Genomic DNA, 72,089 nt, shown 5'->3' on the forward strand with positions numbered 1-72,089 from the left:
CCCCTTACGGAAGGGCCACGGGGAGGAGATGAGCTTGTCAGGGTTCAATGTAGCAACGATGAAACATACAAGTTTCCTCTAGTTCCTAAATGTTTCCTCCCCCTACTCCCACCCCCCTACTATCATGATCCCATTTCTACCTTACAAATCTGGCTAGACCAGAGGATGCACACTGGTACAGATAGGAACTGGGAACACAGGGAATCTAGTACAGATGATCCCTTCAGGACCAGTGGTGAGAGTGGCCATACCGGGAGGGTGAAGAGAGGGTGGGGTAGAAAGGGAGAACCTATTACAAGGATCTACATATAACCTCCTCCCAGGGGGATGGACAACAGAAAAGTGGGTGAAGGGAGACGCCAGCATAAGATATGACAAAATAATAATAATTTATAAATTATCAAGGGTTCATGAGGGAGGGGGCAGCAGAGAAGGAGGGGGAAACATGAGCTGATACCAAGAGCTCAAGCAGAAAGCAAATGTTTTGAGAATGATGAGGGCAACAAATATACACAAGTACTTGACACAATGGATTCATAGATGGATTGTGATGGGACTTGTACGAGCCCCCAATAAAATGATTAAAAAATAAAGGAAGAAAGAAAAAGACTATTATCTTTCTATTCCATTTTGCCACCAACTTTTTGAAGCCCCCTCATAGCTGCATTTTTGTACTGCTTGATAAGACCTCAAAGCTCATTCTTTTTAGGTGTTCTTTTTGCTTTGTGTATTCGTCAGTCATTTTTCTCTCTGTATTTTATTTGGGATAATTTTAAATCCTAGGTCTTCAATCCACTAAGCTTTCCTTCTGTATCATCCAATCTGCAGTTAATCTTTTATTCACGGCTGTGCAGTTGCTTCTGACTCATAGCAACCCTGTAAGGGACAGGTTAAAATGCCCCACAGGGCTTGCAAGCCTGTGAGTTTTATGGACGTCAACTGCCACCTCTCTCCTGAAGAGCGGCTGGTGGGTTCGAACCACTGACATTTCAGTTAGTAGCTATGAGTCTAACAATTAGACAACCAGGGCTCCTGATTTCTGGTAGTGTATTTTTTCATCTCTACTAGTCTCCTTGGGTCTTTTAAAATAGGTTCCATTTCTCCTTTCATCGTATGTTTCCCCCAGTTTCTTGAACACAGGGAGTGTGTGTAATAGCTATTTTAACAGACTTGTATTCAAGTTGTATTATAAGATACATAAGCAAGACAGTTCTCAGTCAAAAACCTGCAGGGGCCTCTCTACAAATCCCCAGAATTCTCTCTCTCTCTCTCTCTCTCTCTCTCTCTCTCTCTCTGCTGCTTTCCCCTTTCCAGGACTCTTCCCTGGATCTCCTTTAACTCCTCAAAGCTCTCCCAGGGCTCTGCTGCCCTGGGAAGACTGGCCTGGGCATGAGAAAGGTTTGGTTTAGTTGTCTCTCTGTTCTCAGGAAACACAGTCCAGTGTGGCCTGTGTCCAACACCTGGAAACGGTTGTTCCAGCTGCAAGTTTGGTCCAGCTGTGTAGTTGTTTGAAGGCAGGACAGTAAATCTTGTTCCTGTTATTCCATCAGGTCCCAAAAGATAGACAGCCATTCATTTGACAAAGATTTACTGAATGCCTACTGTGGTAGCTACACAATCAGGTGTCAACTTGAGACTTTCAAGAGTGAATGGGGTGGAGTTCAGCCTGTCAATCAGGACACTGATGACCTCATTTGGAGGTGCTCCAGAGAGAACTAGCTCGCTGGAGATGGGACACACTCACTCTCTGCTTGGTATTCCTGATGGCAAAACACATGGAGCTACACTAGAACCCTGGAGCTAGAGGAGCCACATGGAGACCCACACTAGGGCTGACCCACACTAGTGGCTTACCCCGCCACTAGATCCACAACTGGCCTGTGATCTTCCTGCACTGTGTCATTGCATGTGTTTTGTGAATCTGAAGAGGAATTTATAGATTGTGGACTTGATCTGGACTGGGGTGGGATGTTTTCTCAATATACAATTGTTCTTTTATATAAAGCTCTTTCTTATGCACATATGAGTGCCTCCCTGGGTTTGTTTCTCTAGTGTACCAGGACTAACACACCTACACTCTCGGAGAACCTGTACTGAGTACTGGGGAGACAGCGCTAAGGAGAGAGCCCAATGCCTATCACATGAGGTAGCTTGCTTGTTTCCACCACCCAGAAGGAAAGATCAGCAGGAATCACATGACATAGAAAGTACATGACAATGATCCAGGGCACAAAGGAAAGCAAGAGACCATGGCAGCATCATCGTATCAGTGAGGCCTGCCTAGTCTGGGCTGTAGGAGAGAGATTCCCAAAAGAAGGAACATGTAACCTAAGACTTAAAGAGTACATACGAATTCATCTGGCTGTTGGTGCTGGCAAGGAGGATCAAAAGTACCGTGGACTGCCAGAAGAACCCATAAATCTGCCTTAGAAGAAGCATGGCCAGAATGCTCCTTAAACCTAAGGATGGCGAGACTTCATCTCACGTATGTACATTGGAAGTGATCCCAGGAACTATCGTCCCTGGAAAAGGGCATGCGGCTTGGTAAAACAGAGGGACGGGGAGACCCTGATCAATAAGATGGATTGGCACAGTGGCTACAACAATGGGCTCAATCACACAGCTGTGAGGTTGGCACAGGACCAGGTCTGGTGTCCGTGGGGTCACTCTGAGTCAGAGCTGACTCGTGAGCCCTAAGTCACAACCTCAAAAGTGAGAAGATGGTCAAGGAGAACAGCATGTGCACACAGGGCCTGTGGCAGAGTGGCGTCCTTAGAGAGCAGCAAGTCCAGTCTGAGATTTCTCCTTGAGTAAGCCCAAGCTCAGCACGTTTGGGACCTGCGTAACCCTCTTGTGTTAGTGTGGCTGCTGATTGCCAAGTCGGCGGTTTGAAACCACCACCTCCGCTGCAGGAGAAAGACTAACAGCCTCAGAAGCCAAAGGGACCAGTTCCACTCTGCCCATGAGTCAGAATCCGCTCCCTGGCCATGGGCTTGGTCTTAGCAGTGGGGACCACCAAGTGAAGTGCTCTTTCCGTGACATGCTGCTGCTAAGCAAACGTAGAAAATACTAGAACATTGTATGCAATGAGACTTGTCATTACGGGCGCATACTCTATTTCACACAAGACGCAGAGACTTGTATAATTTTTAAGTAATCGTGGTCAAAGCTTCATTCAACATACACTTTTAATTGCCTGTATTTTTATATAATTACAAGGAATAGTCTGTAAAGCGTAAATAAATGTACAAGGGGTCGCAAACAGAAAAGAAGACACATACACATTCAGGGCGCCGGAGCTGTCACAGCACTGGAATGGCCTGGGCGAGCAAGCACGGTTCCCAGAGTGGCTGAATCACACCCAGGAGAGCCGCTCTTGGCAGTGGAAGCTGTTAGTGCTCTCAGACATTTGGGGAAATGCTTTCACGGCCCCATTTCAGGCTTAATTGGCATAATAAATGTCAATTAGAGCTCCTTTAAGATTTTAAACTGGGAAAACTTGAGTGAAACTACTTATGTATAGGTTCACACAAGGCTAGTCTACAAGAAGGCTCTCGGAAAAGAGACCAGGGTGTTTACACTTACTGCGGGCTACATCGCTCCTGAAATGGGTAAGCACTGCAAATCGGCATCCATGTCAACAAGGAAGCTACTTTGGCCCGCAATCCCGAAGGTCTCACCCTTGAGCGCCTTATAAACAGTTGTTTGTAGAAGTCTGTGTCTTCCAATAAATAGCCGGATGGGGGGAGGGGTGGCTTCAAAAAGTTGGTGGCAATTTTCTATTCCCTTGACATTCCCATTTTTTCTATGAGCCTTTGGAAGCCCCCTCGTACATAGTGAGTACCAAGATATACATTTGTATACACGTGGTATGTGCGTATTACCAAGACTGGAACTACAGCCATGACCAAGGTAGACAGGGCTGTGGCCTCAGCATGGATGGATCTTTCCTTCTCGTGCCACCTCTGAGTCTGTATCTACACAGGACACGATCCAGAGTGAATATACAACAGCATCTTTGTTATCTTCTAAACTTGGCCATTCATTTATGTGTCCTATATACAACCCATTAATGCAGATGTCAACAAAACTGTGCTTAAGTAGCCCAAGCTGCCAAGTGTTTGATATCGTCATCATCCTCTTCTGTCCTCCTGGAAGAGGCTGGGGATATAAAATGGATACATATTAGTCACTGGTAACAGGCATCTTTGCAAAATCAAAAACAAGGTTTAGTTATGGATCAAAATGTGCGTATATATGGAATTAAAACATAGGCACTACAAGGGGAGCGCTGGCTGATAGTTTCGGAAACTAGCTGAGTCCTGGTAATCGGGCTGGGTGACAGACCTGCCCGGGATCGATGCGCAGAGGAGGACAGGCCCGGCAGTCTGGGCGGCTGCGCTGGGAGGGAGGTAGAGGGCACGTTTGGAAGTTGGATATTTGTCCTCTTCTTATTTAATTCCTCCTGCTCCAGTTCTTCAAGTTCTGCCAGCAGCTCATCCTGCGCACAGGCACAAGAGAGCACAGGGAAGTTAGCGTTGCAAGAAGCGGGTTTCCTCAAACACAATAACAAGAACATCTGCTCCCCAATTGATATGTGAGAACCCAGTGAGATGGAATGTTTATATTGAAGCTAAGTCTTTTTGCAACATTGAGCAATGATTAAAAAACGAATATTTGGGGCTGTACAAATTTGTTGTAGTTAATCTTATAATACTTCAGTAAACAGTCATGCAAGTAATTTCCGTAGGCTGAATATGTAACCTCCACTGTTTTTTTTTAATGTATCTTTCCTCTTGCTGAAAATTCAGAATAGTGAAAGAGGCTGAATGGCTTTGAGGGAAATAAATATTCTTACTTGGGCTAATGCTATTAAAAATGGAACACATACAGAAAGAGCACAATGCACAGAAAGTAAAGATTTTCCGGTACTTTTCTATCACCAAACGAATATAAATTGTGCTGTGGGTTTGCGGTGAGAAAATTTCAACTCAAGGTGGGTATGCCACAAATCCTTCTTTTAGCTATTATCCCAGAGAGTATAGATTAATCCGAAATTACCGTCTGTCCTAAACCTTCAGGAGACTAGATGAGTTTGAGGTCTTAATGCTCTAATTCACCTTCGGATAAGCTGACGTGACCTGAGGCAGTTCAGCTCTTACTGGCTCCATGATTCCTCCTCTGTCACTCAGAGAGAAGATGGGAGTGGAAACTAAATCTGTCACCACTGACATTCTCAAGTAGTCAAGATTACAAATAGTCTTCCCTCTCTAATATTCCACCAAGTAGATTCTTCATCTATCTATTCATTTATCATGCAACAAACTATTACTGAGCGCTGACTCTTTCCTAGGCACTGTCCTCGGTGCAGGAAATACCAAGTGGAATAGATGGTCCCTGAATCCAAGGCTCTCATGCTTGAATGTGGGGCAGAGACGGATAAAGGAAGACTTATCCCGTATTAAACTTGAGGGTAGCGATCCCCTGGGGCAAGAGAATGGAACTTCTACCAACCACAACCTTTTATCAAGTCAACTGCTATCAGATATGAAGCAAGCTAAAAGGTTGCCCAGCTTCTGAAATTTGCCTTGTAAAACGGAAATATGACAAGATGGGGTGTGAGGGTTGGATCATATGAGATATGGTGCTCAGTGCAGATGTTTGCGTCCTGCTTCTCCAGGGGGTCCAGTGACAACAGAAACCACTGCTGCATTCCCACTTGTTCTCACAAAACAAATAACTGCAAATATAGTGGGGGAATCATGCAAGAATGGGGCGCTTTCTTATTTAGAAGATCTTAAAAGTGCCAATAGCGCTTGACAGTTATTAACACGATTGAAAAGATAGAGATTTTCTTGAGAAACTATGATGGCAACAGAATAGTCATCCCCTCTATCATTTTCAATCTTCTAGTATCAACACACACTCCATCATAAATAAAAGAATTCTAGAACTTCAGGAAGTTTGGGAATAATCCAGAGATTCGGTAATTTTCATTTAATAGATTAAAAATCAGGGGTCAAAGAGTTAAAGGGACTTGTAAAACATTTAATAATGTATGGTGAAACGTTTAATAATAACACATAGTAAAGCCAGGTGTCTTCATGCTCAGCCCAAAGCCCTTTGTACCATACCACACCACATGCAATAGATGCTTCTTAGTCTACTCCAGGGCTTTGGGGGCTTTCTGGAAAGAGCCAGACAGCAGTATTTGAGACTTTGTGAGTCACTTACAGGCTAGGTTACAGAACCTTCTTTGTTTATGGTTTTCAACAACTCTTTACAAATGTAAAAGTCATCAACTCACAGGCCAGTCAAGGCTGTAGGAAAGAGTTGGCCCACAAACAGTCTTTTGCCATCCGCTGGGGTGAACCCCTGAAGTGAACTGATGGCACCCACTTCTTATGGTCTAACAGTCTATAAAACCCCATCATCTTTATTAGATGTGCCATTTTTAATGCTTCAAAGAAGTCGGATTCCTTGCCCCGCTAATCTGATCATTAGAACTGTTTCAAAGTGTGGACGAGTCCTACTTGTGGATGTGTGTGCTTTGAGCAGAGTAATTGAAACTCACAGTACACACATCACCATTATAATTATAGTCTGTGTTATTGGGCTGATTAATCTAAGTGGAATGTGTGTGTGAATAATGCCACCCCACATTTATTTTGTTCCATAGCCTGAGTAATAAACAGAAGCAGCCTAAACTCTAATTTAACAGCTATAGAGCATGAGGTGTCTCTTCCTTGCAAAATGACACAATCTGCTTTGTTTTGCCCAGATGTATAAGCACTTGATACCTCATAATGGGGCTATTTAGGCTCTAACCATTAAAAGTCACTAACTTTACATAATCACATGCTGCTTTTCCCCTTAATTGCTGAAAACTTAATTAGGAGGCTGTTTGTAAAACTGTATTAATCTTGCCTTTAAACCAGGACTACCAACACTTCATTTTCTTCTTAAGAGGAATCCGTTTCTAACAAATGCCTGCACTAGTCCATTCTCTACGTACGAAGAGAACCTGCCCGCTGCACGTGGTAGGAAGCCCTCCTGCACAGTAGCCATAGATACGGCTTTCTTTTCTATGACATCACCTACCTCGTCAAAGCCGTCACCAAATCCAACCCGTTGAGAAAAGGCTTCGGAGATTTCCTGGGCGATGTCCTGTTGTTCTGTGATGTCTTGCATCAAATCATCTATTTTGTCCAGGTCCCTGGGAGATAATATTGTATGGAAACCTTAAGAAGTTTTGGCTTAAAATTCTGATTTTAGATGTAACCCCCATATGAAAATGAGTCAACTCACTATAAATCCTTAATTGCATAAATTGGATAACAAAAATTCCTGATTCTGAGACACATTTTTCACAAGAAACAATCCTATAGATCCACATACATTTAAGGATTACATAGGTAGACACTGCATTCGGGAATCATTATATTATTTTATAATTATAATATTTGCAGGCCTGTTTTAGAATTCTGCCAAGTAGGGCACATGCCCATTTTAAATGTACCCTGCCATGCATCAACTTTCCAGGAGATGGTGCCATGGGCCACCAAGGACCGCCATGACCAAGATCCTTTCTCCTAAGATCCAGCAATGCCGCTAAGGAATCCAAGCAGCCGAAGGCCTCAAAGGTAGAGCCTCATTGAAGAGCTTTGGAGCCCTGTTGGCTCCAGCCACCAGCCTAGGCTAATTTACATAAACGCCAATAGCTGAACTGCTTCCACAGTAATCTATCGGTCTCTGCATCCAGTTCTGAACCTACTCAAAATCACTGACTGCATACAAGAGAAGTCACAATTGTCCTCCTTATGAACTAATTGTATCTCTAATTTGTTGATTCCAGAGTGATTAATCTTTTGTGAGTCTCCCAAATCTTATCCCAGGGAAAAGCCAGATGTTCTGACATGTGATCACCTGGTGATCAGAAAGAAGACTTGCACATTCTCCGTGCACCACGTCACATCCCAATCCTTACAGCTGATTGCCATGAAGACATAAGATGAATTTGTTATTGTTAGGTGCCATTGAGTGGGTTCTGACCATAGCAACCCCATGCACAGCAGGGGTCACTGTCCATTTCTGCGCCCTTCTCACAAGTGTTCCTAAGGTTGAGATCACTGTAGCAGCCGCTGTGTCAATCCTCCTCTTCAAGGGCCTTCCTCTATTTTAATGCTCCTCTACCAAGCATGATGTCCTTCTCCAGGGACTGGTCTCTCTTGACAACATGTCCAAAGTATATAAGGCTAATGCTCCTTGCCATGGAGGAGCATGCTGGCTGTATGTCTTCCAAGACTGATCAGTTTGTCATTTCACCAGCCTAATACTTTCAATATTCTTCTCCAGCACCACAATTCAAATGCATGTATTCTTCTTCATCCAGCTTTCTTCAACACCCAACTTTCGCATGCATGTGAGCCACTTGAAAGTACCATGGCCTGAGTCAGACACACCTTAGTCTTCAAAGTAACATCCTTGGTTTTCAATACTCTAAAGAGGTCTTGCACAACGGATTACCTAATGCAATGCATCTTTTGATCTATTGACTGCAACTCCATGAACATTGATTGTGGATCCAAATAAGACAAAATTAAAAAACAAATAAGACAAAATCCTTGGGCCTTTAAGGCTTGAAGATAAACAAGCAGCCATCTAGCTGAGAAGCAACAGAACCCACATGGAAGAATCACACCAGCTTATGTGATCATGAGGTGTCAATGGGATCAGGTATCAGGCATCAAAGGCCCAGAACAAAAAATCATATCAATGTGAATGAGAGAGAGTGCAGAGTGGAGACTCAAAGCCCATCTGTAGACAATTGGACATCCCCTTACAGAAGGGTCACAAGAAAGAGATGAACCGGTCAAGGTGCAGTATAGCACTGATGAAACATACAACTTTCCTCTAGTTCTTTAATGCTTCCTCCCCCCCACTATTATGACTGAAATTCTACCTTACAAACCTGGCTAGACCAGAGCATGTACACTGGTATAGATAAGAGCTCAAAACACAGGGAATCCAGGACACATGAACCCCTCAGGATGAATAATGAAGGTAGCAAATTCAGGAGGGTCAGGGAAGGTGCAGGGAGAAAGGGGAAACCGATCACAATCTACCTATAACCCCCTCCCAGGGGGACAGACAACAGAAAAGTGGGTGAAGGGAAACAGCGGTCAGTGTAAGACATGAAAGAAAAGTTATAAATTATCAAGAGTTCATGAGGGAGGGTGGGGAGGGGTGTAAAATGAGCTGATATCTAGGGCTCAAGTAGAAAGAAAATGCTTTGAAAGTGATGATGGCAACATGTACAAAGGTGCTTGACATGATGGATGGATGGATTGTGATGAGAGCTGTAGAGCCCCCAATAAAATGATTTTTTTTAAACAAAATCCTTGACAACTTCAATCCTTTCTCCATTCATGATGATGTTATTGGTTCAGTTGTGAGGATTTGGGTCTCTCTTACACTGAGTTGCAATCCACACTGAAGGCTACAAACCTGGATCTTCATCAGCAAGTGCTTCAAGTCTTCTTCACTCGCAGCAAGCCAAGTTGGGTCATTTGCATATTGAGGGTTATTAATAAAACTTTCTCCAATCCTGTTGCTTCATTCTTCTTTATAAAATAAAATGAATAGATTTATTCTCTTTTTAAAGAAAAGATGTCTGAGGATGGTGTGACTAATGTCCGAAGCTGGGAGTAAATTTTCCAAAAGGAAACAATGGTATGAGGCTGTTTTACTGTTTTACGTATTTTCCTATTTTAAATATTTAACATTTCAGTAACCAACTTAAGGAAATATTAGAGGATTCGGACTCAGATAATGAATCTAATGATCTTCCTGAAGATGTCAACATGGAAGCTGGCTGCTAACGATTTATCAAGGCAAGAAACAGATAACAAGAGCTGTCTTCATTGATTCCTGCCTGACCTTTCCCCACCTTCCCCATGCTACAGAATCTCCGCTATAGTCCTCAGATACGCAGTGCTCTTGTGTGTCCCAGTGCAGAGCCCACTGCCATGGCCATGTCCAGCCTCCAGAAAATATCAGTTCTCAGGCATGTACTTCTGATGGGTGTGTCAATCAAATTGCCACCAGGCCCCTACACTATGAATCTTGATTATTGAGTGTGTACTTTGTACCAGGCACTGTGATCAGTGTGTTAAATCGAATATCTCATTGATTCTTCCAACATCCACATGAGATAAGCACTGGTATTACTTCCAATTAACAGATAAGGAAGCTATCACAAAGAGCAAAGTAGTTTGCCCAGCAGATAGCAGTAAATCTGGGATTATAACCCAGAAAATCTGACTCCCAAACCCATGACAGCCTGTGGTAGTTGCACGATCTGGTGTCAATTTGGGACTTGAGGGGATTAAGAGTGAAGGGGTGGAGTCTAACCTGTCAATTGGGCCATAGCCAGTGAGGCCTCTGTGTGGGCATGGCCTTCTACTGAGCATTCTGGGAAATCCAGTATTTCCTCCTTGGAGGTGGGAGAAACCCTCTTTCTCTTAGTTCACTTCCTGGGAGACATTGCAGCTGACAGACAATGGAACTACTCTAGTGCCCTGAGCTGAAGAAGCCACGTAGAGACCCCTGCCATCGCTGAGATGCTTACAACACCACTGGATTCAAAGACTTTCTACCCATTGACCTGTGATCATACTGCATTGGATGTCATTGCATGTGTTTCATGAGTCTGAAGAGGACTTTATAGATTTGTATCAGACGTAGGGGCTAATATCAGACTTATGGGCTTGAACTGGACAGGGTTGGGATGCTTTCTTAATGTACAATCACCCTTTCTATAAAACTCTCTCTTATACACCTATGAGTTTCTATGGATTTGTTTCTCTACTTTACCCAGACTGACACACACTCATCATCCTGTTGTTGTTGCTGTTGGGCACCATGGAGTCAGTTCCGGCTCATAGCAACGCTGTGTACAGCAGAACGAAACCCTGCGCCATCTGCACAATCGTTATGTTGGAGCCCATTGTTGCAGCCACTGTGTCCATCCGCCTTGTTGAAGACCTACCTGTTTGGGGCTGCCCCTTCCCTTTACCAAGCCTGATGTCCTTCTCCAGGGTCTGTTTTCTCCTGAGAACATGTTCAAAGCACGTGAGTTGAAGTCTCGTCATCCGTGCCTCGAATGAGCATTCTGGCAGCACTTTTTCCAAGACAGGTTTATTTGTTCTTTTGCCAGTGTGAGGTGCTTTCACTATTCTTCGACAGCACCAGATCAAACATTGTTTAGTATCAAAGTCACCTGGGAAACAAGGTTAAAAACAAAAGGCCCCAGGCTCTGTCCTCCTTTGAGGAACCTGAGCCACTGTGTCCTTTATTAGCTCTCTAGATGATTCCGATTCCCACCACTAGTTCTCGGTTCTACAGCAGATGGAGCCCCGGCGGTGCTCTCAGGCAAGTGGTGACCACCAGGTTGGCAGTTCAAATTCATTAGCTGCTTCGAGGAAGAACAGAAGGTTATCTGCTCCAGTGAAGATTGATAGCCTCAGAAACTGGGTCGGGTCACTCAGCCTCAGAATGGACTCAATGGCAGTAGGCATGTTGGGGCACCGGTGTGCAACTACTAGGGGTTTGAGGTAGGCCTAGGTTCCTGGTCACTGATGCAACACATCACCTGATCCACCTAACCAATGAGACATCACCTGACATCGCCTGATCCAACCTAACCAATGGGACACATCGCTTGATGATGCCTTAGCCAATAGAGTTCGAGTGACAGCCCACCAGGACCAACCAATCAGGAAAGCACACGTGAACCTACTCACCAATCACCACTGGACAATGCTGGTGCCAGAAGTTTTCTCCAATAAGTTTAAAGAACAGCAACCCTGGACTGCCCCCTGCCACACCCCTTGCCCCTGGCCCTATAAAAACCGGGAACAAAGAGGTCGGGGGTGATTCCCTTTGGACGCTGCATCCCTGCTGTGCGGCAGCAGGGGGAGGAAGCCCTAAATCGGGCTAGCTAATAAACTCCTTTTGCCGCTTTTGCACCTCAAATGGTCGTGGTTATTCCGTGCCCCCAAGGTAAGCTCGCCTTCCTTCCCCGAATCTAACAGGCATTCTGTAGATGCAGGAGAAAGCTGCAGCCATGGCTGCCAGGGAAACTCCAGGTGCTTTCCTGGGACCTGTAAGGTCACTGCGGGTTGAAATTCGACTTTACGACAACGGGTGAGGCAGTCGGTAGTTCTAAAGCCCTCACACATGTTCACGTTTAAGCGTGTTTAAAACTATACAACGAAATACACAATCATAAGTGGACTGTCACACGATGATGAAGCTGTTGGAAAATATTAAAGGCAAGAGAGGTCTTTCCACTGCGCACTAAAAAAGCATTCCACGCCAACATGTCAAACGAATAAGCTGTCGCTGCAGGACTCCCAGCACAGCTGCAGAGGGCTTCCTCCGCCTCAAGGAGGAAGCTCTAGCTCGGATGGGGGCCCCCAGGCACTCACATGTTCTCATGCACCGCTTTCATGGCTTTTGCCGCAAAGCCCATGTTCCTTAGCACCTCCGTGTTGGTGTGTGAGTTTTCCAGGGCTTCTCTCTGGAACTCAATGGTGGACAGGGTGCCATCAATCTGAGTTAGCTGCTTCTCAAACCTCTTCTTCCTCTTGAGTGCCTGCAACGCAGCTAAAGAAGGAAGAAGCCACGTTGATAAGGAAGGAGTACACCGCAGTCACTTACTCAAGTAGCATTTCCCCAGCATCAACTCTGCGCTCAGCACTGAGGGTACTTGCGCACGCACACACCATGGAACCTGATAACTTGGGGCAAACCCCCTGTTTTCTCAAAGAACCACACCAATTCCTCTTCCCCTCTCCAAAGCTGGGCGGTGCAAGAGGCAAGAGAGCCAATTTTCCTATTCCATAGAAGATGCCGGAGAAATGGTTCTAACCGTGCTGGATATTAGAAAGAAGACAGGTAAAAAGGTCTGAAAAATCATACGGCAGGAATGGTACATCTTAAAGGAAGGGCAGACTTTACTGAGTGCGCCCTCTAACAATTTCCTTGCTTCAAAGACAAGCTAATTGATACCGGGAGAAGTTTGAAGATAGCTTGTGTCAGCGAGGTCCAGGAGCTAGGATGTAAAGCTGCATGCTTTGTTCTGAAATGTTTATGAGATGGTCCGTAAGGTAACACACAATCATAAGTGCCTGGGACATCAGCAGTACTCGTCTCAAAGTGACCCATAGGACGCGCAGTGCTCCCCAGAGTTCCCGAGGGTGTAAACCTTCACTGGAAGCCAACCGCCCCATCTTTCTCCTGGGGTGAGCGCTAGCACAGCAGAGGCAAAGTCGCCCTGACAAGGGACGGTTGGCAGTGGAGGGAGCACTGGGCTCCATCAAGTGGGAGGAGAGCGTGCTCCGTCTGAAGGCCCGGGAATCGCAAGCACGAGGTTAACGCTCAAGAAGCTTTAGCATGCGTGCAAGGGCGGGACACTAATGTGTCAGCTTTACTGGTGGCTTGGCTTCCTTCCTCCTAGGAGCCTCGAATAAAATGCTCCAGCCTTGCTACCATGTCAAACGAGAGCAGCTCTCTTGGCAAAACACAAGAACCTGATTCTGGAAACAGTGCCAACTACCAACCTATATGTTAGTTGTCAAGTGCAAGTCATTTGTGCCACTAACAGACCTTCATGCCTCTAAGGGTTTTATAAGTGTGCTTCCCCGCCAGGCCACAGCTCGGTGTAAGACATGAGGGGTGTCTGTCAACAGGATTCCAAGTTCACTGCCATTGAGTCGATGCTGACTCATAATGACCCCACAGGGCAGGGTAAAACATCCCCTGTGAGTTCTGGAGGCTGTAATTCTTCAGAAGATTAGAAATCCTATCTTCCTCCCTCGGAGCTGCTGGTGGTTTCGAACTGCCAACCTTTCAGTTAGCAGTCCAATGTGTAACCATTAGACTACCCAGCGCTCCTCCCGGTCAACAGGGTTAAAAGCAAATTCTTCTCAGCTTTCCGTTAAAAAAATATGCCATGTTTCTAGTAAAAACAAATATCAGTTTACCTCCTGAAAAAATTTAAAATGTAGGGAAAAAATTCAAGAAATAGACTCTCACTCACTCACTCTCTCTCTCACTCACTCTCTCACTAACTCACTCACTCACCCTCCCACTAACTCACTCTCACTCACTCACAAAAAAAAGAAAAAGAGAAAAAAAATTCAAGAAATAAAGGCTTGAGCATCAATGGACCTACAGTTTCATCCTGCGTCTACCATTACATAGTTCTATGACCTTAACTCGTCTAGCTGCTGTTCTTCCCTTGCATAATAAAAAACCATAATGGCAGCAACAACAACAGCAGACAAAGGATGACAAAGGGACGTTTAGCTGTGAGGCCAGCTTGCCTACCTGCAAACTTGGGTTCTAGCTATCCGTGCCGATAGAACCTTAAACAAGTTACATACTAGAAAATGGGGATCATATCTAGTTGGGCTGTTGCGGGTAGAATGAGAAAACATATGTTAAGTTATTTAGAAGCAAAGTGGGTTATGAGTTGAGTTGTTAATCACAAGGCCAGCTGTTCTAAACCACCATCTTCTCTGAAGGAGAAACATCAGGCTTTCTACTCCTGGAAAGAGCGACAGTCTCAGAAGCCCACAGGCACAGTTCTGCTCTGAATGAGCATTGACTCTCCATTGGAGAGAGAGAGAATGGTTTAGATGCTGTGAAGCGCCATGAAGTTGCTCTCGACCCATAATGCCCGATGCACACAAGCCCGAAACACTGCCCGGTCCTGCACCAGCTTCACACGGTTCCTGTGCTTGAGATGATTATTGCAGCCACTGGGTCAGTCCATCTCCTGGAGGGTCTGCCTCTTTTTCTGCTGCCCCTCCGCTTTTCCAAGCATGAGGCCCCTCTCCAGGAACTGGTCTCTCCTGACAACACATCCAAAGTACATGACATGAAGTCTCGCCATCCTTGCCTCTACAGAGCACTGCGGCCATACTTCTTCCAACACAGATGTGTCTGTCCTTTCAGCAGAGTAGGAGATGCTAACATATGACTTTTGTTCTTTAACCTAGTCGTGAGGAATGTGAAAACTCACCAAGGGCTGGAATCCCAGTGTGTATGACAATTCCAATACTGTAACCTACAGACTGACCCACACCGGAGGCCCGCCATCAGAGGGAGCCCAGGAGGTAAGGAGAGCCTGAGCAAAAGGCAGATGGGAGCAAATAGACCACCTTTGTTTTCCCACGTGGGACAGGGCCCAGATGCAGAGGAATGTTCTCTAACGTGATAGCCAAAAAGCAAAAGCAGAGCAAGAATGATGATCAACGGCGGTGGACACTGACCTTGGTGTCAGTGGGGACTCTGCCTGATGAAAGGAAGCGATGTGGCTTGATTCCACTGGCGGGCTCCATGCAGACCAATAGGCCCAGGGCCAGCAGCCATCCAGATATGCCAATGAAACAGGAACGTACGTCTGCATGCAAGACCCCCATTTTCTTCACTTATCATTGTTTAAGATCCCCCATTTTGAATACTGATTTGAACCCTGGTGATGTACGGGGTTACACAGTGAACTGCTAGGTCAGCAGCGCACACCCACCAGACACTTGAGGAAGGAAGATGGGCCTCTGCTCCCATCAATAGTTACAGCCTCAGAAACCCTACGGAGCAATTCTACAGTCACTGTGTGTCAGAATCAACCTGACAGCAGTAGGCTTGGTTTGGCCCTTACATGTTTGTTTTTTTAAGTACCATGAACCATACCAAGGGTATGCTTTGGCAAGGCTGCGGTTAGCTTCGGGACAACTGACATTTGCACCATGTGCCTGGCCCTTTCGGCTTCTCCCAATATTGAGAAAAAGGACTCCCATCCCAAATAGCCAAGAACTGTCCATAAAACACTGCTGTAGAGTGACTTCCATCAGGGAAGGAAGGAATCCTGACCGCTCAGGAGCTAGACAGGCCTTCCTTGGTTTTCTCCGGTCGCTAAGGTCAGAATCTGTAGCAATACAGTTTGGTGTTTCACTTGATTCTCTAATCAATCATTTGGGAACAAAACAGCCAGATCTTTTCAACGACCTGCAGCAAAATGTTGCACATTGCTTCCGATTTGGCAAAGAAGGACACTGTTAATGCCAGGTAATTTAACCTGCATGGAAGGTGGGATGCAATCTCCCCAACTCCTGGCTTGTATGTGCTTTCCAGCAGCTGGTGAGAGCTGGGCTACATTCCTTTTGCAACAAACGGACATAGTGTATCCTCTTGTGCAGGTGGGAACTGCCTGGGGCTTGGTCTCCTCCTACAACAGAGATGTTCCTTCAGGGAGGAACCACAGAACAATGTCCTTTATGTAGGCTGCTCAAGAAGTCCATGCTATAGTCCGTTGAGGATTGGGCCTGAAATTTGAGAATGGCCCACTTGATTGAAAAGTATGGCAGTCCTCTAAAACACTCTACTGAACTACTGTACTGCACTGCCAGGCCAGGAGGGCATTCAGTAGTCCGTGCCAAATAATTCAAGTTAGCAGGAAAGAGTTGCCGTGTCAACATTCACATATCGCGAGAGGCATATTGACTGTGAAGGTCAGTCCATTGCTCTTTTATTCATCCAAGAAGTATCAGGGCATGCTCCGTTAATTAGCAACAATCCTGCTTAGCAAAAGACGAAGGTGTATGACAACTCTTCTCTTAGCTAGCACTGGATGAACTCTAGAGATAGGTTAAAAGAAGAGGCTCTGAGAAATCCACCATTTATAAGCATCCTTACGATCCATGTGTATGCAGTCATGCCTTCTTTTTTTCTCAACTAGGAAGTCTCATGACCATGGCATTTCATCCTTGGGTCTCTAATGTAAGCCCTGGTCTTACGCGGAAGACCAGTCACCTCATTACTAAGCACCACCTTCCACTCACGGTGCTAGTTATCAAGAAGTACAAGGTGAAGAGGCACCTCCCTAAACATTTGACAATGGGAAATAAGAACAAAATGTCCCTGGTCAAGGTTACACATTGGTTTGACCAGGTGGAGGAAATACTAAAAAATCCTAAAATTTATTGGACCAATAAAATTCCATGAATAATGTCCCTGGCAATCTTCACTTAAATATACATTTGTGATAAATACTAAATAGAGCACACAAGGAGGTACCCCAAAACCATCAATTGCACTGGGTGGAGGGCAGCTTTCATAGGACCCATTTTCCCTTTAGGGACGCCTCTGGCAACATATTCTGAGATAGTGCACTCAGTGGTGTCACCTGGGAAGGTTCTCCCTGATCACAGTGAATTTTTTCATAAAAGCAGTTTCACTAGAATTGCTCTTTTGTGATGACTGATTTATAAGAGCAGTGTGCAGCTGTGAAATTTTGTTTCCTGCTCAGGAGAAATGCCACAGAATCTGTTGTGATGTTGAGCACAGCTTACAATGACAGCACTATGGTAAAAACTCAAGTGTATGAGTGGTTTTCTCATTTCAAAAAAGGTAAAATATTGATTGATAATAAACCTCATTCTGGACTTCCATCAACTTCCCAACAGGACAAAAAGATTTATTCATAGTGCACTTGGAGTTCGTTCCACCAGGTCAGACAGTTAATCAAGCTTTCTATTTAGAGGTTCTGAAAAGATTGCATTACAGTGTGCAACAAAAAGGCCTGATTTGTGGCAGATGGGTAATTAGTTTTACCAACACAAAAATGCACCTGCTCACACAGCCGCCTCAAAGCACCAGTTTTGGGCAAAAAACCAGAATGCCTCTCTTTCCCCCCATGCACCTGACTCACCTGACCTCATTTTGTGCAACTTCTTTTTGTTTCCATGAATGCAGAGGGGCAGGAAAGGACAGCAAGTTGACAATGTAGAAGAGGTGAAGAAAAAAACAAAGGAGGTGCTGTCAGCCATCCAAACAGATGAGTTTGAAAAATGTTTCCAAGAATAAAATCACAGATTTGACCAATGACTTAAGTGCAATGGAGTGCATTTTGAAGGTGATAAGTTTTTTTTTATAAAAAATCATAAATACATAGCTTTGAACAAAAATTCCATTTTATATTTATTATCCTTTGATTTCAATTACTCAACATTTATTTACTGAAAACTTACTATATGCCTGGAATTGCTTGGGCACAACAGGGACAAAGAAATAAGGCACCAATCTCAGAGAAGACAAAATATGAAATGGATAATCAATCAACTATCCATCATTCAACATTTATTAAGCATCTGCTATATTATAGGCACTGGCGCCACTGTCTCAGGTAAGGCTTCGGCTGTTAATTACAAGGTTGATAGCTCAAACCCACCAGCCATTCCACGGGAGGATATCTGTTCCCATAATAATTTACAACTTCGCCAACCCTATATAGGGTCACTATCAGTCAGAATTGACCCAGGGCAGGTGATACCATGTCTGCTCCAGTGGGCTCCGTAATAACCACTGTGAGGATGGCACAGGACTGGGCAGTGTTTCCTGCTTTTATACACAGGGTTGCTATGAGCCAGAGTCAACTGGATGGTACCTAACTGACACCACAGTATTCAGGCCTAGTGCTCAGGGGTCAGGAGCCCTCATGGTACTGTGAGATACGTGTTGGACTGGTTTGATGGTTCCAACTCTTGAGCTACCCTTCAGGAAAAAGATGAGGTTGTCTGCTCCCATAAAAATTAGTCTTGGAAACACTAAATAGGATCACTAAGAGTCAGAATCAACACAATGGCAGTGAGATTGGGGGTTTGATACTAGGGATACTAATATGGGTAAACTACAACCTTCACCGCAAATAGTAAAGGAGGCATAGAGGAGATTGACAAGACATCTATCCAATTATTCGCAGACTTGTCAGGGGAAGGTCAGATGGCTGTCCATACACAGACTTCCTCATAAGTGAACAATAAGGACCACACGTGATGAAAAGCATTCCTTCCATCCTCAACCTCCTCCCCGACTGCAAACCTCATACGAAACCATGAGAGATCCCGGAGCTATGCAGGAACCATAGCCTTGGAATACAGCCAAGCACACTAGCTTGTCACACGAACTGGCTCTTGCACATAACCTCTATGCTTTCAGAGGTCTCGCCAAATGTCACTGCATAAGGATTAAATAGCAAGCCAAAATAAGAGCCCAGCCATAAAGTATGAGGTTGGTGGAGGGCACAGCAGATGGCTAAGAAAACAGTAAAAAAGGAATGAGGCTGAAGGAAATAAATAAGAGCTGTTCCGAGGAAAGGACACTTGGAAATGGAATTGAGCTGTAAACAAAACAGCAATGCTAGATACAGATTATCTGTAATAAAACATTCATTAACATTCATTCATTCATTAATATTCTAAAGAATAAAAGGGGAAAAAGTCCAATGATCGGTGCTCTCTCCCATCTCTGTGGAGATAACAAAGGGACAGAGGAAAATAAAGTGATTTTTCAACAGAGATAATGCTCCTCTCCTCTGTCTAAAGAGCTCATGGCTGCCTGTGGAGACGAGACAGTTGTCACTGCCAGGAGAGCCACAAGAGAATACAAAACCACTCGCCGCTACCTAGTCACTTCCAACTCACGGCAACCCCATGCATGTCTGTGTACATCTGTGCCCCACACGGTTTTCGGTGGCTGGGTTTTCAGAAGCAGACCATCAGACCTGTCTTGTGAGGCACCACATGGTAGATTCAAACTACCAACCTTCTGGTTAGTAGTCAAGTACACCAGCCTTCTTCTGCACCACCCACCCAGACTCCTCCAGAGAACACCCGTAAAGGGCGGTAAATCAGAAAAGGAAAGCTATGACCCAAAAGGGTTTTCAGCCTTGAGTTGTCAAATAATGGAAGCTATGTTCACACAAAAGGATTGTTTTTAAATATTAATTTTTATCACCTACTGTTTCACAGGCTAATCGCCAAGTAAGCAGAAATAGCCTCCTATGAAAACAGCATGTCAATAAAAAAACAAACTCACCACCATGGAGTTGATGCCAACGCAAAGAAACTCTATAAGACAGGATAGAACTGCCCCCGTGTGTTTCTGAGACTAACTGTTTACAGGAGTAGAAAGCCCTGTCTTTCTCCCTCTGGGCAGCTGGTGGTTTTGAACTTCGGAACTTGAGGTTAACAGCCCAAGACATAATCAATCACTACACCACCAGAGCCCTTTTTATTCCTTTTTTCACAATGAAGTATACTTGATATTTTTGTAAATATTAATCATATTGTTTGACCCCCCTGAATTAATTATAGTAACTGAATGGATGAGTTTTTTACTCACCACTATTATTATTGGCAAACTGATGGATTGGTGACGCTTATGAGCTACTGCCTAGAATATTACAAAAACAACTGACTATGTCTAATTCTACAGGTTAAACAACATATACACAAGAGTATCCATTTATGTTATGAAGGAATCCAGGCACGCACTTCTTTAGTGCTCGCCTGCCAAGGGAACGTGTGGACATGCAAGCCACCAGGGGCCCCATGGCGTCAGAGAGCCAGTGACCTGCTCCCATAAAGATGGCGGCCTCAGAAAGCCTGGGAGGCACTTCCACCTTCACATGGGCTCGCACCCAACAACAACAACACAGACACTTGAGATCTGTTTCCTAATTGGAAATCACGTATCCCTTACCCATGGGGTGCGGCTGTAGCAGAGGGTACAGTACAGACATTCCCTGACCGTCATGGTCCACCCCCTGAGACTGGAAAACCTAATCCATGATAATCCTTTGGTCCTTTCAGTTCTCACCGATGGGATGGCCATTCCTTTGAGATACTGCACGGTCAACACATTTCAGAGAAATTCATAACTCCAAGCTTCAAGGCAACTATCCGGGTTTGAAATTCTTTCAGAATCGTGACCAACAGCCAGGAACCCTAGAGTTGGCTCTCACTCACGGCTCGCAGGTAGGTTGGAGTCAAACTGCAATGCCAGATTTCCCATGGCTGATTTTAGGAGGCAGTTCGCCGGGCCTTTCTTCTGAGGTGCTTCAGGGTGGATGCGAACCTCCATTTTTTTTTCTGTTAGCCATTGAGCATGTTAGCCATTTGCACCTTCTCCCCCCCAAAAACAACCCAAACTCACTGCCATTGAGTTGAAGCCCACTCATAGCCACCCTGTACGACAGGGTAGAACTGCTTTGTGAGTTCCTGAGACTGTAAGGCTTTCCACGAGTAGGAAGCTTCATCTCTCTGCTGCGGAGTGGCTGGTGGTTTCAAACTGCTGACCCTGTGGTCAGCAGCCGAGCGCTTCACCACCACACCTTTCCAGGGCTCCTCTTGCATCTCCCAGAGACCCCTATATGAGTAGAGTCACCTTGACATTGGCGATGGATTGTACTATCCTTTTATTTTATAAAATATGTGAGAAGTAGAGGAATATCCAACAGGTCAAGAGCGGCTACATAATGAAATCATCTCAATCTGCTCACCAAAAGAGATAAAATCTGAACCCCTAAGCATGTGCTCTTTAAAGTATGTATAAATAAAAATAATATTTTCTCTTACTGCAGCCAACACAGTAGACGTTTTCAGTTAGCCTACTATTCAGCATTTGAACTCCAAAGTTGCATTTAATTTCATGTGACACATGGCAAATACCTAGAAAGTGGTGGCAATGGGAATCGCACTGCTCCCTGAGAGGGGCTTGCTGGGCAATGCTCCCGCGACAGCACCCCAGACGCACCCAGGATGGCAGCATCCCACATGCGCCAGAGGAAAGACCCGGGGGGAGATTTGCTGGAAATTCCTGCTTCCATAAAGAAGAAGTGCTCAAGAAATAACTGGTTACAAAACGTCACATCTCCTAAATGTATACTGATGCCAAATGTGGAAGTGTAAACTGTTTCTTTTCAACTAAATCTTGACATTAACTTCTAATTTTCAAATAAAGAATTTAACTTCTAAAGAAGCATTTCCGACCTTTAAAACAGAAGGATCTCGCTTTTCCTTTCCTGTCATTTGAAAAGACCATTCTTGCTTGCATGCTTTTGTTTGGATTTGCTTTGAAGGCGGTAATTATGTTGTGGGTAGTTGAAGTCCTCCTTTGGGAAAGTGCGTGTGTGGCAGGGAAGGGTGGTGGTCAGGGCTGCTAGTCCAGGAGGGTCACAAGACGGAAATGTCTGGAAAAAGATGGCTAACCTCATCAATGACCTAAATGAGCCTAAAGGTCAGGGGTCCAAATTCTTACTGCTTTGCAGCAGGCCGTGTACATTTTAGAACGATACCTACAGATTTGCAATAAATGATTCTCTGGGAGCATCACTTGTCTGAAGGAAGGCATCAATCTCTCATGCAGGAAAGCCAAAATATGACTGACAGCATGCTTAACATTTAAACCATATTCCTGAAGTTTGTTTCAAGGAGGAGAAATTAGATGACCACTTTTGCTAAAATTTCTGGTTATAGTTTACTAAGGCAGAGAATTCAAAATATGTTTAAAAATCAAGCAAGCAAAGAAGATATTTTTACCTACAGATTTCCAGGTAGTTTTGTACATTAAAAGTACAGAGAAAATTGATTGTGGCGATGGTTGCATAACTCTTCTTAATATGATCAAATGATTAAATTGTATGACACATGAAGTATATGCCAATAAAATTATTTTTAAGTATATAAAGAGAAATAAGCCTACTGTAACCAAAATGAGCAGCAGAGGCGATTATTAATGCCCTTTCCAAACTTGACCCCAAAACAAAACTGAAAGCAAAAACTCAGTATTGATTTCTTTGCATGATCTCTCTGTCTATAGTACCATGCCTTTTCTGTTACCTGACAATGATGTGAAAGAGCACTAAATGCCCAGAAACACACTAGTAACTCAGTACTCTTTCGTCACGGTTCTGGGGGATGTATAAATACTATCACTTTGTCATAATTGGGCTTCCGTAGGACATTTTCTACCATATTTTATTGCCTTGTAACAAATTCACCAAATTGCACAAAAGTACAAATCAAAGTAAATTATATTACTTGTTTAACATAAGCATTTGTCAAAATGTGCTCTATTATTCAGCCCTGAGGAATTTAGTTACAGAATCTTAATTAGAAATGTTGCAACATTTATTTATTTTTTAATCATGAAGGGAAAAAAAACAATGCATTTCAAAATAGATGCCATGCTACATAAACTAAGAAAGAGTTCCAATGACCCTTCTTGAAGGAGGCCTGGGGAGGCGCTCTGGTAAGCCTGGGACTGCGATCCACAAGGTCGGTGGTTCAAAACCACCAGCCAAAACAAGCTGAAGCCATCTGCTCCCGAAAGACTTACAGCCTCTCCATCATGTGGCTCGAGAGCACCAGCATGAGTCTGAATCAACTCGATGGCAGTGAGTCAGGAGTGATCCTTCTAGCCAGAACACATGTCAACACACTATCAAAACCCTTGGTCTCTGATAATTGAGAGAAGGATTGTAGGACAGAAATGCTCTGACTCCAGCATCTGGGGAAGTGGAAGAGAAGGTGGTTACTAAAAGCAGCATGAATTCATGAAGATCAAAACTGCTAAATTAATCTCTGGCATTTGTTTCCTCTGAATCACTGGATGCTGAATCAAGGGAAAGCCATAGATCACCCACTGGTCTGCTAACTACACTGCACACCAGAATCGCCCGGACGGCTTGCAGATCTGTCTTGAATCTTATCCCAGACCTCTAGGAACAGAATCTCCTGGTGTGCCATCTAATGGCACTCATACACCATCAGTTCACAGACCTGCATGTATGAACCAGAAGTACATGAATGTACTATGATCTTAGAAATCCAACTCACAATATATTGGGGCATTCTTGGAGAAATGAGAAAAGGTTAGCAAAAATAAGATGATATGTGTGTCAGGAGTATCGGTAGGTAGGCAAACACCTGAACCCACGAGTGGGGACCTGGTAGGCTGGGCTTCATACTTCAGCTGACACTTGGGCGACGCTCTTGCATCGCGAGACAGTCATTGTGGAATGAAGTCTCCAATGGCACTAGTGATCTGTCCTGTCTTGTTCGGCATTTGAACCAAGGCTTTGATGATATGCTGTTGATTAAATTTGCAGCTGATGCCACTAACGGATATAGCTCATCTGTAAAATAATAAAATTGGAGTTCAAAAGATCTTGACAAATTTAAGTCAACTAACAGTCAGATGATGTTTATGCAGTAGAACCAAATGCCTAAGACTGGATGCAAGCCTAATAGGACTGAAAGGAGAGTGGACCCAACTGGCAGTGTTAACTGTTTCCAGTCCAACGTGGGGAAAGCCAGGGGCCTGGCTGCTGAAAGAACATGCCCCAACACAGGCTTATTAAAAGAATGAACGAGATCCCCACCCCAGGACACTGCATCGGTCAACACTTAATGAAAGGGAGCCTTTCTGCCAGGGCTCAGAGGGATGCGGGAGGGAGGAGAGGGAGGAGGCTAACACTTTAGCTTACGTGAACAAAGCTCCCAGAACTGGTTCCGATATTTTCAAAGAAGGAATTCAAGCTCACTGCTATCAAGTCGATTCCAACTTACAGCCACCAGAGCGGGCAGGGGAGAACTTCCCCCGTGGGCTTGCAAGATTGCAATTGTTCATGGGTGTGGGAAGCCTCACTGTTAGCCTGCGGGGCCACTCAAGCTGCTTAACTCTTTGTGGTTAGCAACCCAGCACCTAACTCACTGCACCACCAGGCTTCTCCTCAGATACTTTAGGTTCCCTAATTAGGGGCTGAAAGTCCAATGGGAACTACTGAGGGGAGAGAAGGGAACTGTGGGGCCTGGTGATCTGTCTTTTCCAGGATAAAATGAACAGCTGTCTGGACTCTAAGATTTCCCCCCAAAAATTGTATTCATGTCCCAGGAATCAGTTTTGTTCTTGTCCTAGGTCCTACAGTACACAGTGTGGTGCTAGAATAAATCAGGTAATCCACCACAAGCACAGCAATGGTTAAAACACATGGGTAACTCGGAGCCGCTTCATAACCAGGTGGAGTTGCAGTACCTGATGGAGCTAACACACCACCAACTGATAGACCTGCCAACACGGACTCATCAGTGCCCAGGCTGCATTTGTGAGACCCAAGTATGTGAATGTAGTATGGTCTTAAGAATGTAACATAGATTGGGGTATTCTTGGAGAAATGAGGAGAGAAAACATCTCTAAAGAAATATAATTCAGGTAGCTAAGGAGATGCTTGGAGCCCTGGTGGCATAGTGAGCTACACTTTGGGTTGCTGGCCCCAAGGTCAGCAATTCGAAACCACCAGCCACTCCTCCAAAGAGGAGGTTGACAGTTCCCGTAAAGATGTATAGTCTCAGAAACTCACTGGGGCAGTTCCACTCTGTTCTATAGCACTGTCAATCAAGTCCAGAGCCGTGATCGGAGCAATGTGAACTGTCGGAAGCTCCTAAAATATTTCAGAAGTGAACAGAGGCAGGTGACTACATTTATCTCATCCCAGTATCTTTGAGAGGGCAGGGAGGGGGAGGGAAAGAACTATAGGGCCTAAGTGGAAGAAGAAAACAGAATATCAGAGTTTTCCCAGCTTGTCCAACCACTTTTTGGAAAACAGAGCCTAGGTTTTCAGGCTGCATGGACATCAGAATCAACAAATTATCTGTTAACGGTTCAGGTTTCTAGAGCCTGTACCCCATGCACTGAAAAGCAATCTTCAGATGGGGATATTTGTGAGTATACATTTAATAGGCACCATCAAGGAATTCTGATACCGTAATCTGAAGACTTCATTTTGAGCAAGGCTCTCAAAAAATGAGGTCGCTAAGTAAGTTATATCTCCCCAGGGAACATCCATCAGGGGCCTGCAGTCTACAGCTGTCTTGTATTTCCAGAGCCATGCTTTCAGCCTCGCCACTCAGACTTTCAGCCAGCTGATGCCGTGGCTGCTTTTTTTATGCAAAGGTCCTTCTGGGGGTGGCAGAATTTAGGAATATGACAACTCTAATAAAAAGAAGTCTCAAAGCGTCGCAAGGTGTGAATGCAATGTCCCGGCGTGGAGAAGGGAACCAGTGGAGAGGTCTGGGAGGCTGGCCCCAGCACCATAAATTAAGTGGATTCCTGCCCCTCCCCCGAAAAGAATTTGTTCCAAAGGACGACATTGACTCTGCAGCTCCGGGAGATGAACATATCTCATCAGAGCACACGGGAGAAGATGAAGGGGCAGGAGGAGAGAGTGGAGCACAGCCTGGCCCACCAGGCCGTGATGATGATGTTCCTGAGTAGAGCAGCCAGTCCACAGAGAGAACAACATGGCTGGCCCCACTATGAGAAATGATGCCAATCAGTGACTAAGGGCGATACAGGGGACTACACCGGAGACACAGTGTGGGAATTGCACCTGACCTGATCCCACCACACCGAGGCAAATCACTGGGGGGGGGGGGGTGCAACGGAACAGCAAGGGAATGGAGTGGCAAGGTCCCCAGGGAATGCTGAAAGTGGACTTTGGGGCCAGGGCGTGGTGCCCCAACAGACTGGACTGGAAAACGCTCCCAAGGGCCAGCAAACAATCCCTGAACTAACTACAAGCTTTTCTCTTGTGGAAAAAAAAAAAAAGAAGTCTCAAGACGTAACCTCCCAGTCAGTAAGTGAAAGGAGTGGACTTTTGCCTGAACGTCTCCCCCTCCCCACCACCCCATCTCCACGCCCCAAGGAAGACCATGCTCCTGAGAGCTAAAACAATAATCAAAGATTGTAAAACCCCCTTACTGAAATGAAGCACTCCCCAGCTTAAGGAGTCCTTTTACCAAGCAGACACTTGATGAAGAGGTTGAATTGCTTCTGCCGCTGATTTTCACTGGAATCCTGTTATGAGACTAAGTAGGGGTTGTGTCCAGATTTGCTCTCGTCTGCCTCAAACTTTCGTCTCTGTGAGCCCCAGTTTCAAGCAGCCCAAGGCTTACTGACAGCCTCAGACAGGATCCGCCCTTTTTCCATATGATTACACCTTTGGGGTTGCTGCTCAACCCAGGGAGAGGTAAGAAACAGGGTCAGACCAGGGAGGAGAGAAGCACCTGGATCGCAGGATTTAAGGAGGCTACTCATTGGCTGCCCTCGTGGCATAGTGCTATGTGTTCGGTTGTTAACCACAAGATGAGCGGTTCAAGACTGCCAGCTGCTCCTCGAGAGAAAGATGATGAGACTTTTCTTCCACAAAGAGTTACAATCTCAGTAACACACAAGGGCAGTTCTACTCTGCCCTATAGGGTCACTATGAGTCAAGATCGACTCAAGGACAACAGTCTGTTTCCCCGACCACCACCACTGGTTACACAAATGTGATCCAGGGGCTCATTTGCTTCCCCCTGAAGTAGTGTGTTACATGTTAGGCTGCTTACCACAAGGTCAGTGGTTCAAAATCACCAGCCACTCCTCGGGAGAAAGAGGATAGGCTTTCTACTTCCATAAAGAGTTCCTCTCTCAGAAACCTCCAGGGCCAAGTCTACCCAGTCTTACAGAGTCACTGGGAATGGAAATCAACACACTGGCAGCAACTTTGGTTTTGTTTTTTAGGGAGGGAGTAATTCTCCAAACCATGGCACACAAACTTCAGGAAGTAAAGGGTAACTGAGGCAGTAGAAAGGGTGAAGGTTGAGGAATCGGACCTAGAAAAGAAAGGAGTATTTCCTCAGCTATGGGAAAACTCATCACTAACAGAAAGAGCAGCCTCACTGCATGTTGTTCCAAAGGAGACGCTTAGGTTCAAGAGTAAAATTTACTAGGAAGTAGATTTCAACTTCAAAACAAAACAAAAACATAGGGGGTATGGGAGGAGGTCCACTATTAGCCCTGCTGTTGGTAAGTGCCATTAGTTGGTTCTGTCCCATAAAACCCTGTTCCCAACAGAACGAAACCCTGCCTGGCCCTGGGCCAGCCTCGCAGCAGCGCCCTCCGCCCGAGGGCATTGTGGCAGCCATGGTGTCAACCAATCTCGTTGAGGGCCTGCCTTGTTTCCAACACCCCCCCCCCCCCACGCTACCAGGCATGAGGTTCCTCTCCAGGGATCGGTCACCCCTGACGACATGCTCAAACTACATAACATGAAGGCTCACCATCCTTGCCTTCTTCCAGGACAATCTGTTTTGTTCTTTTTGCGGTCCGTGGTACTTCAGTCTTCTTCGCCAGCACCATCATTGAAATGCATCAATTCTGCTTCAGTCTTCTTTATTCACTGTCCAACTTGGATATGCATACGCGGTGACTGCCCATTAGCCACAGCTAGTATACCTTCAGAGCACTGTATTAGATCATGTGCCCAGTAATGCCACTAATCCCCACAATGTTGTCATCTCCATTGTGCAGATGACAAAGCCAAGAATCAGAGAGGCTTAAGAAACTGATCGCACAACGTCTACGTGGCGGGACAGGGCTGTGAATGAAACTCAGGGATATCTTTTCTTTTTCTGTTAAATCATTTTATTGGGGGCTCTTACAGCTCTTACAACAATCCATACATCAACTGTATCAAGCATATTTGAACATATGTTGTCATTGTCATTTACTAAATATTTACTTTCCATTTAAATCCTTGGTATCATCTCCTCTTTTTACCCTCGCTCCCCACTCCCACCCACGGTAAATTATAAACTATTATTATTTTCATATCTAATACCAGCTGCTGTTGCCTTTCCCCCATGATTTCTGTGGTTTATCCCCCTGAGAGGGGGTGGGGAGGTGGGGTGGTTATGTATTGATCATTGCAATCGGTTTCCCTTTCCTCCCTTCCTCTCCCCACATTCCCCCTACACTCCTGGTATTGTTGTGCCCATTTCTGTTCCTAAAGGTTTATGTTACCTGGATTCCATGTTTCCTGAGCTCTTATCTGTACCTGTGTACATGCTCCAGTCTAGCCCACAGTGAAAGGCAGGACTGGGGTCATGATAGTGGGGGCTGAGGAAGCCTCAAGGAACCAGAGGACTGTTGTATGTTTCATCAGTGCTAGACTGCTCCCTGGTTGACTCATCCCTTCCTCGTGACCCTTCCGTGAAATGATGTCCTATTGTCTGCAGATGGGTTTTCGGTCTCTGCTCTATCCTCCCTCATTCTCAACAATATGTTTTGTGTTGTCGTTGTTTTGGGTCTTCTGGTGCCTGTTACCTGATTCCATCAACACCTCATGATCACACAGGCTTATTTGCTTTCCTCCTAGATGGCTGCTTATTCAACTTCAAGCCTTTAAGACCCCCGACACTACATCTTTTGATAGCAGGGCTACCTGTTTTGAAGTCCAACTACAACATCAATTTCTTTTCTAAAAAATGTGTTGAAGGGGAACCTGTCAGCAATTCCTGAACTACTTCAAGAGTCAACACAGGAAGGTGAATATAATTTTCTCAAACAACTATCTTCCTGATGCTGAAGGAGGGATAATAGGAAGAGGCGATAAAAATGGGCAAGGGACAAAACAGGGCAGAGAGTGGTCCTTCCCAGGTCTGAAAAGTTTTCAAATAATACAGCACAGATTTCTAAGCTGTACTTACTATCAGAATCAAAATCACTATTTGTTAAAGGTTCATATTTCTGCAGTCTACAGCCTGAATGCTCCTTGGAGACAAGGGTGGCGAGACTTTGTGTAATGTACTTCAGACATATTGTCAGGAGAGACTGGTAAAAGAGAGGGACAGTGGCGGTGGTGGGCGGTGGGGGGGCTGTGCTTGAGATGGATTAACCCAGTGCTTGCAACAATAGGCTCAAGAATAGGAGCAATCGTGAGGCTGGAGCAGGACCAAGCAGTGTCTCATTCTGTTGCGCACAGGGTTGCTATGGGCTAGAATAGGCTCAACGGCACCTGACAGCAGTTATAACAACAACACCCTAGGTACTAAATATCGAATGGGGATATATTTAAGCAAAAGCCAGATGACCATCTGTTAGTGACATTAGAGAAAGGACGACAGAAGAGAAGCTAGGAGACAGGACTGTAAGGTGGGTGGCGTATATTGAGTCCCTCCAGATTTCAAGGTAACTGCCCTGGTGTGTGGGGTCTCCAAACTACTTGTTCTTGGCTATTCCAGTGAAAGGGATATCCACATACTATCATTGACCATGGGGGCATTGTGGGAAAATGTCAGAAGCACTGTAAGACTAAGAGACCTTATTTTTCTACCTCGTTAGCATACTGTGCATTTCGGTTCCTAATCCTTAACCCTGGCCACAGGGCAGAGAGTAAGGGGCATTTAAAAAAGAAAATGCTGATGGGAAACTCCCACCCATCCTAATATGTCAGTGTCCATGGAATTATAGGCTCGGTGACAACAGAGGAAGGCCCTCAACCAGATGGACTGACACAATGAGGACAAACACAATGATTGCGAGGATGGTGCAGCACTGGGCAGTGTTTCCTTCTGTTGTCCATAAGGTCTCTATGATTCAGAACCACTTCTACAGCAAACTAGTGCAGAACGGGCTCACTGTGATCAAGTCCATTCAGATTCATAGTGACCCCATAGGACAGGGTGTGTGTATTTCTTATTCTTTTTAAAAATAATTTTATTGGGGGCTCTTACCACTCATATAACAATCCAACCATTCATGTGTCAAGCACATTTGTACATAATGTTGCCATTATCATTTTCAAAACAGTTTCTTTGTACTTAAGCCTTTGGTATCAGCTCCTCATTTTTTTCTCCCTCCTTCCCTCCCTCATGAACCCTTGATAATTTATAAATTATTATTATCTGCATGTATTATGCCCCTTTACCCACTTTTCTGTTGTTCATTCCCTGGGGGTGGGGAGGGAGGGTTATATATAGATCATTGCGATCGGTTCCCCCTTTCTTCCCCCATTTTCTCCCTCCCTTCCTTATTGGTGCTGGGGGGGGGCGTGGTTATCTGTCATGGATTCCCAGTGTTGAAAGCTCTTATATGTGCCAGTGTACATGCTCTGCTCTAACCAGATTTGTACGGTAGAATTGGGATCGTGATAGTGGATGGGGGAAGCATTAAAAAACTAGAGGAAAGTTGTATGTTTCATCAATGCTACACTGCACCCTGACTGGCTAGTCCTTTCCTTGTGACCCTTCTGTCAGGGAATGTCCAATTGTCTACAGATAGGCTTTGTGTCTCCACTCTGCTCTCCTCCTCATTCACATTGATATGATTGTTTGTTCTGGGTCTTTGATATCGTTGACACCCCATGATCACACAAGCTGGTGTTCTTCTTCCGTGTGGGCTTTGTTGCTTCTCAGCTAGAAGGCACACTATATCTTTTGATAGCCAGGCATCATCAGCTCTCTTCACCACATTTGTTTATGCACCCATTTTGTCTTCAGCAATGGTGTCAGGAATGTGAACATTACAGAATGCCAGGTTATTAGAATAAAGTATTCTTGTGTTAAGGAAGTCCTTGAGTAGAGAGGCCCAATGTCCATTTGCTACCTTAATACTTAACATATAAATATATGTACATAGAACTATTCCCTTATCATTATATAAATATATTTACATATGTACACACCTGTATTTAGACCTCTATGAATGCCCTTTGCCTCCTAGTTCTTTCCTCTATTTCCTTTTACTTTCCCCTGTCCCACTATCATGTTTGACCTTCATTCAACTTTCAGTAATTCCTCTGGGCTACACTGCATTTGATCAAGCCCCACCAGGCAGCCTACGCCCTTCTTGCCATCACATTTAGAGCAACTGTTGTTCCCTTGTCCCTGGGTTTGTTGGCTCCTCACTTCTTCTTCCCCCCCACTTCCCCCTTTCCCTAGTTCCCCCCCAGAATGGATGGTCCAATTGTTTTCTCCTTAGGATTGTTTCTCCTGCCTATCTTATCTAGAAAAACATGTAAAAAAATAATGAACACAAAAACAAAAGGCACCTCATCAGACCCGACAGCAAAATACTCATAAAGGTCAACAGAGAGATCTGGAACAATTTATAAACTGTAACTCTTCATGGGTGTAGAAAACCTCAAATGACCCAATGGTTTTGAACTGCAGACCTTGTAATTAGCAGCCCAACACATAACCACTATGCCACCAAACATATTTTAAAAACATGGTGGTGCTATAAAAGGTTTTTAAATGACCTTCATTGTTCAGCCAAGCTTGAGAACTGTTCCAGATGACGGAAATCGGAAATAGAAAAAAATACTTCAGTGATGTCAACGTTTGCTTTTCCACCCAGCAGATTCTATACAGCTTTGGAGCAGGAATTGCATTATAGAAATTGGACAAAGGTTTGAGGTGAGGCGCGTTAGCTTCCCCTGCACAATTTTACTGCCGAGTCATAATGAAAGCAAGCTTGGGATGAAAGTGTGCATACACTGATGTACTTAGGATGCGAACATGACGTTAGCCAGCGAGCCAAAGGTGTGCTTAGCCTGCTCCGGGAGTTCAGTGAAGCCTCAGCCCACATGCTTCCAGGTGCCTCCTTACACCTCATATACCCGGTGCCCTGAAGGCAGACAGAGCCATTCCAAGAGAGAGTTCTATGCCCTCAGGGAAGTACTCCAGATCAGAAATGCCCCTGACCTACAGACTCCGTGCTGGATGCACTGAGCTCCGGCCTCCAGTAACATCCTGGTGGTAGATTCTTGTGAACAATGCATAGGTAGGAAGTGACTGTCCCTACACTACTTTAGCTGGCCCACATTTTTCTCCTGCCACCAAGTCAACCCTGACTGATAGTGTACACATTTTTAGAATACCACGTTGCTTTTGTTAGGTGCCCTGGAGTCAGTCACGACTCATAGCAACTCTATGTACAACAGGAGGAAACACTGCATGGCCTAGGCCATCCTCACACTGGCTCTTACAGCCCATTGTTGCAATCATTGTATTGAACCATCTCGTGGAGAGTCTTCCTCTTTTTCACCGCACTTCTACTGGACCAGCTTCAGGTTCTTAATGACACACACACACACGCACACACACACATTTGTAGCATCTGTTAGGCTAATTAAAGCCCATGTTTAATTCAGTCTGCTAATTGTCTAAAAGCTGATTTTTGTACAGCTTTTGATAGCTGAAGAACTTGCCGCGGTTAAGGGAGTGGCCCTTTCCGGAATAATGCTAGCTGGCCCCTCAAAAGCCATGAAGCCTTGCCAACATTTTAGCTGAGCAACGAGCTCTGAAGGAACATTTTAATAACTGCACATACTCCTACATTGTGTCCCTGTGGTTATCATCTAAATTACCTAGATGTTAACAACAGTGGGATTGCATAACATGGGGCCCAGTTAAAGAACAGTTGCTCCTCCAGAAGTTGGCTGTTCAAGTACATGCAAAAGCACCCGAGACAAAGACCTGGCAAATCTACTTCTGAGCAATCAGCCATTGCCACCCCCCTGGAGCTGTCCCACTCTGACACACACAGGGGGCTGCCATGAGCTGGCACTGATTTGATGGCAACTGGTTGGGCGTGTGTTCCTTTGACACTGGGTTTGGCGTGGTCACCAGGTGGTGCAAACCATCAACATGATTGCCTGCTGATAGAGGCTGGGGTCCACCTGAGGCATCTGGGAGAAGAAGGGCTCCGGGAATCTGCTTTAAGAAACTCAACCACTGCAAACACACTGAATCAACAACTGTTGTTTTACTTGAGCTTTATGTTACTATGTGTGTGGTGGAACTACTGGAGCCATGGCAGCACAGTGGGCATGAATTGGGCTGCTAACTACAAGGTCAGCAGTTCAAAACCATTAGCCAGGACTTTCTACTCCAACAGAGAGCTACAGTCTTGGAGACTCAGGGGAGGAAAATGAGGCTTTCTGCGCTGGTGAAGATGTACTGCATTGGAAACCCTAGATTGGGTCCCTATGAGCTGGAATTTACCTGTGACAGAGGTTTGGGTTCATTTATTTTTTAATTTTGTCTTTATTTTTGAAGTCTGCATGGGATACACTTTAGTACCTTGCTAATTGGAGAACATTTCTGAAAAGTGGCCATAAAACCCATATCATTTTACATTCTTATCTTCTAAAGGAAAATCTATGTTTCTATTACTTCCTTGAAGCAGATGTGCAAATTTAAAATAAAAAACAACAATATTTACCAAGCAACCACTGTAAATAAAGCTAGATATGACAACAGATAAGAGGATGAAGGGAAGGGGGAAAAATCTTTTTAAAGCACACGTCAGAGTGCCTATCAAATGAAGCAAAGGGGTAAGTAACAAGATGACCAGTGGCATTTAGCAAGCCATAATGGCATGGTGTGTGTTCAGAAATTGCCATTCCCTACCTTTTCACGACATGTCCCAACATAGACTAAACATAGAAACTCGCGTTGAGCTCCACAACAGGCTATCACAGGACAAGAGCTGTCTGCAACAGCACCGAGAAAGAAACGTGTCCTTTAGACTTTGGATAAAAGTAGGCACACATGCATTAGGCAGACTGTTATGGGGAAAGGGCAAGGTTTTCCAGGTCAATGTCATGAGACACTCTTCCTTTCCAGGGTTAACCAATGGTAGTAGCATGCAGGGTAAACTGTCTTCCCAAGGCTTCCTTATGTCTCACGAAACTCAACTGTCAGAGTGGAATTATCAAGGAATTGGTGATGTGCAGACTTGTGTTGTCACTTGTATTTCTGGGCCTGCCAGTTGACAGGGAGCACAAGAGTAAATCACTTCAACTACTCCCTGAGTTTTTATATATGCCACCCAACTCAACGCACACGCGCACACACACACACACACACACACACACACACACACACTCCACCGCCATCGAGCCATAGCGACCCTATCCAAAAATCACAAAAACTCACTGCCATCGAATGAATGGACCCCGTAGGACAAGGTAACTCTTTACAGGAGTAGACAGTCTCAGAATTCTCCTGCAGAGCGGCTGATGGTTTCAAACTGCTGACCTCAAGGTTAGTGAGGTATGATCTACCCATCACAGGACAGAGAAGACTGCCTCTTTGGAGTTTCTGAGACTGTATGTCTTTATGAATGTAGAAGGCATCAGCTTTCTAAGCCTCATCTTTGTCCCTCAGAACAGCGGGCAAGTGCCAACTGCTGACCAGGCAACCTGTCACCACTCACTGCTGTCCAGTTGCTTCCAACTCATAGCTACCCTACAGGGGAACATCCCCTTTGGGTTTCCCAAACTTTGCATCTTGGTGGGAGCTGACAGCCTCCTCTTCCTCCCATTATGTGCCCGGTGCATTTGACCACAGACATGGTTGTTAGCAGCTCCCAGGGAGCCCACACGCCACCGAGGCTCCCCTATGTCCGCAGCAGCTGCTATTTAAATCTGCTTTCTGTCGTGTCTGTTCTGAGTAGAGAGAGCCATAAACAGAAGAAACCAATTAAGTTTGGCAATGTACAGAGGGTTCAAAGTGTGACAGGGGCACCAAGAGGAGCACTGACTCAAAGTCCAGTGTGCATTTATGCAAAGACTGCTGAGGGGAAGCTTCGTTCCTCCAGGCCACCCCCACCCACCCATCCACTTGAACTGCACAGTGCCCAGCAAACGTTTTCAACCACTGAGCTCAACCCAACACGGAACCGACTACACTAGGTCTCACTGAAGATTTGCACATAAGTTAAAATGTGTGACTCAGTATACAAACCTCCAGCAGCATGTTTGAAAAACTGGTGTTTATTTAGGGTCAGCAAGGCTGGGATGAGGGTGATGTGAGAATCAGGAGTAAACTTTTAAAGTGGTACCCAAGACCCTTTTAATCAAGGATAACTAAGGGAAGCCATAATTTTATCTTGTGGTTTTAAAACTGAAACCTAAAGAGAAAATATCCACAATGAACAAAATACCTAACACATTAAAAAAAAAAAGGCCTGTGGAGAGATACAGAGGCTGGGGACAAAAATAAATCAGTAATGACAAACTTGCCCTTAAACATGGCGGCTTTAATCAAAAGCCTCGATCAGCTTGCCCTAGTCCCAGCCCTGGCGGTCAGTGCCAAACCAAAGTTCCCTGCCATCGAGTCGTCCAACGCACAGTGACCCTAAAGGACTGCGTAGCACTGCCCTGGTGGGTCTCTGAGACTAACACTTTATGGAGGTAGAAAGCCTCTTCTTTCACACTGGTGGTTTGCAAGTGCTGACCTGGAGGTGAGCAGGCCAAAACCAATCACTGCAGCAAACAGAAACAGGTCCTACCTGGCTGCCAGGAAAGTCGGGGTGCTGTCCCCAAGGAAAGGGCTGGAGGTAGGTGGGTGAGCGCTCATGCCGGAGGGCCAGCCCCCGAGCCTACCTCGCTTGTTCTGCGTGCCGTGCCGCTTGGCCAGGGTGAGCTCTCTCTGGATGCGGTTTTCCAGGTACTCCTGCTTCTTGCCCAGCATCTCCTCGGTCTCCCGAAGTCGGGCCAGGGCCTCCTGGGGGCTGGGAGTAGCCCGGCTCTTGGAAGAGCCGCCCCCTTTAAAGAACTTGCCCAACTTGCTCATGGCTGTGAACTTGTCCGGAGAGTGGTCCCGGGGGCGTCTCAGGTGCTCCCCGGGGCCCGCCGCGCCGACCAGACAGACAGACAGACAGGGGTCCCAGGCTCGGCGGGCGGCGCTCCTGGGAAATCAACAAGTAGTTGGCAGGTGACACACTCTCCTGGGCATTTCCTGGCCGCCAGCTCGGCCCCGCCCCGTGGCGCGGCGCGGCTCCCGGGAGGGGAGGATAAGGCGTCGGACATCCGCCCCGGGCGCCAGCCGGCTCCTGGGAACGGAGGGAGGGCGGTGGAAGGGACCGAAAAGCCTAGAAAGAGGGCGGCCAAGTGGCTGCACTGTTTGCTCTGGGCACCAGGCACAGCACCCAGGAGCTAGCTCAGAACTTGGTGAATGGCTCAGGAACGAGAAGGCAGTCAGTGGGTCTGGGATTTTGTGCGCGAAGGCAGGGTGCGGGCAAAACTGTGGGCATCAAGTGAGCTTTCCTTATCTGGCTACGCACATGCTTTATTACAAGTGCAGGTGCCTTTGTGAACGTGGGTGGTGGTGGTGGTGTGTGGGTGTGTGGGTGGGTGTGTGGGTGTGTGTGTGTACAAGTCAAGTGCATGGCAATGATTTACTTTAGGAGACCCAGGCAGGCTCACAGGCTTCCCTCCCTCTGCATGTGTGGTCCATGACCGCTAATGTTTGCCTGGGTAGCCTAGAGGATTCCAAATCATCCCCAGGTGGGTTTGAAGTCGGTGGGAGGCGATCATCTCTTTTCCTAATCAGAGGAGGGCCTGTGGATGCGTTTGGTGGATCCACTCAGTTCAGTGATAAGGGGTGGGAAGTTTTTTCAGCGTGATACCCAAGATCAAAAATCCAATTTCTAACACAGAAACAAGGCATGGGTCCGCTGTATGCAACAGGGACATTTTGCTGTTCGGGGCATTCAAAACTCTTCATACCAATGCATGTACGAACAAAGCAGTCAGTCCCTGCCTGTCCTCACGCCCGTTGCTGTTTGGGCCCCTCCTTCCGGTGTCTGTCCATCCATCCCACCGAGGGCCTTCTACTCTGCTGACCCACTGCTCTTCCAAACATGCGGTCTTTCTCCCGGAACTAGCCCTTCCTGATAACATGTCCAAAATAGGTGCAATGAGCCTCCCCTCCCTTGGTTCTGGAAAGCATTCTGGCTGTACTTCTCCCAACACAAGTTGATTAATTTTTCTGGCCATCCAGGGTGTATTCAGTATTCTTCTCCAATACCATAAATCAGATGCATCAATTCTTCAAACTTCCTGATTCCTGGTTGTGCAGTTTTTACATAGGGCTGTGGTGATGAGGAAGCCCCTGGCTTGGATCAGAGACACCTTGCTTTTGAGCCGCTTGGAGAGCCTGGTTGCAGCAGATGCCCCCCACCCCCACCCCGACCCCGATCCCTCTGCTGCAATGGAGTGTAGAATTGGATTTCTTGACATTGATTCTGTGTCCGAATAACATGAGATCCTTGACAACTCTGATACCAGTACAATGCACTGCCTTTGAGTTGACGCTAAGTCACACCAACCCAACCTAGGATTTCGGAGGCTGTACCTCTTTACAGGAGCAGATTAGCCTCGTCTTTCTCCCACAGAGAAGTTGGCAGGTTTGAATCACTGTCCTTGCAGTTAGCAGTTGAACGTGTTAACGTATCTTTTCTCAGAAATTACAGCCAGGGATCGCACTGTTGTCGTCACAGATGTTCAGAGCTGTCCAGAGCTCTCACAGCCTTTAACATATTTTTGCTTGCACCTTTCATGTGTCATAAATTGTAATCAACATTATATTATTTTATTATCTAAATAGTTTATAGCTGTGGTTTAGAACTTATTTTTTAACCAGATTTTAAGTCCATTGGGAGTCAAGACCTTCTCCATCATGGTGCCCATTGTTGAGCATGGCATGCGTTCTATCCGCATCCGTGGGAATGCTGAGCAGTCTACCTTGTCTTCAACTAACAGTCAGAAAGCTGCCCTTCTTTGCGCCACTATGCGGCAGCACTTGACACGAGTCGTCGATAAGTTTTCCATGCGCCCTGAGAGGTGGACATTGCAATTTTCATTTGGTTTATGAAGAGCCTGAGCTCAGCTGGTAACAACAAAATCACAAGTTTGTGCATCTAGAGGAATTATGAAAATATAGAAAATCTGATCTTGTCCTAAAGGTCACAAAAGGTGGCCTGAGAAAGTGACATTTAACCTGGGATTTAAATGATGATAGGCGTTACCTAAGTTTAGAGAAAAGTAAAGAGTACTCCAACATAGGGAATCATTCACTCATTTACTTATTCACATTTTTTAAAAGTACATAGTAATTACCAACATAGTTCCAGATACTGGATTTGAGCAGGGAGCAAAAAAAGACAAGCATGCATGCATTCGTGGTGTCTGCATTCTACATAATGGCAGATAGTCAATTAATTAATTAGGCAAGTGACGTATTATACATAGTGTCTGGAAAATGTAAAGTGGAGAGTAGTGGAGATTTAAAATTTTAAACAGTGTGTGCAAACATACTGAGGTGGAAATGTTTGGTTTGAAGGAATAGCAGTCCGGATAGCTGATGTTTGGAGATAACAGAGGGGGACATAATGAAGGAGATGATCTTTAGAGGCAAACAGAGTCCAGATCACCTGCCATCCGCATGGTACGTGAAGGACCTTTTCTTGTTACCCCAGAGCAAATAAAAATCAATCTAGGAATTAAAATAAAGGATCTAGTCATTAATTTGGAATCCAATGGGGGGAAAATCCTCAAATGTACACAGTTTAATGCTAAAACTACTTTCAGAAGCATTGGGCTCATTATTGGTATGCAATGCAAGACACATTTAGATTAAAAATAATTCACTTCCCTTAATACATATAAATTCAATGGGAGATACTTGCAAACAAGCAAACCAGTCCACTATATATTAGTGTTTAATTCAACAATGAGATATAGAAAATAAATTTTAAAATCAATGGTTTAGAAGCTGAAAATAACACATTAATCATCATTCAATATTCATTCTATAAAAGTGTTTTCATACAGCGTTCTCAGCATCAAGTATATTTTTCATTTTCTAATCTCGATTGATCTCAGCTAATGAGGAGACTGCTGTTCAAAAGAATGATCTTGTTCAGGATGATTTACCATGGTTAAGATGGCAAAGGAAATTGGAAATTTATAGATCTGTTAGTAGACCCAGATGTCAGACTAATTGATACATTCTGGCCACCCCTTGAAATTACATCCATTTATAGAATGCCAGCAGAACTCTAAAGCAGCAGAAGAAGAATTACCCTTTAAACATACTGCAGAATCATCATCAAATAGTTATTTATTAAGCAGCTAAACAAGCATACGCATTCATTTCATCAGCAGTTCTGTTTCTTAGAAGCCAACATGCATCGGATACAACACTCAATCAGAATAATGAATACAAAAGTAGCCATTATGAAAAATAACAATTTTGCAGCAATGAGAGTTTTATTGCCCTAATTTATAATGAAGAAATCTGGGGCTTGCACCTGAATTTTGTTTTCAAAGCTCTTTATCCTCATTGTTGTTGTTTTTTTTCACTTGACTGTTCCTTTCTGATCAGGAAGAAAGATTTACCAAATTTATATGTAAAATGTTCTCTATGCCAATGATTTAATGAATATTAAATGATATGTAGCCCTCTACCTTAATGTCGCCCTTATTACATAACCCAAGTAACTCTTCTCAAAAGTGATGGTTATGCCTCCCCCAAAGGTTTGGGGTTCCACCTGAAGGTCACCACAGGCCCTCGTGGAGATGGATTGACACAGTGGCTGCAACAATGGGCTCAATCTTAAGAACAATTGTGAGGATGGCACAGGGCAGGTGGTGTTTCATTCTCGGTTGTTAATGTGTCGGAACCGGCTTGACAGCACCTGACAGCAACACGCGCTTTTGTGCCTAATTGGAGCAACATGCACATTGTTCTCAAACCAGCTCCCTTCCCTCTCTGTGAAGAACTTCAACCTTCATGTACTCAAGCCACAAACAGTGAGTCCCCTGTAGCTCCTCTCTCTCACCATCAGCAAATTCCACAGCCCCTAAACCGGACTAGAGATGTCCCAACCCTGGCTCTAAGCTCGCTCACCTAGATGGTCACAATCAATATGTAAGTGACCTCTTTGTAATCATCTTGTCATCACCACGACTACCCACACAGTGGCCAGAATGAGCCTAGGCCAGAACACCCCCGATGGCAGTTCCTGTACTCCCGTTAAAGGATTTAGATCTAGATCCTTGCCAGTGTGTCCAAACACACTTCTATCTCCACACCTGCCACACTTATGTGTCCTTGGTCCGCTCTGCCTCAGCCATACAACCTTCTCACTGTGACTGGAAGATACCAAGCCTGCTCTCACCACAGAGCCTTGGCACTGACTGCTGGGCTGTCTACATACCAGCCCCCAACATCCTTTGTTTTCACCCTCTCCCTTTTTGTCAATGTGTTTGCAAATTGTCCGGTCACTTACCACCTTATTTCAAATTCCAACATTCCCCTCCCTGGCACCCCTGCCCTCTTTCCTCTGCTTTATTTTCTCCCTAGCCCTTATCACAATCCATAATGCATTAACATTTTGTTTTCCCATTCCGTTTATTTTCTTTAGCCCTCCCCATCCCCCCAACCAGGATGTTCGCCTTGAGAACACGCTTCCTTTCCCCATCCTTAGAATGGCGGCTGACACACCGTGGGAATTCTATCAGTCCGGATTGGATTTGAAGGATGAGTGCATGAATGAATAGGTAGGGAGAAGAAGGTTGGGAGAATTACAGCACGGGTCATACAATAATCCATGAAAGTATCACGCATGGAAATCTTGTAGATACATTGCCTACACTAAAGCTGTGTTGTCACTGTCAGAAGGGACACTTGTCCTTTCTAAGTCTGAAACCTCTGAGACTCATCTTCAGAGAAATCCTCGAGTTTGCTGGCCCATCTGAATTGCACAAAGGGGTGGGGGACCCTCTGGAGATATGCTGTCTCCACCCAGCACTGGAGAAAGAGGTAATGACCTTCCCATAATAAAAATGTCTTCTCCAGAAACTAAGTTTATATTTAAACCATTGGATTCCTTTCCATGGTGAGCATTTCTAAGAGTGAAGTTAATAGCTGCGATCGAACCATCAAAATATCCTGTAATTAACTTAATTGATTATACTTGAATATTGTATTTGTGTCAATACACAATTGAAACCATCATTTTGAAATAATTCTGTTTCTGTTTAACAGGGATACTAACATGACTTCTCAAAAGAACAATGACCTGTGGCAACATTACCAAGGTTTCGGGGTGGGGCAAACTCCACCTAAAACGGATGGTGCTCTTTAAAGCACACCTGTGGGGCACACACACACACATGCACGCGTGGATACGCACACAGCCACCGCTGTGACCATGTTGGTGGTGGCACTTTGGAAGCAGGGTTTGTCTTTGTCCCTTGTAGTTGAGCCCTATATGTTATCAGCACACCTGCTTTTTCTGAGCAATACGCTCTGCTTTTACGCCCCTTACCGTCCTTTGGCCATCCTTTCAGTAAACCCAGGTTGCTTCTTTCACCCTCGCCGTGCACACCAAACACAACATTGCCCGTGCTTCTGACCAAACAACGAGAAACAAACTACCTTATTGAAGTTTTGTATTTTGAAGATTATATATTTTCTTTGTACCCTTTAAAGTTCTAGCAGGTTTGGGGGCAGCTGTGTGTCAGTGCTGACTTACGCAATCAGTGGCACATTGCGTAAGTATGTCCGAGACCCTGTCCTGGGCAGAACCCTGAGCCAAGGGCTGGCCTGTCATCATGAACCAGACCGTCTCTGTCCTCTAGGGACCAGGAGGAGATACAATGTTTTCCAACAACCACACACTTGTGATAAACTGTGATAATTAGGTTTTAGATCAACCAGGCTTTCCCCATGGTATGCTCTAACACAGTGTGGTCAGTTGTGAGGAGGACAGGTTGTCCTGAATAGCTTTGATACACCTGAGAGCGGTTTCCCTCGGGGTGCGGCCTCCTCTTAGTACAAATTGCCAGTGTGTGGAAGCTGGCTGCTTTCTACTAGCATGATAATGCTATAATAATAAACTGCCCCCGACTCAGGAGCATACAACAATGATCATTTATACTCTCTCCTACACCCATTCAGGTATGGTAAGATTTGGCTGAGCTAAATAATTCAATCAAACTCAAGCCAACTTTAATTCTGACTGTAAATAATTAAGTAGACCAGGACATCTGACAACAAATGTCTTCGGTGATTTATAAAAAAAAATCACAGAGCTCTGGGTGTAAATTTTATTTTAATTTCCTAGACCCAGGCTTAATGTGCCTTCAATTCAGCTAACTTCTGATTTTTTATCAAGTTACCTTTAAAGAAGCATTTTGATCACAAAATAGTTAAATTATACAAAAGTGTCATAAAATGTAGATTCAAATTAGTAGAGGTATAAAGTGAATATCTCAGGTCACAAAGTAAGATACTCCCAACACCACGCAGTGTCCACTCCCGCTCCATGTAGCCCTGCCAGGTCAAAAAGCCCACCCAAGGCCACCGAGGTGACACCCACTGTCAACAACCCAAGAGGGCAAACTAGGACTGCCGCTTTTGGTTTCGGAGACTGTAAATCTTTACAGGGACAGAAAGCCTCACCTTTCTCCTGAAGGGAAGATAGTGAGTTTGAATCACCGGCCTTGTGATTAGCGGCCCACCGTGCAACACACTGCACCACTGGGACTTCTTTTCAAGATTTAAAAAACAAAAACATACAACTCCCAAACCAAACTCAATGTCATCTAGTTAATTTCAACTTATAGCGACCTTACAGCAGAGTCGAACTGTCCCATTGGCTTTCTGAGACTTTAAGTAATTTTCCAAAGTAAACAGCCTCATCTTTCTCCTGGAGGAAGGGGAGTGGCTGGTGGGTTCAAGGCTTGTGGCTTTGTGATTAGCAGCTCAATGTGTTACCACCATGCCACCAGAGCATCTTCTAGATCATGAAGCCCTCTGTGGTCCCTGGAGATAGTTAAGGTTTATTGTGCCAGCCTGGCCGATAAACACATGTGGGAATAATTGAGGGGCAGAGAGCTAAGTAGCTTGGTGAGCCTGGCCTTTCTAGTTCTGGATCTCTTGCTTTCTGATGGTCAGACCGGGGTGCAGCTGCCTTAGCCAGTTCCCTGCATCAGCTGGCAAGGGTCACTTCTTGCAAGACATCCCTCAGGAGAAGTCACATAGACCTATCCTGACGCAGCCCTGGGGGCTGAAGCAGCCACTTGGAGACCCCTACCAGTGCTGAGATGCTTATACATTCTCTGATTCAGCGTTCCTCCTGCAGTGGGCATTATTACATGTGTTTTGTGAAATTGAGGAGGACTTTGTAGATTGGTGTTCTTGGACTTATGGGCTTGGACAGCACTGGATTGGGATGCTTTCTTAATGTACACTTACCCTTTGTATAAAACTCTATCTTATACATGAGTTTCTGTGGATTTATTTCTCTGGTCTACCCAGACTAATACAGTTACCATCTAGTTTGTTGTTGTTTTAGGTACCTTCAAGTCAGTTCCGACCCATAGGGACCTTACACACAACAGAACCAAACACTGCCAGTTCCTGAACCCCCCTCACATTTGTTCCTATGTTTGAGCTGGTTGCTGCAGTTCATAAGCGAATACTAACCATTTGTACTGCCATCTCGTTTGGGTGGTACAAATGGTTAGTACTCAAGTATAAGCTGAAAAGTTGTTGATTCAAACCACCCAGCAACTCTTTCGGGAGCCAGTGTGATGATTAGCTTCTGAAATCCCAATGGAACACTTCTGCTTTGCACACATGGAGTCACCTTGAAAGAAAGGAAGGCGAGGCAAGATCATGAAGGAATGCATACGTACTGGGCTTTTAACTGCAAGGTCAGCAGTTTAAACCCACTAGTTGCCCCACAGGAGAAAGAGGAGGTTGTACTCTCATCAAAAGTTACAGCTTCAAAAATTCAAAACAGAAGTTCTGCCCTGTACTATCGGGTTATTATGAGTCAGACTTAGCTTAATGGCAGCGAGTTTAGTTTTGGTTTAAATGCTCAGCAGAAGCAATTCCTCCTCAGACTTTGATTTCCTTTAGTTCATGGATGATGCCTTACTCAATTCTGTATTAGACCAGTAATGTCTGATATGTAGTAGGTGCTCAGACTTCTGTTGGGTTGATTTGAATGAAGATTTTATTTTTTACAACCAATAGAAGCTATTGACGATTATTTTGTCAGGTCAATGATAAAGCACTTGGCTAGTGATAACAGTAAAAGTCTCTAACAAGGGCTCCGAAAGAAATTGCCTGGTGTTATAGAGACTAAATCCTATGAGGCATTAGAAACTCTCACGCCCAGGAGTGTGTTTGTTTTGGTGGTGCAGTGGATGGAAGGAGGCAGTAACTGGGGAAACCGGACAGTCTAGATTTGAGAGAATGTTCTGAAGCAGAATTGGCAGAATTTTAGTTCCAGTACCACGAAAGGAGAGGTAGAAAATGAAACCAAGGTTTCAAAGGTGTTAAACTGTTGGGAAGGTTGGTGGTGGGAGACAGGCTTTTAAATGTATTCCATTCTGGACTCAAATTTTATGTGACAAATGATGCAATGAAATAAAGACCTGAAGTTCCAGAGAAATTTTCATAGCTGAGAATGTGAATGTATGAGTTTTAGGAATTTTGAGTAAGAATATGAGTTGAAAAGTGAACTAAGGACAAAATTTGGGGGAAGCAGACTTATTTAATTAGCATACAGAACAGAAATCTCAAAGGAAACTAATGAAGAGATGGGGGAATTAGCAGCTGCAATCTTGATGACTCTAAATATCTGACCTAAAATATATATTTCATTATGTCAACTATTTGGAATATTTCAAGAATACTTAGTCAAATCCATACCAAGAAAACTTGGTATAAATTGTTCCATTCAAGTAAAATAAACATAAAATCTAGGTAGACCACATATTCAAGAACATTAGAGGTCTTTGATACTAGAATTTTTTTCTGACTCTTCCACTAATTTTGGTGGTCAGGAAGATACACACAGCAATTGTGGAAAGTGATTTGGTGATATGTAAAACAAATGGTAATCGAACTACCATGTGACCCAGCAAGTCCACTACTGGGCATGTACCCAGAAGAAATAAGAAACAGACCACCACCAGCTATCTGCTCCCCAATGCTCATCACTGTGTGGTTTATAATCGCAAAAAAAATGGAAAAACCCTAAATTTCTATCAATAGATGAATGGATAAAAAAACCCTGTGGTATATACACACAACAGAATACTACACATTCCTGAAAAAATATTGATGAAACTATGAAAAACCTCATTTTGGGGGAAGAGTTGGAGAGTATTATACTGATTGAAGTTAGCCAAGCACAAAAGGTCAAGTACAAAATGAGTCTACTGAGGTATGTTCAAACAGCAGAATGGGCACAAGGGAAAAGGCACACAACACACAATTCTCAGGCTGAGGACCAGATATTCCGGCATGAGCCAGAACAAACCCAATGATTTATACGTCATCAAAAACAGTTGCAGATAGCACCTGGGCTGAAAGGCATCTCCCCCGTCCCCTCTCATATGCAGGGTCAGTAGGAGTTGAAATGACTTGATTGGAGTAAGTTTTTGTTCTTCTAGTAATGTGAGCAAATCAATTATATTTGATGAACCTGCTAACATGGTACTGTGTTGGCTACACATTGGGCTGCTGACCGAAAGACCAGCAATTCAGAACTACCAGACAGCTCCAAAGGTGAAAGACCAGGCTTTCTACTCCCATAAAAAGTTAGTTTCAGAAACCCACAGGGGCAGTTCTAACCTGTCTTATAAGGTTGTTATGAGTCAGAATTAATTTGATGGCAGTGAGGTGTTTTGCTGTTTGATTTTTTGGTTTGTTTTGTTTCAGTTACATTGTCTTTAAAAAAAAGCTATATGATATCTTAGATTGTTTTCAACTTTAAAATAATTTCTCCTAAGCAATTCTGATATAGAAATGTTACATAGGTTTATTCAATAGTAAATTCTAAAGTCATGAGTCCTGTTTCCCTCTCCACCCCCTTCCCCCTTCCTCAGGGAATATTGTTTTGTGAATACCAGACACTATACATGTTAATACTTCTCCATTTTCTATAGTGAATACAGTTGCCACTCATCCACTCTGAATGGTGTCTGGTGTCTTGCCAATGGAATGGTATTCATTTGAACCCCACCTAGGAAAGCCTCTCCTCCCTCAGTACCTTTGAGGTGGCTTAGCAAACATGTGACACTTCCTTAAAGCCCAGTGGCGTCACAATGAGCCTTCTTCAGTCCCTGTGTCCAGTGAGCCTGGCCACCCTAAACTGAGGTGCCATAAGGGATTCAGCAGGCAGTTGGGACCTCACACATTGGAAATGGTTTAATCTTCTCTACCAGAATGAAACAAAAAGAAAATAAATATACCTTTACTTTTCACAAAACCTTTAAAGGAGAAATTGACTCTCTTGAAAGAGGAATTTAAAGAACCAAGTAACATTGTTTTAGGATGAATCAGCAGGAACTGGACCAGCGTCCATCTCTTTCACTTAATTCTTGCAAACACTGTATGCCAAGCACAGCTTCATTCCAGTGGTTGTTTGGTGCCACCCAGCTGGTTCTGTGGGAAACACTGACCGCCCAGTCCCCGGCCATCTTCACAATGTTCGCCATGTTTAAACCCACTGTTGTAGGCATCCTTTCAGTCCATCTCTTTTGGGTGTTCCTCTTTTCGACCACTCTCTACCAAGCATGATGTCCTTCTTCGGGGACTGGTCCCTCTAAATACCACGTGTAAAGTATGTGAGGCATCTTGACATTCTTCTAAGAATTATACTGGCTGTACTTCCTCCAAGAAGTCTGTTCTTGTCCATTCTTCAGGCAGATGGGCGGAAAGTTTATTGTTCCAGGTGATTAGGAGGTGATCCCATTTTCATTCTAAGATTTTCAGGAAAGGCTCTGACCAGGTATGAAGCAAAAATGTAAATGAGTTCCTTAAGTTATTGTTACTAATTATGGAATACGTAGATCCTGGTGGGCCTAGATTTGATTATGGTTACTGCACCAAGAAACGAGTGACACACAATTTTCCAGAATGGGGGGCTGGCTAGGGGAGGAGATTATCTCCCAGGGTAAGGGACAAGAAAATTCACTGCTATGCACTGGATTCTGGCTCAGGGTGATGGTGTACGACCTGTGAGTCTGAAGACCATAAATCTTCGATGTCTTGTTGGTAGGTGCCTTGGAGTCGGTTCCGAATGATGGCTACGTTCTGTGCGGTCTATACTAGCCCATACATCTTTAGAGCTTTAGGAACGGCTGCTGGGTTCCAGCACGTAACTCAATAAGGCCACCAGGCCACCACTTCCTCTGTGTTAAGTCGCCATCTGTTTTCTCACCAGAGCTGCAGCAAAGGGACCATACCTGGGTGACCAACACACCTGCAGTCTCCGCCCCGGCCTGCCAACGTCCCAGCAGGCACCGCGCGCGACGCCGCCGTAGCCCCGCCCCTCCGGCCTCGCCCCGCCCATTACGTCACTGGGGAGATGGCGGAGTTGGACATCGGGCAGCACTGCCAAGTGGAGCACTGCCGGCAACGAGGTGCTCGCGGAGGCCCTGGCCCCGGCCCCGGCCCGCGGGAGACCGGAGTCGTCCTCGGAGTTGGCGGCGGCTCGCGGGCCGGGCCGGTTCTGAGGGGGCGGGCGGGCGCAGGACCCCTCCTGGGTCCGCAGTAAGTGGGTCGGTGCTGTGTTCCCCGGAGGAAGAGACCTTGGGACGGAGCACGGGTCGTCGGGCGCTTGCTGTGCGGCGTCCACTTGGACAGTCTCACAGTCTAGGGCGCCCTGCCGCGGAAGCCCGCCGGGCGCACCCCGGGCTGAGCAGCGGAGGGGGACGCTTAGGCTCGGAGGTCGGGGGTTCGCCTTCCACGCCCATCTCCCGCTGTGATCCCGGGAAAGTGCTTTCCCCCAATGTGTTTTCGTCCAGTCTACCAGCGATTCCATCAGGGGATCGGGATCAGCCCTGACACGCTGGTGCTTGTCACTGAGTCAGCGGGCATTCACCGAGCTTCTGTGTTAGGTGCTGGGAAAATGGTATTACCTTTGGTTTTGTTTTCTTTCATAGAAGAGCTGTCAGACCAGTGAGTTGATCTTGAACTCCCACCGCCATCGAGTCGATTCCGACTTGCATTCGGGAGCATGAGTTATGTATGGGTCTCTCTCCACTGGGAGTTTCTAGCCCCAGTGTTAGTCTCAGAAACTCACAGGCTTGGTTTTGTCTTGCCCTTTAGGGTCTCTATGGACTGGATCACGGCGAGTTTCGCTTTGTTTCTTTTTTCCTCCACTGCACGGAGATACTTTGTGATACAGACAACCCCATCTGAAGTCACGGGTAGCATGACCCAAGCTTTGCGCTGCCCTACACCTGAAACAAGCAAGTTCCTGCAAGCCTCTGGTGCTAGCAGTCTAGTCACACACTGATGCTCAGGCTTAGACACGTGGACTTTACTCCACATCTGCACCATCACATCTGGCACATACGACATAGGCAACAAATAGGTTTCATCTCCCGTTGCAGCTTCAGTCAAGGACCGAAGCTAGTGATAGAGTCGCCGGAATCAGTGTGTTGAGGACTCAGAGGTTTTACATGAATTGATCGATGATACCTGTAGTGATTGTAGAACTGGTCTACTACGCTTGTTGTGTACCATCCAGTGGATGATTCCAACCCACAGTAACTATGTGACCGAGTAGAAAATACCGTGTTTCCAGTAGACAGTCTCATTTTCCTACCACGGAGCGACTGGTGGGTTTGAACTGACATTAGCAGCCCAACGCCTAACCCACTGCTCTGAACTCTCCCTTTATTGGACATTTTGTAGAGAGTGGTTATATATTGGAATGGGTTCAATGTCAGTGGATTTGATATTTTCGGTTACATTGAAAATAATCGATTGTACAATGGATGTAGGGGAGACCCAAACTCTACCAGCAAGACAATTGGGCAGTCCCTCTCAGAAGGGCCACACAGACTGGAGGATAAATCTAGTGGGCAGTGTGGCATTGATGAACCACATAACTGTCCTCTAGTTCTTTAAGATTTCCTCCCCTTACTATTAAGGTCTTTATGCGATATACCTCTTTAATTATGCTAAATTTGCATATGTTCATTTGTATACTTAAGATCACTGGTACCTGGTAGTCAAGATAGATGACCCCTCAGAGATAGGGACAGGAACAATGGTTCCCTGAAGGTACCGGGAAGTAAGGGGCAAAGGGGAAGAGGGGGTGATAGCGCTGATGATTGAATAACCCCATCTGATGGGACTGAGCAACAGAATTGTATGAGAAAGGAAGGGATATATTGGAATGAGTAAGATATGTCATTAAAAATATTAAATACAATTTTAAAAGAGAAAATGATCTATCATGTGAAAATATCACGTTTCCACATCTGAGATGGATACTTTAACGTCCTTGCATTACTTAATTGTTGGGGTAGCCCACCAAAGTGAGGAAAGAAATAATTCAGGAATAAATTTTTAAGTATGAATCAGCTCATTGATTGAATTTCTAGAATTTCCCTGAAAATATCTGTATCCAATCACCATGATATTTTCCCCCAAGTTAAGTTTAGTCATGTGTCACTTAATGTCCACGGCATGTTTTGTGAAATAGGCCATTACGTGATTCGGAAGTTGTTCGAGCATCCTATGGCAGTCTGGTGTAGTGCTGCTGTAGTTCTTTAGCAGCTTGCACAGGCTTTGTGCCTTAGCAGGGATTGTCAACGTGCTAAGAAGGATTTGCATTTCTTTTTGCTCTTCAATCGATACCCTTCACAAATTTTTCTTATCAAATACAGATCCTTCTTACATATTCATTAGTTTTGTAGCTTTCGATGGAGTCAAACCTTCAGCAGCAAGGACAATGTTCTCTTGTTTTCTCAGATCACGGTCAAGTGCAGGGTGCCTAAATGGCAAGCATTTCACCGATTACCTTCATGCTTACTTTGTTGTTTCACTGGCAACTCCATGCTTTTTCTTTGTCTCTTGCAACTGCTTTCCCAGCACTGGCTTTGCTGTGTTGGAAAGCTAGGATGCACTTCCTGGTACTATTCTTTAAAGAATTATACGGAGTGATAACACCACAACATGTAAGGTCTGCAGGATACATGAGAGTGGATGCTGCCGTTCATGAGTTTGGATGCAAGTGCAGTGTGGTACACATAGAAGCCAGTAAAGGAATTTATTAAGACTCTCAGGCATGTATTATAGCTGGTATATGTACTCTACCTTGTACGCCTGGCAGCACAATCTGTGTACAAGAGACATGAGATATAAATGTTGCACGGGCAAAGTCATTGCCTTCGATCCTATTCTCCAGTTGTGAGTTCTGAGCTGTTATAACCCTATAGGACCACTGACGTCAGTGTGCTCAGGCTTTGATTGGAAGTTAGGTAGCACATGACTGTATGCATAAAACAATTACTGTATTGTACCATGAAAAGTCAATTGTATTTTAATAAATTATAGTTATGACTATTCTGATATTTCACATATGTCTCATTTAGTTTTGATAATTACCCTATGAAATAGATGTGGCATGAAGCATAGCTCTAGATATAACTTGTATACATCACACAAACATGTACAGATATGTCTATGTGTATATTATATAGAACTCTGATTGTATGCATACTTGCACATTTATAGACCGTTGCCTTGGTAGCATAGTGGGTTACATGCTGGACTGCTAACAGAAAGGTCAGCAGTTCAAAATCCCCAGTTGCTCCACACGAGAAATATGAGGCTTTCTACTTCTGTGAAGAGTTAACAGGTTGGCTGGGGGACCCACCAGGGTAGTGCTACCCTGTTATATATATATATATATATATATATATATATATATATATATATATATATATATATATCCATAATATGCTACACAATGGGCTCAGACTTAAGAACAATTGTGAGGAAGGTGCAGGACCAGAAGGTGTTTCCTTCTGTATATGGGGTCACTATAAGTCAGAACAGACTGGATGGCACCTAACAACATATATACATATGTAAATAAGTTTGTGTATATGCATGGATATATGGATGTATATCCATAATGTATCCAGAGATCAGCTAGTGAGTAATATATCCTAGGGAGAAAGGTAGGGTTTTCTACTCCCATAAAGATTTAAGGTCTTAAAAACCCAGAGGGGCAGCTCTACTCTGTCCAATGGGTCGCTGTGAGTCAGAACCACTCGATGGCAATGAGTTTGGAGAATGGACCAAAGACTTACGAATAAGTAACTTGATTAGCATTGTTAGGCTAGTAAGCAGTGGAATCAGAACTGAAATGCAGACTTTTCTTTGCAAATGCAGTACTATTGCAGTAATCGTCTTCAAAAACAATACCTAGAAATCTGGGAAATGAGATGAAACAAAATGAAACACATAGCTCCCCCCCCCCTCCACCAAAAAAAGAGAGAGAGAGAAGCCTTCAGAACTTTATGCCTACCTACCACCAGTAACACTTAAAACTCACGGCCATGGAGTTAATGCCAATTAGGGCAGCACTGCTGATAGGGTAGAAATGCCCCTGTGAGTGTCCGAGACTCTAACCACTGGGGGTGAAAGCCCTGTCCTCCTCCAGCTGAGCGGCTGGGGGTGTCCCACTGCCAATCTTGCTGATCGCAGTTCCAATCCAGATAACTTGATGTTGTAATGATTATTTAACCACCACTTGATATACTAGAATATTGATCAAAAAGTAAAATTCTGCCATCACCACACCACTCTCTGCCATCAAGTTGATACCAACTCAGTGATTCTTTATAATAGGGTAGAACAGGGCTCCTGAAATTCTCAAGAAGTCACTGAATAAGATTTTTTTTCTTAAAAAAACAAAATCAAAATTATATGCTAACAGTATATTTGATATTTTCTTCCTTTCAGATTTTCTTCCATTTGTGTGTGATGGTTGCTCAGGAATATTTTGGTAAGTTAAGTTTTTATGCAACATTTTAATTAATTTTAATGTCTGCAACAGGGTTTATGTCAGAAAACTAGAATTATTTAAAATAGTTGTTAATCTCTAATATTTATCTGTTGATTTCTAATATTCAGTTCAGTAACCATGTGGGAAAAAGAAATATAGACTTGTCCTAGGCTCCGATTACTCAGGCATTTTTGTGGCTAATCTAAAACAACTAGAAATGGGTTTGTATGTGTGAATTTTATATGGAAGTAATATTTGAATCCTTTGATTATAGATATTAATATCCACTATATGAAGAAAATGATTTTTTAAATTATCATGCTTGTTCACTTTTATTTTAATAGCCCAATGAACAGTATCTAGTATGTGAATTCTTTCCATGGGCTGTCACATGCCATTTGCATACATCATGTACAAAGTAAACTCTGGGCTCTAACAAGGATTTTTTTAAATGGATTTTCATTTTAATTAAGTTTTTATGTTTTAGGTTGTCATATTTCAGTAAGCGTTTAATTTACTGAATAGATCCCTGAAAAAACTAATTATTTTTCAAAGACTAATTTAAATTTTTCAAATAAAAGAAATGTATTCTTATAAATCTTCTAAGACTAGAGAATTTCTTTGATATTTTATTATTGATGATTTTTTGAGCAATAAATGAATTACAAGACTTTGTATGTTTTTAAATACCTTAAAGTACTCAGTGGAACAGAAATTTAGAGTGAATTATTTTCACTAATATCAAAGTTGAACAATACTGTTTTTAATTCTTTGGGGGTATTAAACTATGTAATATAACTCTAGCCACCTTTGTTGAAATACAATATTTGATTATATTTTAACAAATGCTTTTTAAAAAAATTATTTAAGCCTTGAACACAGAAGCCGAGAGTCTCATGGCTGTTCTGAAGTACGTAAGTTACTATTTCTCTTACCTAAAATGTACTTTTATTCATGTATGCTTTTTCAGATTAAAATTTCCTTTGTTAAGCTGATTTCTGAGTTTTTATGAGGCTTTAATTTTATTTGTAGTATTTTGTTTGTTTTAAAGAAAAAATGGTCTGCTTGGTGTTTATAATTTTTCTATATTTACAATTCTTTTCATTTGAGTGTTCTACCCTATGGCCTTTTACAGCTTTAATATATGTCTATACAAGTGGATTAGCATCCTCATTACATACTTCTGGTTTTCCTTCACTGTTGTGTGCATTTTCTCTACTATCTGTGAAAAGGTTTCTGTGGTAATCCATTTCTCTTGCTTCATCAGCTTTAGGAATAAATCTCTACTGAAAAAAAAATTTATATAAAAATGCTCACCCTAATTCTGAACAAATTAACAAAGGGGCAGCAAGCTAGAAACCAAATTATCCGCTCTGTTACTGATAGAGGATCCAGTGAGTGGTGGAAGCTTGGCATACAGCCAGCATCAGCACAGGAAGTCCAGAATCAGGCACACTTGCTCATCTGTCAGAGGAACTCTGCGGGGGTAGTGGTTAGGTGCTCCGCCTCGAACCAAAAGATCAGTGGTTTGAACTCGTCGGCTCCTCCTTGGGAGACAGATACGTCAGTCTGCTTCTGTGGAAACCTTATGGAGCAGGTCAGCTTTGCCCTACAGGGTGGGTCACTATGACTTGGAATGCTCTGGACAGCAACACGTTGTGTAGTACCATTGCCTAAGGGCACAGAGTCCTGGTGATGTAATAGTTATGCATTGGGCTATGAATAGCAAGGCCAGCAGTTTGAAACCAGCAAAAGATAGGGCTTTCTACCCCCATAACGAGTTACAGTCTTGGAAACTCACGGGGGCAGTTCTACCCTGTCCTGTGATCGATGTCTTACTGGTATCGACTTGAAAGTAGTGAGTTTGTTTTTTGGTGAAAAGTTTATGGAAAAATGGAATTCAAATATAATGAAATTTTCCATGATCTTTTAAAAATCATTTTGTATAATCTATTACATGGGAATGTTATTTGCTTCAATAAGGAGAGTTTACATGAATGCCACCTACCAAAATAGATTTTCTGATTTGTTACGAATGTCGAAGATAATGCCATTGTCTCCGTCTTGTGTTGGTAGGTAAATATCATCAACGAGAGACTGAAGACAGATACGCATACATCTTACCCATGCTCCTTCAAGGACTGTACTGAAAAAGAGCTTGTACCAGTCATATGTCCTTATTGTGAGAAGAATTTTTGCCTGAGGTGATCACTTACACCATTTAAGCCCCATGTATCTAAGTGAACTGTTTGCAAACGCGTGGACTGCTGCTACTCTTGTATTGTTCTAGGCACCGCCATCAGCCAGATCATGACTGCGAAAAACTGGAAATCTCTAAGCCTCGGATGGCTGCTACTCAGAAACTTGTTCGGAATATCATTGGCAAGTATCTAGAAAACGGATCTTCTTATTTTTTATTGTCATATACCGTGTTAGTTTCCGAGCCTGTTTTTTATGTCTACTTAGCGGTTCTAGAAAATTTTGTTAAGAACTTTTATGTTGAGGACTTACCATGGATTTTGATCTATGACAATATTTCTCTTATCTGGCCATACAAAATTACTAATTGTATAGGTGTACCCCGCCAGGTATTCTCTTTTGCTGGGCCACTCAGATCACCTGACTAATCATCACAGTAGAAACGCCTTTCTTGAAGTTAAGTAGTGCTTCACTTTCTCTGAAGACTAACATACAAGTCCCCGTCAGCTTTCTTATGAATGGTGCTGCTCAGATGAGGTATCAGCGAAGAATGCGTGGCTTCTATCAGTCTTTTGCCAATGTTAGTTCCAACAGAATTATATTCTGCATTAAGGTTAGAACTTTTATTAATATCTTCCATAACCAAGTCTTAAAGTTCTCTATAGATGTGTTAGTGGTTGCTTTGGATTAAATGGGCTTAAGATGGAAGGAAACAGAGAGCAGTTGAGTTCTGTGACATGAGTAAGGATAGCCGAGATAATCCTGGATGGTGATGTTTCATTGAGCCTATAAATTCAATGCCTGTAAATGAGTGTGATAGCTGTATCTCAGTAGTCTGCAGTTGGTGGAAGACTCAGAGCTGTGATTAATAAAGTGATATATGATAGAATCCTTATGTGTTATATGTTTATGCTTCTCTCTTAGATTCCAAGGCAGGAGAGACAGTGAGCAAACGACGAAAAGGTGCCAAAAACAGTGAAACAGCTGCAAAGGTTGCACTGATGAAGTTAAAGCTGCATGCTCATGGCGATAAATCATTGCCACAGGTTGGTCTTAGGGATTGGGGGAAAAACAAATTGAAAAATATGTAGTTGAAACCCCATTTTTCAACAATCAGTCTCCTCAACCTGGTGTAGTATCATTTCTGATATTGTGTGGTATAATTCTGCATAAAGGATATATAATTTTGTGAGTATTTGAACTTTACAGGGAGAGTAATGTACCAAACGTGTTCTTCAACTTGCCCCACCCCCTTAGTAACATGCTTTTCACCCTTATCTGTGCAGATAATATTGCTTCTAGAGTATTCATCTTTAGTGGATACATATTATTTTGTAGGATGAATATACCACAAAATTTAGATTTGTTTTTTTCTCCAATTATTTTTTAGTATTATACATGGTTGTCTTTGTGTATGTGTGGGAGAATTTCTCTGTGGCTGTCCCTAGAAAACCCTACCCTTAATCATTTAATTTTATATAACAACCTAGTATATGTGTACACATATACATACATACATACATACATAACTTAGCACCAACCAAAGACCCAAACCAGTGCCATTAAGTCTGTTCCAACTCAGAGTGACCCAATATAGGGCTTCAGGGGCCATCAGTCTTCATGGGAAGAGAGCCTCATCTTTCCTCTGTGGAACAGCTGGTGGATTTGAACTTTTAAATTCAATGCTTCTAAAGTTTTACCATTAAACATTGTTAGTTTTGATAGTGGCCTTTAGCAGGTTAACAGTGTTTCTTTCCATCCTTTCCATCCTGTGGTTAGCAGTCCAACACTTAACCCAACAATGCCATCTAACTTAGCACAGGTCCATGAAATATTATCTAGCCTACTGTAGAGTCACTTAGTCTGATTGTTTTATTTCATGTTTTCAAATGTCAGATCCGTTACATTGATTTTATAATTTCAGAAGGATTGAGACCACCGAAGTGGAAAATGGTGGTCTAGAGCGTATTGTATACCTGGAAATGGAAAAGCTGAGATGGGCTTTGAGCATCTTCGACATAACTGTAGTTAGTCAACTTCTTTTGTCAGTGGCCATACTGATTTATCTTTCTCTTGCAGTGTCTGGAAGTTTCTGTATTTTTTGCCAGCATTTCATTGTTAACTAGTCTAATAAGTATGAAATAGGTATGCAGTTCAAAGCTGAATTTCCCTATTGCCAGTGAGAGTAAGCCACTGTGCATTGTTTATTGGCTGTATGGTTTTCTTCTGGAACTTCGATGCTAAGGACGTCCAGCACTAGAGAATTACTTGTTTCCCTTTTCTGTCTGGGTGACCTTGTCATAATGTGAGATATTCAAGAGTTCATCCGAGTTCTGTTGATTTGTCACTTGCAACTCCATCTCTGTCACACACCAAGTTGTGTATGTGGGGACACACTTTGGGGACCTCATTTCCTTTGTTCTGTGTGTCTGTCTCTGTCTTAAACTTTCTTAATTATCATAACCTTATAATAAGCAGGGGAAGACTTATTACCTTATCCTTTGCCTATCCTGTCTGTTCTTGGCAATTTTACCTGTTAAAAATTTTTGGAGTCAATGTGTCCTGTTCTGTGACATTGTAAATTTGATAGGAATTGTACTCAACTTTAGATGAGAAAAAATTCTTTAGAATATTGGCCCTTTTGACCTTTTTATGGTCTATTTTCATCCTTAAAACATTTTTGATATCTTTAAATAACATTTTGGCATATTATTCTTACAGTTTTATATTTGTGTTTTATGAACATGGTAGACTGTTCTTAGTCTTAATGTTTTCTAGCTTTTGCTGCTATTATAAATGATAGCATTTTTCTCTTAAATATTTTCTGAATTAGTAACCGCATGTTACCTTTTTGTTTAGAAAATTACTTTCTTAGTAGGTTTTATAGTTTATAGATGTTCTGGGATTATTTTGTAGTGAGTTATATGAGTGCTTATCCTCCCTCTTTTCTCCTCCCACCAAAAAAATGTCTTCCTCTCTTCCACCTCCTATTTATAAGCCAAATTCACAGCCATTGAGTTCATTCCAACTTACAGTGACCTTAAGGACAAAGTAGAACTGATCCTGTATATTTTCCAGTCTGTAGCTGCCCCCCCTGCCCCAAATTATTGGAAAGTAATTTACATATCATATAGTAGTTCAGTAATTCAATCATATCACAGAGAATTGCACAATCACCCCCACATCAATTTTAGAGCATTACCCACCCCCAATCCCATAGTTAAATCGCCATTAAGATGCTTTATGTGATCACAGTGTGTTTTAGTGCTCCCTCACCCCTCCTGTCTTCTTCAGTTACTCCCCCAAAACCTTTCCCTTTCTTATCTTTTCAAAAGTAGAAAGCCTCATCATTCTCCCATGGAGCAGTGGGTGATTTCGAACTGCTGACTGACTGGTTAGCAGCCCAACATGTGACCTACTATGGCACAAGGCCGCTCCTTCTTGTTATGGTTGTTATTATTATTTGATCCTGGGGTATTGGCTGAGACCCACAGAAAAAGATGAGTAATAGCAGGCTCTTTCATCGTGTTTCTAACCTTAGTGCAGTGCTTCTACCATTTACCATCAAACATTGTTAGTTTTGATAGTGACCTTTAGCAGGGTAAGAGTGCTTTTTTCCATTCTAGTTTTATTACGAATTTATGTCATGAATTGATATTAAATTGGAATTTTAAAAAAATATCTACTGTGGTAATTATGTGTTTACTTTCCCATTTAGAACTCAATTGTTCAGTATGGCCTCAAGTGGGGATTTACCATTCCCCGCTATGTATGTATTACCTTTTGATACAACATTAATTTTTCCTGTCCATGTGAGACATGACATTACACAACTATGCTGTTGCAGAATGTTCCATATGTTCTTGAGCTAAACCCTACTCGAGTGCCATTCACCTTTTAAGAAATTCACCGTGAACTTGACCTGCTGATTGTTGTTTAGTGGGATTAGTAGCTAGTACCGTACTGTTATCTTCCCCAAACCCATTTCATTCATAACATTTAAGAATTTTTATGACTCTTGCTAGTGACCTGCCTTAATTTATTTATATCAGTCTTCTCAAATAACGTAACTTTTGGGTTTGTCGACTCACTGCCCTTTATTTTTTGACCCACTAATGTCTGCTCGTATTTTATTTTTCTTTTCTGCTATGTTTAGATCTTCTCTGGTGTTCTTTTATCAATTTCTTACATTGAAGGAATAACTCATTTATTTTAAATCTGGCTATATATTTTTAAAGCAGCTTTCTATTTTGATATCATTAAAGAAAAGTGCACCAGCTCAAAGAGCTTTCTTCTATGCTTTTCATCCAAGTGCACCTGTTATCATTTGTGGGACCTCTTTCTCCAGGCACACAACTCTGTGCCTTTTGAAAGATTTTCGCATCATACTCTTTTATGCACGACATCTTCCTATATAACAACAGTATAATTACCTAAGTCACAAGTTTTAACATTAGTTAATTCATAGTCTATTTCTGACACATTTTTTCAATAATATACTTTATCCCTGGATTCCCTCCCCCAATCATAGATCCTATCCAAATGCTAAGTGTTTAAATTTCATGTCTCTTTGTTCTCTTTTTATCAGGAACTATTTCTCTTCTTTAGTTAAGGTAGTATATGCTAGATATCTCTGCCATAAAGTTACATTTCTCACCTTGTGATGAGTAAGTATTCTGTAGGGACTAGTTTTAGTTTCTTGAGTTTTTTTTTTTTTACTGTCTGTAAGTTTTCTTAAGTGTAAACAACAGGGCTGTCATTTGTATATTGATTTACTAATGTATCCTTTATAGATAATTCCTAGATATTTCTTGTTTCCAGTGTGATTTCTCTCTCACGTACATTGTGGATTAATTTTTTTAAATGTTCTACTTGTTTTACATCGGTGTTGGGGTCTATGTGGTCTCAATAATTTGAAACTTCTGTAGCCTGCATCTGTGGCCCAGTTCGTGATCAGTTTTTAGATTCATTTGACACGTACTTGAAAAAGAAAAGGGGGAAATTAAGAGATTTCGCCCGCTGGTGCTAGGGTGTAGGGAGGCATATCTGCCTACCAGGTAGTGCTGATTAAGATGGCAAAGCAGTGCCGTTTGGGTCTGCTTTATCTTTCAGCTCCCAAGGGGTGGATGAATATCTTCCTCTGTCTCTGGCATTCTCTTTCTCTCTCTGTCTTTTTGCTGTAATTCTAATGTTTTTCCAGATTTAATATTAAATGCATAGAAGTTCTTTATTGTACGATTGTCTTTATAAATTTACCTAAAATGAATATGTGTTTCCACGGGCTGTAGTTGGTGACTGTGGGAACTATTCTAGCCCCTTTCGTCCCATATATTTAACTGATCTGTGTTGTTGTTTGCCTCTAGAGTCTCTCACAAACATCCTAGAGAGCTGGACTGCTTTCTGTGTTTGTTTTTCCTAATCCTGTTTGTCATTGTCTCTCTGATGTCATTGAACCGAATCCATGGATAGCTATTGAGATCGCTGATATGTTCAGTTTCTTTCTTCTAGCTCGTGTCTTCTGTTAGCTGGTCTTTTTTTTTTCTTCTCTTTGCTCTGCCTTTCTTTCCTGTCATCTATTGTGTTCATTGAATATTGTGTATTCCAAATTGTTCTATTGGTATGAAAGCATTGATTATGCTTATATATCAGTGATATCCTCAATTTTTTCTTTTTGAAATTTCCTTTAATGTTTTTTAAAATGTCAAAGCTTTTTAGCAGGTGTAACTATTAAAACTTTACAAAACTCACTGTCATTGAGTCGAGTTCGAAGAATGGCCACCCTGTGGCTTTCCAAAGCTGTACATCTTGGTGGGAGTCAAAAGCCTCGTCTTTCTCTGCAGAACAGCTGGAGGCTAGCAGCCCAATGCATATCCCACTATGCCACCAGGGATACCCATTTAAAAAATTAATCTAGCTCTAGTGGTTCAGTGAGTTACAAGTTGGGCTGTTAACCCCAAGGTTAGCAGTTTGAAACCACCATCTGCCCCACAGGAGAAAAGTGAGACTAGAGGCCCCTGTGAAGGTTTACAGTCTTAGAAACCCTGCAAGGGGTCCCTAGGGGCTAGTGGGTGTAGACCAGAGATGTGGCAAACATTGTACAGTGTACACATCAGTTCCCACCAAAGACTTTTTGGTTCAAAATGTCAATAGTGTTGATGTTGAGAAGGCCCGTCCTCAAGTGTCCGATTGATGTGCCTTTGCCACTCTGTTATCAAAATGTGATAGCAAAAGCTTCTATCCTGCTTGCTGTGTTCAAAGTATGCTTCTGACACATTTAATGTAAGCCTATGAGGCAGTCCTTGTTCTTCAGGGGAGAAACGGAGTCACAAAAGGTTCTGTAACTTACTAATACCATATTTGGTTAGAGGGGACCTAGGAATTAAAATCAAGGAGTTTGAAAAAAAAATCAAGCGACATGACTTTAGAGGCCATATTTTTAACACACTTTAACAGATCATGGAACATTCCAGCAGTATCTTTAATGTTTGTGTGCATTATAAAAATATATGTGTAATTATTAGATACATACATACATAAGCATGTATGTAGGTACACAATATGTTTCTAGATACTGCTAATATAGAGGTGAAAAATCTTGACTCCTGCATGTTCATCCCTTTCAGCTACGCTAGAAACTTCTTTTGTTAACTCAGATTTTTTTCTTACCAGTGACCTGGTGGTGTAGTGGTTACGCATTGTGCTGCTAACCACAGAGTCAGCTGTTTGAAGCTCCGTGGGAAGACTTTCTGCCCTAGTAGAGAGTTGCAGTCCCAGGAACGCACAAGGGCAGCTCTGCTCTGTCCTGCAGGCTCACTATGAGTGGGCATTGACCAGAGAGCAGTGTTTGTGTTTAAGCATCTTAGATTATCTGATCAATAATCACATTAGCAAGCAGTCTATGTTGCTAAGTGCTGTCGGGTTGTTTCCAGGGCACAGTGACTCAGTACACAACAGAAAGCAGCACTGCCTGGTCCTGAACCCGCTCATAGTTCTTTTGTTTAAGCCCACTGTGCAGTCACGGGGTCCGCCCGTCCCATCCAGAATCTTCCTTTTTGCTGACCCTTCACTTCACCCAGCGGGACGTCTCTTCCCAGGGTCTCCTCTCCTGATAACGTGAATGTGAGGCAGCGTCTCGCCACCGTCACTTCTACGGAGCATTGCGGGGCACTTCTTCCGAGCCAGGTTTGATGGTTCTTCCGGCAGTCCCCAGCTCTTCCCTGCTGTTCACTAAGACCACGATTCAAGTGCGGCTATTCGTCTCGAGCTTCCTTATTCAGTGTCTCTCCCAGGCATGCAAAGTGATAGAAGATAGCCTGGTCTGGGTCAGGCCCGCCTTAGTCTTCCAGTGACAGTGTTCTCGTTAGCACTGCCAGCTGACTTTTGCGGCAGGCTGCCCCACTGCACCGTGCCCTGTGGTTTCCTGACGGCTGCTTCCACAGGCATTGATGCTGGACCCTGCTAACTTGCACCTTTTCTCGGTTCTTCATGATGCTGCTTCGTGAACGCCCTGTGGGGGACTTGCGTTGTCTTTATGTCGAGGTGTGATCCATACTGAAGGCTGTTGTCTTTGACCTTCATCAGTCTGTGCAAAGAAAGTTATGTAATATATCATCTATTGGAGCTTCAGACCTTGTGGTTGGCAGACTGACACTTACCCAGCAGTACCCTCGAGCCTCCGCATCGCATATAATTCATATCTTAGCTTTCTTCTTTTTTTTTTTTACAGGCAGAGCGGGTTTACTTTCAGGTTTTCTTGCCCAAGGGTAGCAAGGAGAAGAGCAAACCCATGTTTTTCTGCCTCCGGTGGAGCATTGGGAAAGCCATCGACTTTGCAGCTGCTTTAGCCAGCCTTAAAAATGACAATAACAAATCCACTGCTAAGGTAAGCAGCCTCTGGGCATACGTTCCGACCTTAAACACTAAAGGAGGCATGCTTGCTGGTGGTAATGTGATTTCTTTTTTGTTTCACAGAAATTAAGGTTATGTCACATCCCTTCTGGAGAAGCCTTCCCCCTGGACAGTGTTTTGGAAACATGGATTGCTAAGGAGGACTGTCCACTATATAATGGTGGCAATATTATTTTGGAATATCTTAATGATGAAGAACAGTTTTTAAAAAATACTGACTCTTATTTGGAATAGGCTTTCAAGGAACCACAAGGACAGTTCTATGCACGCATTTAAGTCAACTTTTAAATGACAAATATCATGTAGTTTGCTTATTTTTTCATTGCTTTTTAATATATTTCCATTTGTCATAATTTATGTGGTAACAGTGTCTTATAGAAGAAATTAATACCAGACTGGTCCCAAATAGTTGGAGATTAAAGAGGTCCCACGTGTCCAACTCTTCCAAGGTGCGATTTTTCTCCAATCTGCCCCCCACTCCTCCCTTGAGTATATTCCCTCACATCCCCGGGTCCTTTGATTCACGGTAACACCCCACAGAAACTCACACAACTTTGAGAACAGGTCTCACATGGCTGTGGGGTGTTGGCAAGTCCTATATCAGAAGGTTTGGCAGAACCGAGCCAATACAGGGTCCCGAGACAGAGCCATAGTGTCTGAAAGTTAAAGCAGCTCTTCCCAAAGTCTTACCAAAGTTTCCCCAGGAAACAGCCTTGATAGAGGGCTTCTCCTCTATTTGAAGACAGTACCCGCAAAGAAACACAGGATGGTGTCTGAAGTCACACCTGTATCCATCTAAAGATGCCCCCAAGGAAACAAAGGATGTGAGTTGGTCCACCCCCTCCTCTATAGGCAGGTCTTAAAGCCCCCCTACTCCTGCCCATTAGAAAAGCAGCGCTTGACCCTCCTGAATTGTGTGATAGCCACAGGCGTGGAGTCCAGAATTACGTCACATAAGAACATGTAACTAGAAGGGCCATGTTAATCGACTGCAACTCAATTTACATGATCAGTTTTTTATTTAACCTAGCCAGAGTTTGTATGTTTTAAAGTTTAATTACAAACTGAGCTCAGGTGTCATGAAATTCTTATATTTAATCACCTTTCTTAGGTCATGCTGTAGTAAAAACTGCAGAGATGTGTTTTTCATTTGATTGTCAGCTGTGGGTTGAGTTTAGCTCGATTCTGTGTCATCTTCATTCCTAAACCTCCGCTGAAGAAAGAGTAGTCGTTTCTGCTTCATTGTCATTTTGCTAGCAGAAGGAGAAGGAGATGGTGGGCATATTAACTCTTAGAAGATACAGGTATCACTGTTACTTTAAGCACGTCATATGGCCAAATATAGCATGATAGGGCCAAGACAGAGACACTTGCGATCTACCTTTATCCCTATGTATAAATCGCTCTCATGGAAACTCAAGATCATCCTATTCCGCGTTCGCAGAGCTTGGAGGGACCTCAGAGGAGAAATGACTTTCTGGTGTCACCTCTTCCAGGGCATATTTCTGATAAAGCACCTTCCCCAGTGGGGCTCACCTTTGCTTGTATGAATATAATACTGTGTTGTCTTACTTAGTGTTCTCTATTTTACCTCCCTACCTTTATGAGGACATACCTCTTGCAATGGTTGTGCAAACGTAGACAAACTCATGATTACAGGGTTTGTTAAGGAAGTTAACAGTTGTAGCGCCAGTGAGTGATGCTCAGGATAAAGTTATTTATCAGGACTTGTTTACAAAGTTCTTTCAGGTCTGCTAATAAATGCCCACAGCTGTATACCACTCCCCTGTAAGCCTCAACCTGAAGGCATTCGGCTCTTCTTTTGCCAGCTTCTCCAATTAAGTGCCCAGAGGCACCCTACTCTGCAAGCCAGCCTGCTGCACGGAAGCACTGTTGTATGTGTTCTGTGAGCTGTGAGAAGTCAACCACTCGGTTTCATGCTCTGGCTTCTGATGCTGCAGTGCTGCTCCTCTGTTGTGATAGCTGTCCTCTGGCTCCAGGAGCTTCACCGCACCAGAACCTGGGTCCAGAGGACATGCTCTGCTCCTGGTTCTGGCTGCTAATGACATCCCTCCTCCTGCTTACCAGAAGGCTCATTTTATACACAGCAGGACTACATTCCAGGGACCCCTGTTCACAATTACTCAACAGGTGAATCCTATCAGTATTTTCCCCGACCTTTTGCCAGACCCAGGCATGAAAAGGTAGTTTGGTGGGAGTTAGAGGTTAGAGAGGCTGGCTGGAAGAACCCTATTAAACAATTCACTGCCCCTGCAAATACAAATGAGAAGAATAAGCTAGGCCAACTTAATTGCAACTTCTTTCTTCAAAAGCAAAGCACATGCCCCAAATTACTACATTTTACTAAGAAAAATCAGTGTTCCCGACCAAGGTATTTCATCTCTACCCAACGAAGTGCTTTTATATTACAGGAATAGAGACTACCATATGTACTCGTATATAAGCTGAGTTTTTTGGCACATTTTTAATGCAGTTTTTTTGGTAAAATTAGGAGCCTCGGCTGATATTCGGGTCGGCTTATACTCAAGTATATACGGTATATTTCTGTTCTTGAACCCTTCCTAGTACAATTTCCCTGGTGGTACACAGTGACCTTAGCTAATTTAGAACAAGAACCAAGAATGCTCATTCGGTCTATTTTATTTCTAACCTGCTTTCTTCACATTGTTTTTGAATAAGGGATAAAGATTCCAACATTTACTTACCAGCTGCTTATACATTCATAGACGTACAGCCTCAGAAACTCTAAAGGGGGACTGTGAGTCAAAAAGAACATGATAGCAATGAGCGAATCCCAACACTGACCCAGTTTACCTTGTTTCTCTTAGTGTGCTAAATGGAAATGAACTTTAGATCTGCCTGTGAAAGAGTAACCCACAGGAACAATGCAATTTTGGTTAGTATCCCCACTCATAACCACTACGCCACCAGGGCTCCATGAACAATGCAATTTTAAGAAATGTTTCAGGATGAACAATAACCACAGCCTTGACAGTTTTCCAAAAGAAAATATTTTATGATTTAAAATAGTTTATACAAAAGTTAGGTATAGCAGAGATTGCATCACAAACATACGAAGGGGAATAATCATTTGTTCGAGGACTACTGGACCCGTAGACTCAATAGCAGACCATTGTCATTCTGCTTTGTTTTGCTCACTAGCCTCTGGGTCTCCTTCATGGGGGAAATAAAACATCGGGTTAGTTGGTGGAGTGACACACAAAAAGCTTGATCCCTGAAGCTGAGGCACAGCATATAAACTCTGTCCAGCAATTGAATACCCTTGCCCAAACCCGTGGCCAGGAAAGTGTTACAAAGAAGGAATAGGCAATTAGAATTCATTCCCGTGCTTTCCCTTGCCCTGCGGGGGAAGCACCCAAGTGTTAGCCACAGTGGCCTCTTTACCAGACTTCTCCGCTGTAGCTCCCACTGCCGACTTTTCCCTGGGTTTTCCAGCCACCCAGCAAATATCCAGCTAATTCTTTTTCTGCTTAAGAAATAAAGACACCGAAATGAGTTTCAGCGGTACTCTAGAATTGTGTGAGGACAATTCAGCAGCATAAGGTTGTGACCAGGGTTATGGGCCACCCCGTGATTTTCTAAATTACAAGCCACTGAACTTGGCTCCAGGAGGCCCGAGACCTCATCTAGTTTGACTCCTATGGGCATAACTCCTGGCTAAGCGCGGAGCAAGCGGATATTCAACAAATATGCATTTTGTTCTAATGTGCATGGATGGAATAGTAACACCTACTCCAACATGCTCCCTGTCAGATTTGTGGGTCCTGGCGACATTTAGTGTAGATTTTTTTCTTAGAGAATTCAAGCGTGATGACAGCAAGGTTTTATGTTCAGGTAAATAAGCTGTTTTCTCATTGGCAGAAAGGAGGAAGTTGGGAGGAAAGAGATTAGATTTCTGCTGTGAAAAGTTGAACCCGTTAAATAACATGGCTTCAAAACTTTTATAACGACAGGTTCAACAGGTTGTGTCACTGTATTTGTATAGAAAGTGCAGCAGTCCCTCCTGAACTTCGATCCAGCACAAACAACTGTTCGCCATCTGGGAACACAGACTCGCTCTGGCATGCCTGTTTGCAGAGTGCTCACTCAGGTTTGAAAGCTGCTTTTGCCCCTGCAGTTGGCGTAAGTTGGCAAGATGAGTAGAAAACTTCTTGTCTTGCTTTTATTGTCGTTGGCTCTGGGAGCTGTGGAGCAGCCAGCTACCCGATTTTTGAGCATTGCAAACACAGAAAGACTATTTTTCACAAAAACAGAAGAAACCATCATCGTAAGATCAAGTTACAGAGAAAAACGGCCAAACTCCAGCTACCTCGTTGTGCTCATAGACGATCCGAACGTGCTGCGAGTGGTGGACATGACCAAGACCCCGCTGGACGTGACAAACTTCACCATACACTTGGTGACTGGCGCCGAAGGACAGACAAATTTGACCGTTCAACTGTGGGATTCTGAAGGTAGGCAAGGAGGACTCCTTGAAGAAATTAAGAATGTCCAAGTGGAGGTACTCAGACAAGAAGCCAGTCCTTTCCGGGCAATGGGCCGTGTTGCTAGGAGCGTCCTCATGCTTGTGATCCTGCCAATGATACTGCTAAATAAGTGTGCGTTTGGCTGCAAGATTGAACTGCGGGTACTTCAGTCGGTGGGGAAGAGACCTTTGCCAGTGATTCTTGGGGCAGCTACCCAGTTTGTCCTCATGCCGTTGTGTGGATTCCTTTTGACTCGGATTTTGGCATTGCCCGCGCCCCAGGCTTTTGGATTTGTAATGACCTGCACGTGCCCCGGAGGGGGTGGGGGCTATTTCTTTGCCCTGCTTCTGGAAGGAGATGTCACTTTGGCCATCTTAATGACCTGTACGTCCACAGTGTTGGCCCTGGTAATGATGCCCATCAATTCTTATCTATACAGTATGATGTTAGGGCTGTCGGGTACATTCCGGGTCCCCATTTCCAAAATTGTGTCAACACTCCTTTTCATAATTACGCCGATATCAGTTGGGGTACTCATCAAGCACAGACTCCCTGATAAAGCCAACCTCCTAGAGAGACTAATCCGACCTCTGAGTTTTATGTTAATGTCTATAGGCCTCTATGTCACGTTCAGAATGGGACTGGAGTTTTTGAAAACTGTGAACCTGGAGGTGTTTCTGTTGAGCCTCTCAGTTCCAGCTTTGGGTTTGTTGTTGGGCTACTCCTTTGCTAATATCTGCCTGCTGCCTCCGCCTGTGTGTAAAACCGTTGCTATTGAAAGTGGGGTGCTAAATAGCTTCTTGGCCCTTGCCATTATTCAGCTCTCTTTTTCACAGCCCAAGGCAGCCGAAGCTTCCACGGCCCCTTTCACAGTCGCCATGTGTTCTGGATGTGAAATGCTACTGATCCTTCTGGTCTACAAGGCTAGGAAAATATGGATCCTCACCGCAGAAGCGAAAAGAAAAAACACTCACCTGGTTTAATGATGCAAGCACTACTGAATTCTTACTTGGGATGAGACGCAGTGGGAGATTAAAGCAATACATAAAATGAAAATTATATGTAAATCCCCAAGGAGGGCTACAAACAGTTAAATGTATAGAAGTTTAGAGAAAGGAGATCCCTTTGAAAGTGCAGTGCTTTGTAGAGTAAGATTTGAATACAATCCATCATTATCATCTCAAACATGAAAGGACAATAAAAAATAAACGCCTCCTCATAGTGATTAGAATATATTCTAAGCCTTCAAGAAAGGGGTGCCTACTTCAGAGACGTTCAGGGAGTGTTCCCCAAGGGGGTGAATCGGCAAATCCCTGTGTGGCTCTCCTCTCATCAGAGACACTTTGTCCTCCACTGAAGGGAGGGTCTCCTCTCTCATCACTGTGTTCTCCTTCCTTTTACCTTTTTCACTAAACGTATGACTGTGCATGCCAAAGCGCGGGCCATCTTTTCTCTTTCTTCTTCCTTCTTCCCTCTGACTCAACTTATCCTCTACAGAAAATTTCCTCTAATAGCCCTTGCGCATTCTCCTCTCCTTCCCAGCCCGCTGCTGTTTGGTTTTATACCACTTCTTCCTTGGGTTTTCTAGCCGACTTTGCACCCTCGTTCCACCCTACAAACAGTCAGGTCAATCTTTAACCAAGTCTGTCTTTGACCATGTAATTTCTCTGCTATAAAGTCTTTCTGCCTTTTGAATGAAGTCTATATTCCTTAGCCAGTAATTTATTACACTCTAGTCCGTTTTACCTCCTCTTCCATCTCGTTACAAACCAGCTTTGCCTCCATCAAAGATGACTTGTCTCATGAATATGTCCTTATTCAGGCTGTTCCTGCTCCCCATTTAGATCTAAAGTCTCTATTTAGATTTCAAAAATCTTACACATCTGACTCAAATATTGCCCTAAAGCTTTGCTACCCCCCTCGTGGCTACCTGTAAGTGAAATCTTTGTTTCTCTGCTTACAGTATTAAGTACAACCTGGCTCAGGTCATAGCTATTAGTGTCCCTATTTTATCTCCCCCCCTTGGACTTAAATCCTTGAGCATGAGAAGTCTGTGCACTTATTTTGAGATTCCACACAATTTCTCACGTAGTAACTTCTACATGATTATTCAAATAAAGAGTTGAAATTTAGGTTGGGGTCCACATGAACGGTGTGCATCTTTAATACTACTTTTGAATTTTCAGTGGAAATTTTGTCACCTACATCCAGTGCGCCACACTTCGAAGGACAATGGGCAACAAGAACAGGAAATAGCACTATGAATAATCCTGCTTCCTATGTTTGTTAGCTTTATGACTTTAGAAAATTACTTAATCTTCCCAGGGTTCAGTTTTCTCATCTTAAAAAATGAAGATAATGTCAACTCCCTCCAGTTGTCTCGTAAATGGTACCATACATGTACTGTGCTTAAAGCAATCCCCGATATAGTGTTGGATGCTATTGTTACTCTATCAGTATAAACATTTGACTCTATCTCTCTCATTGGTTTGAAATATTAATCAGGTAACTAGGCATGGCATCTAAAGCAACTTACTATGCACTGATTTTCCATCCTGCCTGTAGTATTAAGGGATTTTGTTTGCTTTGATAGCGGATAACTAATATTCTTTTTTTTCTAATTTCACCAAATGCCATTATGAAAACCAGGACTCATAAGAGACTCAGATTGGGGTGGTGGGTGGTCATAATTCACCGTGTGAAAAGAATATTGCCTGTGGAAGAATTTACTATGGAATCTTTTTAAAATCATTTTATTAGGGGCTCATACAACTCTTATCACAATCCATTCATACAGGAATCTTGTAGACAGAAATCCCTACCCCATTGCTTCTCGGCCTTTTGGCTAAGATCAAGTGTGGAAATCTCTACCTAAGGGGTTAAAATATAGTTAAATAGGCATACACTTAAGTTACATAAATCTTTGTGACACTGATTAGGAGATGGGAGATCTGCCTCTCTGGTTGGCTGTACTTTGATCGCTAATCCTGTGACCTCAAGCAAGACACTTGTCTACACCTGTTTTCTAAATAACATTATTTGACGGAGGGTTTTAGCCCTTGTTCCACTCTGATGAGCCTGTGATTCTATAACAAAACCCTAGCACCACTGGGAGGATGACGGGGTCAAGCGAAGAAGGTTTGGCTTAGGAGACTAACGAAACACCGCTGTTGATTTATAGTCATAGAAACAACCAAAGAGCGACCTTCCGGAGGGTAGCAACCTATACTATTCTTTGAATTCCCTACAGTGATTAGCATAACAGAACGGAGTAGGTGTTCATTAAATGTTTATTAAATTAATTAAGACTCAGACCAATAAAACTGTTTTTTAAAGAAAGACATGGAAAGATCAAGATCAGATCATGGACCCAGACTATCAGACTGTGCCTGGGTCTGCAATCCCTGCTGTCTGTCACTCAGTGGGTGGTCTAGGTCAAGTGACTGATCTATGCCTGAATTCTACTGATAAAAGAAAACAAGATGATCTTAGTACTGACCTATCGTATTGAGTTATTGAGAGAATGTTTGGAATAATACTTAACACATATATGGTAGGTTATGATTATTGTTTCCGTATGTGTGACAAAATACTGGTTAATGCCTTTGACTGCTAACCAAACAGTTGGAGGTTGGAGGCCCCTCAGAGGCTCCTGTGAGGAAAAGCTGGTGATCTTCTGCAAGATGAGCCATTGCAAACGCTGTGGAGCACTGTGCAGGCTAATGCACACCGAGGCACATGAGTTGGGATTGCCTGGAAGACAGCTGGTTTTATGAATGTTTGAATGGTCTTGTTCCTTAAGAAAAGCCGTTGAAAGCACACGATTGGCCTTGAAATAGTTTGTATTTCTCTCTTAATACGAGGACACTTCAAAAAGTTTGCAGAGAATTTCCCTTATCTTTTCATTTTCCATGAATTTTTGCAGCCTTTCCATAAATACATCATGGAATATAATTTTACATAGTAAGCCTGTCTGAAAATTTGGATGGAGATGAACTCATTAAAACAACTGTGTTGTTTTGTTGAGGAACGAATGGCATGAAACTGTTTTGTTTAATATACCATCTGGTTTACCCAGCCATGACAGGTTACACAACAGACCCCCATATAGACTGAGTGACTCCATAAAATCAAAAAACGGACGTCCATCCAGTCAATTCCAACTCATAGTGGCCCTCATAGCTCAATGGGTTATATGTTGGGCTGCTAACAACAAGGGCAGCAGTTCAAAACTACTAGCCACTGTTTGGGAAAAAAGATAAGCCTTTTTCTATTCAAAGATTTAGTCTCAGAAACCCACAGGGGCAGTTCGACTCCTCCTGTTGGGTCACTGGGAGTTGGAATGATGCTATAGAAGACTATTGACTAAGAAAGTAGACATGTTAAGGGAAAGATTTACTCTTTAAAAGTAATCAGCTCCATGGGACAACTGGTGCCTAGTCTGTATCTTCAGAGCAGTCGTGTGGGGAGAGATGGGAGAGTGGGCACCATCTGAATAACAGGCATGTGGGATGTGGGTGATGCCCACATGACTGGCGAGAGGTGGGAGTGGAGAAGTGAATTACTGTTTGGGGGGCATGATCTCATTTCTTTTTAAAAAATGAAATTCATCAAGATTAAATAATTCAAGTCCTGTTTTCAAAATGAAAATTTAAAACTGTTGTTGAGCAAAAACAAAACAAAATTTTTTGTAACCATCCAAACAAAAAAATAGTCCACTTCAGAAGCTAAGCAGAGTGTAATTGGGTGCCCATAGTGGCCTCTTGATAGTGAGTGTACAAGTCCTTAGACCCCACAGGAGAGAGTGGACCGCACCCATTTTGTGTCTTAGCATGGGCCTTCTTCCTTGGGGTAAGAAAGGCATTGGTCTCACCTCTGGTATTTTGAAGTTAACATTCTTAGTAAGTTCTCTGGAGGGATGACAATTGGCAGGTAGGAATATCGACAGCCCCACAGAGGGAACTCACCAGTTAGGGGTGACTGGAACGGTGACCTAGACATCACACCAGGAGCCAGGGTTGGGCCTGGCAGGGTCCTGAGGCAGCAGACCTCCCTCCATATGCCAGGCCACCTTGGCACCCAGATGTTCTTTAGAATTGGCAGAAATGA

At 43.6% G+C, this 72,089-nt stretch overlaps 3 protein-coding genes across 3 annotated transcripts; 2 read left to right on the forward strand and 1 right to left on the reverse strand.

Annotated features, from left to right (window-relative positions):
- Window positions 1-3,163: 3,163 nt before the first annotated feature.
- On the reverse strand, window positions 3,164-36,500 carry CHMP4C (charged multivesicular body protein 4C). Its single transcript, XM_075549534.1, has 5 exons — window positions 36,128-36,500; window positions 12,492-12,669; window positions 7,102-7,216; window positions 4,348-4,501; window positions 3,164-4,161 (listed from the first exon to the last, which is right to left on the reverse strand). Exons 1-5 carry the CDS (start codon window positions 36,315-36,317, stop codon window positions 4,097-4,099), a joined length of 702 nt encoding a protein of 233 aa, XP_075405649.1. The 5' UTR covers window positions 36,318-36,500; the 3' UTR covers window positions 3,164-4,096.
- Window positions 36,501-47,905: 11,405 nt separating this feature from the next.
- On the forward strand, window positions 47,906-64,296 carry ZFAND1 (zinc finger AN1-type containing 1). Its single transcript, XM_075549535.1, has 8 exons — window positions 47,906-47,977; window positions 52,323-52,365; window positions 53,236-53,275; window positions 54,442-54,569; window positions 54,656-54,747; window positions 55,489-55,610; window positions 62,291-62,446; window positions 62,536-64,296. Exons 1-8 carry the CDS (start codon window positions 47,923-47,925, stop codon window positions 62,704-62,706), a joined length of 807 nt encoding a protein of 268 aa, XP_075405650.1. The 5' UTR covers window positions 47,906-47,922; the 3' UTR covers window positions 62,707-64,296.
- Window positions 64,297-65,480: 1,184 nt separating this feature from the next.
- On the forward strand, window positions 65,481-68,601 carry SLC10A5 (solute carrier family 10 member 5). Its single transcript, XM_075550626.1, has one exon. The coding sequence runs from the start codon at window positions 66,650-66,652 to the stop codon at window positions 67,961-67,963; it is 1,314 nt and encodes a 437-aa protein (XP_075406741.1). The 5' UTR covers window positions 65,481-66,649; the 3' UTR covers window positions 67,964-68,601.
- Window positions 68,602-72,089: the final 3,488 nt, after the last annotated feature.

This window comes from Tenrec ecaudatus, chromosome 5 (assembly GCF_050624435.1).
Source record: "Tenrec ecaudatus isolate mTenEca1 chromosome 5, mTenEca1.hap1, whole genome shotgun sequence".
Lineage (NCBI taxonomy): Eukaryota > Metazoa > Chordata > Mammalia > Afrosoricida > Tenrecidae > Tenrec > Tenrec ecaudatus.

Excerpts from the sequence above, each read along its gene's own strand:
- CHMP4C (XM_075549534.1), bottom strand. The coding sequence starts at position 36,317 with ATGAGCAAGTTGGGCAAGTTCTTTAAAGGGGGCGGCTCTTCCAAGAGC. Across the intron at positions 4,502-7,101 it reads TTGGTGACGGCTTTGACGAG|GATGAGCTGCTGGCAGAACT; the intron begins GTAGGTGATGTC and ends GCCTGTGCGCAG. Across the intron at positions 4,162-4,347 it reads TGCGCATCGATCCCGGGCAG|CCTCTTCCAGGAGGACAGAA; the intron begins GTCTGTCACCCA and ends TTATATCCCCAG.
- SLC10A5 (XM_075550626.1), top strand. The coding sequence starts at position 66,650 with ATGAGTAGAAAACTTCTTGTCTTGCTTTTATTGTCGTTGGCTCTGGGA.
- ZFAND1 (XM_075549535.1), top strand. The coding sequence starts at position 47,923 with ATGGCGGAGTTGGACATCGGGCAGCACTGCCAAGTGGAGCACTGCCGG. Across the intron at positions 47,978-52,322 it reads GGAGCACTGCCGGCAACGAG|ATTTTCTTCCATTTGTGTGT; the intron begins GTGCTCGCGGAG and ends TCTTCCTTTCAG. Across the intron at positions 52,366-53,235 it reads GGTTGCTCAGGAATATTTTG|CCTTGAACACAGAAGCCGAG; the intron begins GTAAGTTAAGTT and ends AAATTATTTAAG.